Source organism: Telmatherina bonti (genome assembly GCF_933228915.1).
Source record: "Telmatherina bonti genome assembly, chromosome: 6".
Classification (NCBI taxonomy): Eukaryota; Metazoa; Chordata; class Actinopteri; order Atheriniformes; family Telmatherinidae; genus Telmatherina; species Telmatherina bonti.
The window spans coordinates 23228434-23300522 of NC_136624.1; the positions used below are offsets into that span (position 1 = coordinate 23228434).

The 72089-nt window shown below is 38.6% G+C and overlaps 4 protein-coding genes across 6 annotated transcripts in view; all 4 read left to right on the forward strand.

Moving 5' to 3' along the window:
• cyp24a1 (cytochrome P450, family 24, subfamily A, polypeptide 1) overlaps window positions 1-558 on the forward strand; it is a gene marked incomplete at both ends in the record, with an annotated part of 6758 nt that extends 6200 nt beyond the window's left edge. Inside the window, 2 exons of the mRNA XM_079242591.1 lie at window positions 162-359; window positions 448-558. Coding sequence (XP_079098717.1) covers window positions 162-359; window positions 448-558 — 309 coding nt within the window. The remainder of the gene's footprint in view (window positions 1-161; window positions 360-447) is intronic.
• Window positions 559-7169: 6611 nt separating this feature from the next.
• Window positions 7170-20289, forward strand: nfatc2b (nuclear factor of activated T cells 2b; the record flags this gene model as incomplete). Its single annotated transcript, XM_079242964.1, has 10 exons — window positions 7170-7296; window positions 7826-8834; window positions 8944-9115; window positions 9994-10196; window positions 10894-11066; window positions 11432-11572; window positions 13342-13397; window positions 13537-13669; window positions 17237-17857; window positions 20190-20289. The coding sequence occupies 10 exons, from the start codon at window positions 7170-7172 to the stop codon at window positions 20234-20236; spliced, it is 2682 nt and encodes an 893-aa protein (XP_079099090.1). The 3' UTR covers window positions 20237-20289.
• A 1122-nt stretch (window positions 20290-21411) lies between these two features.
• Window positions 21412-23657, forward strand: manbal (mannosidase beta like). Of its 2 annotated transcripts, none has more exons than XM_079242610.1 (3): window positions 21412-21540; window positions 21872-22063; window positions 23360-23657. In XM_079242610.1, exons 2-3 carry the CDS (start codon window positions 21914-21916, stop codon window positions 23471-23473), a joined length of 264 nt encoding a protein of 87 aa, XP_079098736.1. In that variant the 5' UTR covers window positions 21412-21540; window positions 21872-21913; the 3' UTR covers window positions 23474-23657. The 2 variants fall into 2 exon arrangements, with proteins under 2 accessions (XP_079098736.1, XP_079098737.1); XM_079242611.1 differs by having other exon boundaries at window positions 21470-21540; window positions 21876-22063.
• Window positions 23658-24353: 696 nt separating this feature from the next.
• On the forward strand, window positions 24354-45681 carry LOC306757228 (proto-oncogene tyrosine-protein kinase Src-like). 2 transcript variants are annotated; one of them, XM_079242204.1, is made up of 13 exons: window positions 24354-24696; window positions 33227-33508; window positions 34344-34443; window positions 35425-35442; window positions 37050-37148; window positions 37397-37500; window positions 40622-40771; window positions 40867-41022; window positions 41240-41419; window positions 41643-41719; window positions 41812-41965; window positions 42408-42539; window positions 42874-45681. In XM_079242204.1, the coding sequence occupies exons 2-13, from the start codon at window positions 33235-33237 to the stop codon at window positions 43080-43082; spliced, it is 1653 nt and encodes a 550-aa protein (XP_079098330.1). In that variant the 5' UTR covers window positions 24354-24696; window positions 33227-33234; the 3' UTR covers window positions 43083-45681. The 2 variants fall into 2 exon arrangements, with proteins under 2 accessions (XP_079098330.1, XP_079098331.1); XM_079242205.1 differs by lacking the exon at window positions 35425-35442.
• Window positions 45682-72089: the final 26408 nt, after the last annotated feature.

The window sequence follows — 72089 nt, forward strand, 5'->3', positions numbered from 1 at the left end:
AATGTACAAAATCTGAGTGTTGTAGCCTTAGCTACAAAGGTCTTTACTGGACTTAAGCCTCATAAACTATAAAGTTTATACGTATATATTTCAAATTATGACAATACTGCTACTGAAAGAAGTAACTAAAAAAGTAATATTGGTCTTTCTTCCTTGTACAGACGGTGTTAATGATTAACAGCCATGCACTGGGCTTCAATGAAGAATACTTTGATGATGGCAAGCAGTTCAAACCAGAGCGCTGGCTGCGGGAGAATAGCACCATCAACCCCTTTACCTACGTTCCATTTGGCATCGGAAAAAGGATGTGCATCGGCCGGCGGCTAGCAGAGTTGCAGCTGCAGCTGGCCATGTGCTGGGTAGGACTTATCAGCCTCGTAAACCAGTATCCGAAATGTTACTTTGCAGGATTCTAACCAGAGTGAATTTTACTTTTCTCTCTTACAGTTGATCAGAGACTATGAAATCGTACCAACGGATAACGAGCCGCTTGACGTTATCCATTCAGGGCTTTTGGTTCCCAACAGAGAACTGCCGGTGGCCTTCATCAGGCGATGAGGTGAGCAGAAACTTACAAGATGATGCTCAGCTTCTACTTGCCAAACATTTTGTGAGAGGTTTAGCACAACTGCAATTACTGTCACACTGAATATGAGATATCTGAAAGTTGCCAGTTTACCTAGCTTCGCCTAAAGACAGGGAATTGGGAGACAAACAGTCTGACTTACACTAAAAGCTAAATATACACATGACAGTTTGTTGGTTTTGGGGGATGTTATAAATTATTTCTTAACTCTGAACAGTTGCAGGCATAATCCATTAAAAAGATAATTATATTCACTACTTCAGAAACATGAAGCCAGTCAGGGACTGCCTTAAAATTCAGTGTCATAGATGGTCCAAGGTGCCTGCTTTAAACACCTATGGGTCCTTTAGTTGCCATTAAGCTTTTCACTTTATCAAGAAAAAACTGTTTCTTTGCATTTGTTTCATTTCCTTTATGACAATCAGAACAAACACTCACTGTTGGCATTACAACCAAGACCAACTGGAGAGATAGTTCAAGCAGATTTATTTCAACAAACTTTTAATCAAATCCATTTCAATCCTAGAAAAATGTGCTCTACCAAATGGTCGAGCAGCTGTTCAAGGTTTTAGAAAAAGCATTGATAAAACTAAATTAAACTAAATTAAACTAAATTAAACTAAATTAAACGATAGCTGTGAGCATCTGCCTCAAGCAGACTGGGTGATAACTGTCTTTACTCAAACAAGAAACACCTAAACAATGTAATATGTTTGGAACCTTAAGACCTTGCATTCAACTTGATTAATGGCATTAATATCTTTCTCTCTTTTCCTTTCAGATTGCGTGTTCAGCTCTTGTAGACGAAGCAACAGAGAGATGACGCCCGTGTTGCTGTGGTCCAGATGATCTAGTGACTCCCTGCTTTGCTGCTCTGTACATATAAAAGAAAGCAGAAATGAATATAGTTGTACCATAAATACCTCAAATTTATTTAAAACTAACATGTATAGCTGTTAATGACTGACCAAAATACCAGTTGTTATGTACAAATTGAATGGTGTACCAAGGCAGCTGTCCTTAACTTTTCAATTACATACATGTGGGATGTAGACATTAAACTATGGTATAAAGTATAACTTTATATGATATATATAAAGTTATTCTTTTTTATATATATAACCAGGCACGTCATGCATTCTGTATGTGTGTAGTTTTTTTTATGTTTAATGTATATAAAAAGTTTGCAGTTATAATTGTATTGCATTAATGTACATTGTTTATTTTGTGGATGCGTATTTTATTCACTTAAATAAATGCATTAATAACTTTGTCAAAGCCATGATGCCTTTGTATGTTTTTTTTTCAAGTGATATTTGCTTTTTTTTTTTTTTTTTTAATCTTAAACATAATTTCAATTTTAAAACATTGTTTTGCAGTGCAGTAACCTAATTTCCACGAATCGAGATTCTGTCATATTGATAAGACAATTGCTGCTGATAATAAAAAAATTCAGACCTTTTCTTTAAAGACAGAAATGCATTGCACAACAATAAGTCTGAGTGCACATATAGTAAAAGGCTGCACTGCTGTACTGCGCTAGCACACACATTAGAGTGCAAAAATACAAAAAACAAACACAAAAAAATTCATCAACAATTCAATTCATTAACAAGTGTACAGCACAAATAAACACTACAGTCTTGTTCAGGATTTAGGTTGAACAATTATAATCATAAGCCTTTATGTTCTATGTCCTTTATTCAAATCCTTGTTCCATATCTTATAACACTTTGAAGAGGTTAAATACATGTTTAGACATGGTTTAATGCTGGTCGACATGGTTTACTTTGAGTAAGAGGCCCTGGTGAGGGTTGAAATCACAACACCTGATTTATGAGACCAGTGTTGCAACCACAGAGCTGTAAGGTAAAAAAAAAAAAAATCTGATCTTTGGAAGTACATATTTCTCTGGGAAACCCTGATTAAACGTTTGAATTGAATTATTATAAGCCTGTGTTAGGACCTGAAGGTGAATACTAATACTGCTCCTTTGACGAGAGCAGCACAGATACTGGACAAGGAAACTGCTTTATTTGCTTTTTTCCAAAATCTCCCCCATTGTAGTTACACAACAGCTCATACATTGATTAATATAACAATTTTGGCTCACTTGGGGCCATGTGATGAACAGTAAACATCACAAATAACCTCAGCAACCTTCAACATGTGAACCAGAGAAAGGTGAAATACATCTCACTGCAGTCAAGTTCAAGAGGCCTCAGCCATCAGAAGAGCTGATGAAGGCAAGATAGTTTCAAGTGGTTGAAATGACAAAAGTTTTACATTTTTTAATGACCTACATTTTAAATCTTTGGCCTTTGAAAGCACTCGGTGTGATTGATTGCAGATCCAGTAATGTTCACAAACCACATTATTTATCTTTTCCGTTTTTATTTTACTTTAGACTCAAACCTCCTCTTCCTTTTTTTTGGTTTCAGTCCTTCTACAACACCCTTACAAATGCCCCAGTGGTCAAATACTGATTGAGAGTCCTAGCTGCTACTTGCAGTAGCCCAAAGCAACAGTTGCAGTGATAAACAACAAAGATGTGTGTGTACATTACAACTAAAAAAGGGTATCATAAAATGTTAGCTTCAGAAAATAAAAGAAGAATAATCAGATTACTTAACAAGGATTAGAAATGGGAATTACAATGATCAATTGTAACATTTACAACTAGATGTTACTATGTCTAATATATATATATATATATACATATATATATATAGAATTTATTTAAGTTTATTTGGGGAGACAAACTCTGTGAGGGTCAGGGGGTTTTTGTCATATTTGCACCAACCCCTGGTTAACACATTGGGATAAATAAGTTTGACTTGTGCACTGATTTCTGCAACCCTCAAACCATCCAACAGCATGTCCTGACGATCCACCACAAATAAGTATTTGCATTAATAGTGTATGATCTATTGTCTAGAAAATTCTTAGAAAGATCAATAACAAACACTGCATAACAAACAACTCAATAAAATCTTTTGTTACTTTTAAGCCTCATGCAGTTGTACTATGACCTTTCCTGATAAGATGATATTAGTAGACCAAAATTTATGCAGGAGTTCACCCACAAGGAGTTCAAGAACTTTGACAAGAACAGACAAGTTCAATATGAGCCTATAGTTGTTTAGGTCAGCGGGGTCAACTCCCTTACATAAAAGAAGGGGGGAAAAAAATAAACAGAAGGAATTTGTGTCTTAACCGAGAATGAAAAAACTGGGCAAGGGTGGGGCTATAAAATCAGCTGCTAGCATTTTTATTTGTTTTGTTTTGTTTTTAAACAGCTTCAGATAATCTGCACCTATTGATTTTCTAATGTTTGGGTGATTTAAGCACGTCTTCAAATGATATAGATTGTTTGTCACAGGAGGAGTAAAGGAAACCTCTTTGCTCATTTTAAAAGACACGTGCAAGGAAACCAAAGGGATCATATCCTCATTAAAACAAACAATTTTAACGATATCAGATATTTTCTGCAATGGCTTTAAAGTTTTAAAAGATTATTTATGTTTCTGAGGGAAATACAGCTGTTACACTTTATCTTTTTATTTTGAATCGACATGATCTCCTAATAAAAAAACAACCAATCTGGATTAAATCTTTTTCTCTTGTCTTCATTCATTCATTCATTCATTTTCCAAACCGCTTATTCCAATTCAGGGTCATGGGGAAGCTGGAGCCTATCCCAGCTGGCTTTGGGTGACAGGCAGGGTACACCCTGGACAGCTTGCCAGTCCATTGCAGGGCCACACAGAGAGATGAACAACCACACTCATGCTCACACTCACTCCTAGGAGCAATTTAGAGTGACCAATTAACCTATCTTTGGATGGTGGGAGGAAGCTGGAGTACCTGGAGAGAACCCATGCATACATGGGGAGAACATGCAAACTCCACACAGAAAGGCCACTGACCAAACCAGCCAAGGATTGAACCAGTGACCTTCTTGCTGTGAGGCCACAGTGCTAACCACTGCGTCACCGTGCAGCCCTCTCTTGTCTTTCATCCATAAAATATTGGATGAAATCTAGAGCTTAAGATCCCAGTTTGGATTAATGAGGTAAAAACAGTTTATCTTTTACATTTTTAAGTAACTTCGCTAGACTTGTAAGAGCTGTTAATATTTTTAAAGCAAATTGCCTCCAGAGGGAGGGGAAGGGGCACATTGTCAACCTGAAAATCTAAGTTTGTCTCACTGATTTAGATATAAACAACAAAAAATAAATAAATCAGTTTTTTGTGTTACAACAGAAATTGTTTACCCAACTAAGTGAGATGAGCCATTGTCAAGTCAGAAAAATCTTCAATTCATTGTTTCCTGATGATATGAACCTTTCTTTCAGGGTGTGTTTATATTTCTTACTGTGGTAAACAACAAAGTGATCACCAATGTAATTTCAAAAACAAGACAATGCTGTATTGTTGAGGAATTGTTTCTCAAAATTCATTTAAGGATATTGAAAAATAACAATAAATGAAAAGCATAATTTGTGATCGATAGAGTTTTATGGCAACTATCATTTATTCTTTTCATTGTCCTTGAAACATGAAAACCTAAAAATTTGTATAATTTATTAATTTATCCATCCATTCATTTTTTCTTTCATTTGTTCAGTCATTTTCTTAACTGGTTATTCTAAATAAGGGTATTAGGGAAACTACATCCCATCCCAGCAATCATTGGGCGAGAGACAGGGTACACCCTGGACAGGTCGCCAGTCCATCGGAGGGCCATAAACAAACAAACAAAAATAAGTAAATAAATTTTAGAAGCATAAAATTGCATAAACATTTATACATCTAAGAGAAATACATGGCAGTAGTCCATCTCTTTTTACAAATGGAGATCGACTTTACTGAGATGGTTTTATCATTTGCAAATATTCAAATAGTAGAACTTTTTAGATACAACCTGCAGGAATAACTCAGGCCAGTCCATTTGTGGTTTTTCAGGCTGTGCCTGGACCGAGATGAACGCCAGGAATATAGATTGAAACAGCAGAAAGAAAACAATCATTCTTCATTTGAGGTTGAATCAACCAAGCTGTTTGCAAAGTAATATGCATATGTGTTTTGTAGTGACTTTATTCATTTTAGGAAGAAAAAGAAGGACTAACAAGCACAGCTGTGGAACAGCATCTTCTCTAGGAAAGAACAATACTTTTTTCATTTCATGCCAACTTGTGTTGTCAATACCTCACAAAACACAGTTTGTATCTAAAAAGAACTATAAAGTGACATTCTTACCTTCCTTAATCTTGAACCAGTACATTTCTACATTGCCCCAGAGGGGCCAAATCCAACACCAAAATGAGGGGGGGGGGGGGTATCCAACAGGTTGCAGTTTGAAATTAGAGGCACTAGATGTCACTACATCCTAAACAACAGGTAGTGTCAGAAAACTATGTTATTCATAACTAAAGCAAACATTAAGGTTACTGTCATGATATATTGGGCTATGATTGGTTTGGTTTGGAAAGTTTATTTTGATATGTTAAAAAAAAAAAAAAAAAAAAAAAACCATAAAAAACAAAAGTAATTAATGTTAGTCTCAGTTCATCCATCCACTCATTTTAGTCTAATTAAGGGTCGTGGGGAAGCTGGAGTCCATACCAGCAATCCTTAGTTCAGCCAATGGCTTGAAAAACAGTCAGCAAATGTATTTTCAGTGTGAACAGCAGAGTTTCACGGTTTGAATTATTCTCTCTGTTATAAAGAGCACAGAAGAAATTTAAGGCCAGAACTCATAAAAGCCTGTTTACAAGAGCAATGCTTCACCATTTAAGCAAAAAAAAAAAAAAAAAAAAAAAAAAAAAAACCAAACAAAAAAAAAAAAACCCAAAACACTGATTTAGTAAAAATCTTTCAAATTGTTGATACTGGTTTATTCAAAATATTTTCTACAGGACACAATATTCCCTCACTTTTGCGGAAAGCAAAGATTATAGTGACAAACATATCCAAATCTAAGTTATTAAAAACAGAAAACAACAACAAAACATGGAGGTGTTTTTTTCATTTAGATGAAATGAACCTTAAAAACAGGGTCACTAAGGACCAGCAGAACAATACTGCCCATCAATGGTCAGACTACACGCATGCCTTTTGATTCAAGAGCAACTCGTGTTTTACCAGGTCCCCCAATTAGTTATTAAGTAAATAATAATCTATTCAGTTCAACACAGCCTCATTCTCCCTGTAGCCACTGGAGAGCAAGTATTTCCGTCTATATCGTGTAACAATCTGCAAAGTGAACACACAGGAAGAGATGACGACTGTTTGCGCGCGAAGAGAACACAATAAACAAGCAGGTGCACACGCGCGCGCGCACACACACACACACACACACACACACACACACACACACACACACACAGAGAGAGAGAGAAGTAGGCAGGTCTGCATCTCCTGTCTGCTTGTGATCATCAGTTGTGACAGGAAGCGCTCGCTGCGGAGTTTCATACTTTATTTGAGCAGCAGCTCTCATTTCAAACGGATCTTTCCAGCGCGCAACATCCCTGAAAGCGTTTCATAAGATACACGTTGGTATCACTTTGCAAAGCTGGAGATGACTTCTGGAGGTTTGGGTCTTACCGAGGGTTTGGAGCAAGACAAAAGTCAGGAAGAATTTGACTTTTCTTACTTGTTTCTGTACAACCAGCCAAATGAAGATTTTCCTGTTGGCTGCGTTAAAGGTTTGTATAACAAATAATAGGTCTACCTCTGTATTAATGTAAATGTCCTCTCAAATTTATAATGGCTTTGATCATTTTAACACACACTTCAGAATTTCTTTTCTTCACGGTGAGGTGGAATTTTAATTGCAAGGAAAATGTTTTAATTGTTCAGGGACGCACCACAGGAATCTTGTTTTATTGTTTATGTTAATTAGAAAAGTCGTCAACAATGAAAAAGGAAGGTAAACATGCTCTGTTTGTTAACTAGGTGAAGCTGTGTTTTTCTTTTTGGAGCTATGAGCTTCACTGTGTTAAACGTTATGTCAGTAAATGTGGTTTCTCTACCCTGACAATAATTTTTTTATGTGCCCATGATCAAACTTGTAAGGTCCAACTTGCCCACAAACTGGAAAGTATTTGCATGTCAGAGAATGTAGGTTTTTAACTAAAGGGAAAGTAAACATTGCATTTTTTTTTAAAGTCAGTTACATGTTAATGTAATCTGCATATTTCAGCTCAAATTAATCATTTTATTTGTAACTTACAGATGATCCAGGTGCTCTTCTTCCAAGCAACAGCCAGCCTCCTCTGCTTGTGGTCGACCATCACACATCGTACATCTCCACCTCCACCCAGACAGCATCCAGCCAGGACACTTCCTCTCACAGCCCCACTACAGAAAACCTGTCAGGGGTTGTGTTTGACTCCTATGGGCTGACAACAGGAGCAAGCAACATACCTGCTCCAAGCCCCAGGATTGAGATCACTCCATCGGGTGACTCACTCAGCTCTCAAAACCTGGAGCCAAGCTCCAGCTCCAAAACCCTGGGAGCCTACAGAGAGTGTGTGAGCCCTGCCAGCAGTAACTCCTCTACAGGCTGGCCGGCGGAGACAATCTCTCCCCTGAACTCGCCGTGCGTTTCCCCTCCTAACGGAGGGAGCTATGGTATCTCAATGCCTGTTTTGGACCTCTGCCCAGGCCTGCAGGGGATCCACACTTCTTCTGTCCACTCCTCTCCAGGAGCTTCACCTCGCAACAGCATCACAGATGAGACCTTTCTCCAGCCACATCACCAATGCTCGCCCTCACCACTTCCCCACCAGCGTTCCCGCTCCACCTCACCTCAAGGAAAGCGCTCTTTTGACCAGGCTCACTCCTGTCAGGGAGGCACTCCTGTCAAGCAGCGCTCCCGTAGCCCCAGCCCCATCCCATCACCACATGATCAGCAGCGATCCTATTACATCCACCCCCAGTACCAGGCCCCAGCTGAGTTTCATCCTCAGGCTCAGAATCCAGCACAGGGCCTAGAGGAAATGGTGAACAGCCTCTGCTCCAATCTCCCCAGACCAGTACCCAATGCAGTGATGAGAAGTTCACATGCGCAGGCCCAGAAGCAGGACTGTGCATACAGGGAGGGGTACGAGTGGGCCGTCGAGCAGGAGAGGATGAGCAGGACTGGAGCTGAGATCAAATCTGAGACCTTGTACATGCTCCCAGCTGCACACGTTTGGCCTCCCGCTCAGTCATACCATCATGCTCCTCGGGCTGCATACAGGTGTGTGGTCGGTGCTGTCCTCCTTTGGCTTTTCAAAATGGGAAATCTTTCTCTTTTTTCATTACATTTTCCTGTCATCTTCTTCTGTTTATTTCTATTATTGCCACAGTGGTATTGCCATGGCCCCACTTCCCTCCTTAGAGTGGGCACTGCCCAGTCTCTCCGGTCAGTACGAGTTACTGATCCAGCAGCAGCCCAGATCCCACCACAGAGCCCACTATGAGACTGAGGGCAGCCGAGGAGCTGTGAAGACACCGAATGGAGGGCATCCTGAGGTTCAGGTGTGTGGAGTCATGTGTTAATATATGGTAGAAAGGAGAATTAAATATCTCAATCTAATTTCCCACAAGACAAAACAAATGTGGGAGGGAGAGACTGTGAATGTGGGGCGGGGTGGTATTTCCTGGTTGATATTGAGTTCATCTAAAGCTAACAGCCATGCAAATGAAGACAGAGTTTCATATTGTGTATCCACCACATCACATCCCCCACACTGATTATTTTTAAGAAATGCTAACATACTGCTCATCCTCTATTCCACAAAAATATGCCAACATAAGGCTGAGAGATTGACATACAGTCTACTTCATTTGTTGCCCTGCTAGGTTAAATATTAATCCCTCGCTGTTGGTTTTCTTGTCTCTGTTACGCAAATGGTTTATGCAAAGCAGTGTGCTGGTATTGCCAGTCATGTAATAACACATTTCTTTGTGATGATCATGAAATCACCAACACAAAGAAAGAAAAAAACATATATTTAGTAAATTTATAATCAGAAACTTAAACAGTCTTGTAGGTGATTATAATTTCATAAAAAACTAGAAAAGCACACAGAGCGCAGGCCTCTGCCAAGCAGCTCATTTCCACCCATGTTGTGATTTCCACACAATGTTACAGTCCTACATTCATTTTACATGCATACACTATAAGATTCTTAGATTCACTGATAATGAATTGACAGTGTCTTGGCTATATCGTGGTATTCGTTGCACGTTTATATCTTAATTTGTTTTTGCTGTGATGAAAGATCTGAAGACCCCTTTTTTTCTATAAGTTATTTTGTTAAGTTACTAACAAACAAACCGACAGACAAACAGATAAATGCCGCCAAAAATATAACAGAGGCAATAAAAAATATCACATTTTTTACTTAAACCAGCTCCTCGGGTACCAAGGCACCGCTCCACTTGGACTGCAGGTCTTTATTGGGACGGCGGATGAGAGGCTCCTGAAACCCCACGCCTTCTACCAGGTCCATCGCATCACTGGGAAGACTGTCACCACACCCAGCATGGAGAGGATGATAAATGGGACAAAAGTATTGGAGATCCCCCTGGAGCCAAAAAACCACATGAAAGTAGTGTGAGTAAAACAGAAAGACTAGTTTAACAAATGAAAAGTGCCACTATGAGTCTGAAAGACTCCAGAAAAGGTGAAAAACTCATCACCAGAAGTCAGTAAGTTGCTGTGACCTAATTTTGGTGAAGTATTCTGCAAAAACTGCTGTGTTGGCATCTGCCAAATAGACCAACGCAGAGATACAATTAAAAGAGACTCAGAGCTGTGCTTTCTTCTCATTTTACTGTTTTGTTTGTACCAAGCCATGAAAGCCAGTGCTGGTGATGAGGGCGGCAATGTTTTCAATCTTTTTCACTCCCAACAAGTCACTGTTACTGCTAACGGAAGCATGAGATGCATCACTTCCTGTGTGCCAGGGAGTTTTTCCAAGAAACACCTATCAGCCTCTGTTTGAAGCAACAGAAACTTTTGATGAGTCACAAAAGAAAAACAAGAAAAAAAAACAATGACATGATTTTTTTTTTTCTCTTGACACAGTTTTTGAATAACTGATATATGAGACTATATGTTAAGGATCCTCTATTATTTCAGTGGGAAAATTGGTGTACTATGCTGCACTGTTGTTTTACTTTAAATCGGTGTGAACAGGCTCAGTTTTGCACAACTTTGCAAAAACAAGAAGTTAAATCTCCCCACCACAGAATTTTGGCATCATTTCAGGATCTTTGTCATCTGATAACTCATCTCTGTCATTGTGCAGGATTGACTGTGTTGGGATCTTGAAGCTGAGAAATGCAGACATTGAACTAAGGAATGGTGAGACGGATATTGGACGGAAAAATACACGTGTACGTCTGGTCTTCCGTGTCCACATTCCTCAACCTGGAGGCCAGCTGGTGTCTCTTCAAGTAGCTTCTAACGCTATTGAATGCTGTAAGAAATGTTTAATTCCTGAAATAACTCTTTACACTTGGTCATGACACTTGCAGATTCAATATTGTCAACTACATTTTCCAACATGATGTCGTTCTTGTGGTACTTGTGGGCAAAAGTAAGCAAGTTTTAGGTAGAAATATAAAAAAAAAATATTCTTCTGTGTTTTCGTTTGTGATCTAGGTTGTGAAGTTGTTTGCATTACCATAAAAACTAATGGGTTTTTCATTTTTGTCCAAACTTTACTGTAAACTAATTCTCCTGAAATGTGTTTTGGTACTTCTGAGTCGCTAATTGCTATAAAAGTGTTCCTGCTGGATCTAGTATTTATTTTATGTGGGTCCTAATGTGATATGTTTCTTCAGCTCAGCGCTCAGCTCAGGAGCTCCCAGCAGTAGAAAGGCAGGACCTGGATCGATGTTCTGTACTCGGTGGTCAGCAAATGGTTCTTACTGGACAGAACTTCACATCGGACTCCAAGGTGATATTCTCAGAGAAAACACAAGGTAAGATCTTGAAGTCAGTCTCTGACTCTGATTTTTTAAACTTTTAAATATGAGGAACAATATATAATAAAATTATTGCTGAAAGAATATTATGGCATTTTGGTTTAACGTGATCCTTTCACCTTCCTGACAAATAGCAAAGATTCCTCTCATATCTGTACATTGGCTATGAAGCTAGTTTTATAATCAGTTGATGTAACTTGGTGTCCAGCAAAAACCCTTCATGGCTGAAAAATAAAGCCAAGCAAAAGGTATAAAAACTGCTGTTTCAAACAAATCTCCTCTTACGCCTGACTCGAAAAGCGAGTTAGTCTCAAAACACATACTTCACACTCAGTCATGATGAATATAATTACTGTATATTTGTGAATCTTTATGTAACTCACTGTTTGGATTGTCTTCACAACTGCATGACTAACTCTCATCAGAGAGTTTCCAAACTTTGAAAGCTTATTTATTCAATACATGAATCGTTTCCAAAAGTTAATGTAAAATGTTTAATGTTCTTTTTGATATATAAATAATTTCTGCTATATTTGGATTCAAATCTGTTATAATGAATAAAATAGAGTAATACTCTTATGTGACCTCCTAATATCCTGCTGAAGCATGTCCACCTACACATATAGTATCTGTATTTTTAGATTATTTGCATATCACCTGGGAAACATCAACTATTAGTGACGCACATCTTCCTGCAGCCTCCACTTTCAGCTACGACAAAACAAACCACAAGTTTTAACTAATAAAACTTTGTTGGAGATGGCAAGTTTTATTTATTTCTAAATGGAAACTTCTCACCTTGTTACTGCTCACTCTGCCCACACAAAATAGCTGGGTTAGTTTTGTGAGCTGGATGGGTACAGTTGTCTTCATGTAAAGCCTCCCGGTTGCTTAGCGTGGGCTTTGTGCAACAGGATGTGGTTTGACAGACTGATAAAGACTCAGACCCAGAACAGGAGCTTTTTCTTGTTTGCAATGCGTGGGTAGAGTGCATAAGCAGCATGTAAAAACTGAAGTGGGAACGTAGGACTGAAACAGACTTAAAAAAAAATAAAATTAAAAAAAAAAAACTACTTTCCACTGTTTGTGAACAAATGTGCTCACATGCTGTAAAACATGGGATTTACTATCATATGATTGCTTTCAATTCAACCTTTTTTGTTTAGTTTTTTTTTTACTTTTAGTAGTTTTTAGCCTTGTTTGCTATGGCTACTTGTGATTAGCTTAGCTCAACTTGAAGATGGGAGGCAGAGGAAACTGGTTCATTTAAATGTGAAAAAGGAGCATTATCTACCAAAATATAAAATAAATGAGAAGCATAATATAGCCTTTTTCAGATTATACAAACATGTCATGTTAATTATGGAGCTTCAACTGTGCTTGTAGGCAGTTAGCAACTGAACCTAGTTATTTTAGTCCTGCTGCAGCCGAGCTTCCTGGGGCTCACCTAACTTAATAGATGGTAACAAAATAATATCAGAAACATTAAGTGTTGTACCTGCAAAGTTTTGCAGTATTTTCCTTTTTTTAATTTACCTCCAAATCCCGGAGGACAACAGACTGCTACCTGCATAGCAACTCTGGGGGGGGGGACATACATTTTACTCAACCTCAAAATGCAGAACACTAAGATTATACTGAATTATACTGTTATACTGATAATAGCAACAGCTACATTTGGAAAAAAGAAGAAAACATACAAAGCATAAGGAAAAAAGCTAATAAATCTGTGAATTTCCTCTGCATTTCTGTCTGCACATTTTCAGATGGAACGCAAATCTGGGAAGTGGAAGCCACAGTGGACAGAGACAAAACCCAAGCTGTAAGTTAAGTTTGATTCATTTGTTTGAATGAATTTGATGAAGGTGCTCAAAGCAGAGATCAAAACACAGATTGCGATATTGATTTATTCTGAAATGTTGGCTTGACTGAATATTTTACTTATGTTTGTGTGCCCCTAGAATATGCTGTTTGTTGAGGTACCACCATATCAAGACCGCAGCATTTGCCAGCCGGCTAAAGTCAACTTCTACGTCATCAATGGGAAGAAGAAATCCAGTCAGCCTCAGCATTTCATCTACACCCCTTTAATAGGTATGTATCTGTTAGCCACCTCTGCTCTCACATTGCAAGGGAAACAGTTTAGCTGAATGTTTGAGAAATGGGAAGGTTTTTAAAAAGTAAACATTTCCCACCCTTAGATCAGTAGGTAGTGTCAGGGAACTTACAATACCTGATGCTTTAAAAACCTGATGATTAGAGAGAGGCAATGTACCGTACAGCATAATTTCATTATTTCCAGTAAAGACAGACAGAAATTATGATCAAATTAACTGTAAATTTACTATGAATTTACTAAAATGAGAAATGAATGAAGTTATCCTCCCTAGGCCTTGAAAATAGTGGGATCATGGTCTATAAATAACAAAAGCTCCTATTTTTCCCATTTGTTTTAGAGCTACAAAGTACAATATTAGGATGTTTACATTTAATGAATTCAGGTTTTAGAAAACAATGAATAAGATCAATTTTCTTGAGAAAAAAAGTGACATTTTTAATAATGTTTTGCTTCAGTTTGTCATTTACATTTGCTTTACAACGTACTGATCATATTTGAATTTCAAAATTGCAAAACATTTAAAAAAAAAACAGGTCAGTAAACTGAGAGGTATGGATTTCACATTATGATGAGAGTATAATTGATTATTTTGGTAAGATTGGATAAAAGAGATGGCATCTCAAAACTGTTAGCGTATGTCTGAAAATAAACTACGACCAGTGTCATTCCTTCCGCAACATTAAAAAAAATCCTAGAAAAACTTTTTAACAACAGATTAAAGAACTTCCTAAATAAGTATGATATACTAAACCTGTCAATACAGCTTCAGGGTAGAATTCATCATTTGCAATAATTAAAGTAACAAGAACATAATAATAAAAGAGTGGTGCGGATCATACACAAAGTTTGGTATTTCATTTTAGTTCAGTTCAATTGAATGGAATTTATTATACCTGGGGGTGGGGCAATTTGAAAGGCATAAGGGGCAGCATCAATAATAGGACAGACTGAACATATGACAAGTTAAGGACAGACATAGTGCTAAAAGCACACAGGAAGTGCTAAAATCACTGCAGAAGCTGTCGATGTCGGGGTACTCTGTGCTTACATTAAAGTGGTATGCGCATACAGGGGCTGGAGTGTAATATCTGAAGAGGGTGGGGTCAGTATTTAAGAGTTGGACTGCACTGTGGACAAAGATGGACCATCTCTGTGTTCTGCAGCATTCTGCAACAATATAAAGATAAAAAACATATAACAACTCCCCTGTCTGAGAAATATTTCATATTCATACATAAAAAATGAAACCTCACATGGACAAATTTTTATTTAAAGTTTCTTATATTTGAAAATTGTTAGTTAAAATCTTTTATGTCCTTTTGACATTTACCAAATTCATCCCGCAGGTGCTTTTGATCATACATTTGACATTCTTGATCTGTTAGCTTCTTCTCTTATAAGAAACCTTTATTAAAACATCAATCAGCTGCTGTTCACATCATTCAGCAGGGAGTAAATTGTGCCCATGTCAAAAGTAACGAACTGGGGTTTACTCTTTAAGGAAAAGAAATGTCATTTCACTATTGCTCTGAACATACATAAGTATCACAGCCAAGATGCTTAATTCCAGTGAACAAATATGGCTAATTTACATGTATTTCTAGAAACACTGAAAAAATAAATTGCCTCTTTGAAAGTTGTTTTTTTTTTTTTTTTTTTGAAAGCTCACGGTCATGAGAAAGTTACGGATTATTATCAGCCTTGAATTGCACACATATACAGTGACTTTATATTCTCCAAATGTACTGGTACATAGTTTAGTTTTCATTTGATCCATACACACATTAACTACCTTTTAAATGTGGTTAACATGCCTGTATACTCTAATAGATTATTTCATAGACTTAGAAGACAATGTAGGATCCGTTCTACATTGGCTTCTTATTCTTATTGCTGGTATTGTCAAACTGATAAATCAAGAGAAACCTAATTTTGTGTAAGATTTCTCTGCCTAATATAGTTAGTTAATATAACCAATCTATATGTATCAGTTTTGCTATTTCCTGATTGCTCACCCCAAGTCAATCTGTTATGAAAGTAAGAATCAATACAGACAATGGGAAGGGATGTTAAACCGTGTTGCATGTTGGAACAGAAATACAACCTCAACTGTTATAGCCAGCTTTACTTTTATTTTGGCTAACAAGTTAGTTAAACTGGTCACATGTGGTGGAGAAAGGAAGGGATGGAAACTAAGAAAGAACAAGTAAACAAAACATTTGTTCTACAGTCATTAGGGACATGATATATCTAAAGCAGCTCATATGTGTGAACTGATCAATTAACTATGGGGAGTACTTGGAGAGAACCCACACATACATGGGGAGACTCCACAACCCTATCCCCATCCCAATCAAGACCTGAACCAGTAACCTTCTTGATTTGAGGCCACAGTGCTAACCACTACACCACCATGCAGCCTTATAGCCTTACCTTACAGCAGTGTTTCTCAAATCTAGTCCTCAGGCCCCCCTGCCCTGCATGTTTTAGACGTGTTCCTCCTCCAAAGCACCTGAGTCAGATTATTGAATTTCCTCATCAAGTTCTTTGGAGCTTGTTAACAAACCTTTATGTCATTCAGATGTGTTAAAGTAGGGTTGCCTGTAAAGCCTGCAGGGCAACAGGGCCTGAGGACCGGAATTGATAAACACAGCCCTACAGGATAAGATTAACGCTGCTAATAAAAAAAAAGAAAGAAGCATCATCAATTTGTATATTGAATTAAATGACTGACTCTTATTCAATTCCTTCTTTCAGATTTAGTTTCTGGACAGAGTAGATTTACTTTGCAAGTTGGAAGTTTTAAATTGTAAAAAAGTCTTGCAGAGGCTGAATGTAAGATCTACTATTCAGTAAACTAATTCCAATATTCCAGATACATTTATGATTATGTTTGTAACATCGTATCAAAGGCAGTGTATGTTTTTTTTTATTAGTTACTATATTGATCATAACAGCTGCTACAATCTTGGAAGCAGTACATTTTCTTATAATGGAAAAATTTGTTCATCATCATCAGTTTTTTTAGTGCCACCAGCTACAGCTTCAACAAAGTGCTGTACAACTGAGATAAAGACATATAAATATTTTTACAAAATTTTCATCTTGGTGAAGACTGTATTGTACATTAGTGTTAATAGGACCTGCATAATGTGTTGTAAAAACAAAAAACTTAAATAACCCAAACTGAGTGCATCACATCACCTTTACATTCTCCTCTGTGACTCTGGCTGTTTCTGTTTTAGGTTGTACACATGCCTGCTTTATAGTTGGGTCTATTTTACACAGATGTTTGAGGGATTAACTCAGTCTTTGAGCCAGCAGCATGTGGCTGCTAAAAAGCTGCACTAAATGACAGTTAAGTGCGGTGTTTTGGCAGCCCTCAGGTTTTAGCCCCAGAAGCATCCAGAAGCAAGCTTCAAGCCTCTGAGGCTGGATACAGCCTTATTGTGTTACTGTACTTCTTTTGTCAACTCTGAGCAACACTGATGATGATTTCCTTTCCTTCAAATGCATCAAAAATCTTTGTTTTTATTTTTCAGCCATTAAAGCAGAGCCTCTTGATGACTACCAGCTGAATTCATATGGCCACACAGATAGTCAGTACCTGTCAGCAATGTCCATGAAGTCCCTCTATCACCACTTGGAGCAAAACAGCAGCCCTCAAGCCTTAAATGTTTCTTCAACACTGTACCATCTAACCACTGTAGACCCCCGTGGCCACATGTTAACCCCTGGTTCTCTGGATGAACCTACCTATTACCAGCCTAGAGCTGGCACCCTGATCAACAGCCCAGTGATGTACCACACTGCAAACCAGCGTTACAGCAACTGCAGTACAGCTCTGCTCTCACACCCTGCCTCCACTCCCAGCCAGTGCATAAACGCCAGAACCCCTGTAGCCAAACAGGCTGAGGCTCCTCAGGTGGGGGATTCATTTGAGGCTTGTTTGGTGTCAAGGCATCAGGCTTTAGTGCAGACATCACTGCCACTGGGAAAGTCGCCGCCTTCAAGGTACATTCAAGAGAAGGCTGGAAGTCGGGTGGAGCCAGTTGTGCAGCCTCTGACCCAGATCGGACCTGCCAGAGGAAACCATGATGATCAAGTTCCAGAGAGAATCATGGTGAAGCAAGAAAACCTGAGCTGTGCCTACCTAGAGGATGGTAAGTTTTTTTCTGTCTTTGTGAAGTTTCTCAGACTGACCTGTTGTCTTCATTCCTCCTTGATAAATTTCCCCACTTTCCTTGGCAGTTCAAACCAAAAAATCAAACTTAATTCACTCAAATAAGTCAGATCTAATTCAAAGGGCTTCACCGTTGATTGATAGTGGACATACTGATGAAGAGAATTGCTTAATGAGAAGTGTAATACACAGTATAATATGTAATACACTGTATAATATGCACTTAATTAATACCATGGCAACAGTAAGAAGAATGAACATTATATCATACAGATACCAATATAAAATTTAATTTAAAATAAAATGCTTAAAACAAAATAATAATAATAAAAATAATAACAATAATAATAATAATGAATAAATAAATACACAATAAAAGACGAGGTAAAAGTGGTGCAGAAGTTACAACAAGCACATAAAAGAAAATAGACAGATAAAATACAGAATATAAAGATAAAATCTATAAGAAATGTTAAAAGCAGAACGAAACAGATGAGGTTTTAGTTTGGATCTGAAAGTGGCAGGATCTGTGATGTCTCCGGTGTATTGTGGGAGGGAGTTACAGAGAACTGGGGAAGCAACAGAAAAATCCCTACTCCCCCCAGGTTTGATGTTTAATCCCAGGGGTGATCAAAAGGGTGTCATTTGTGAAACAAAGGGTACACGAAGGGATGTAAGGGTGGAGTACGTCTTTTAGGTAGAACATGGTAATTACACTATAAAATAAACAATGTAAAAAAAAATACTGGCAACACACATTTCTAGGGATTTTTAAAGATATCTAAAATCCAGACTGAATTAATCTATGACAAAATATTTGTAAGAATATATTTACTATATACAGTACTATATATGTTACTATTCATATATTTCACTTACTGTCACATATAATATAAATATATAGGATTTTATACAGTTTATGGTAGTTCATGAAAAAGTTGTTTCAGAAAATTGGAAGAAACCTCACTTCTGTTTTTGGACTTTCTTTAATGTTGTTCTCTTTTGTTTGCTTGTTTTCCCTTCTTCAGCTAATGCAATTTGAACAAGTCCTGAACACAAACTTACTAAAAAATTCATTGAGTGAACACAGAGCATAAAATAAAATAGCATTAAGACATGATGTAGCAATACAACACACATTTGTACTTAAACTGTAAAGTAAGATTCCGAACCCTGGGGGATGGGTGTTTGTGGTCCAGTCTGCAAACACGCTGCAACTCCTGTCTTTTGATCCACTTTCCTGTCTGTTTCAGTCTCACTCTCACTGTCTTACACATTATGCAAAAACAGACTGATACACATTTTTTGAAACTTAATGAAAACCTTGAATAGTATCTCAAGATAAAAAGAAACACAGAGTAAAAAGAAACATAACTATAAAGTGGGAGGCCAAATGTTTCACAAATTCACTATTGTAGAAAGTTTCTGATTACACCTCAGTACTGGTGGGAATCAACAGGAAGTAAAGTGAATAGGCAAATATATGCAGATACACCTGTGGTTAAAAAGTAACAACTTCTTTTACTCTGGGGTCTGATAAAAACTGGGGCAATATTTATGGAGCTACTGATGAGCCTCATGAACAGAAAAAACAACATATATTGTTCTATTATGTTATTTCTTTTCTATTTGTGACTGTCTCATATTATGACCCTCAATAGATTTTCATTTTTTCACAGAGTTTTACAGAAAAAAAATCCTTTATTGCTTCAGAAAGCCATCGCATTCATTAAATAGCCATTCCTATTTAATGAATGCGATGTCTGGTGGACATGAAAGTACAACTGCAGGTCAATGTCTATATAGATTTTGAGACATTAAAAGTCTAATGTCTGTATGAAGTTAGACTATTTCAAGGGGTTCTTGGTGACTGAGGTGTTCAAGGTGCCAACCGCAAACCTCAACTCCCCTGGTACACATGTGATGAAGGACTTCTGTTGTCATTCCTCTCGTCTTTGCCCCCTGCTATTTCTGTAGAATAAACACATAAAATGACTCAAATGGGATCACCAGCGACTCCTACTGGTTGTTTTAAACAACACATTATTGCATAATGTAAACATTATATGTATAAAAACTGAGGATGTGCAAAGGGAGTGCCAGTTTTTACTAGAAATAGACTTTATCTAAATTCATTTCAACATAATTAATATGCCATCAACATTATTAAATAATCTGTGCAAATATATGTAAAATATATTTAACCTTAAGTTTTGAAGAATAGTTGCAATAAAATGTACAATAAATATGCATTTATTTTTCTTGATTGGATTGCGTTATGATTGCTTATCCCTCTCATCAATATATTTCAGTTAATGACATCATACGAAGAGACATGAAGGGTCATAATGGAGACTGAACCCACAGCCCCACAGCTGCTCTGAAGACCAGCACATTTACATTTTTGGCAATGATTGTAATCTACTGATGTCAGGGACGAGAAAAGATGAATGAATGTCAGCAGTCTTGAAGAAATAACTGAAGTTGAAATTATAGGTTTGTACTGACTATTTCAAGATTGTGTCATGTTGGACTGTAAGAGGGGTGGTAGTTCACTTGACTGTTGTAAAACCTTTCTAGCAAAACAGGTTCAGCTCTCAGCTGGCCTTTAATGCATCCACAAATTTTAGCCTTCCTAAATATCACTGTATCACAATGTATGCTATTTTATTATTTTTTTTACTTCTCTGTTCATGTAACTGTACAATTGTTTTCTGTAAGCATGTAGAAAATATTTTATATTAAATAAATTTTTGTTTATATAAATATGTGTCCGTGTGAAATGAAATGATGAATGCATCAAATTTCCTTGACACTTGAATTAAAACATATTTTTAAAAAAAACATTTTACAACTGCCCTGATTTATAAATGATTAAAAAATTAGACAACACTATCAAGTTAACATGTGTTTTTCATACAAATAATAGCCTGAAGAATTCCAAAATCCTTTTATATAGCTCAGTTGTAAATATACATGACAGAAATAAGTTTTCTATGGATAATACAACTAATATTTGCTTCAAGTATTCCATTTTTGTAAACTAAATATAAGTTTGCATAATTACCTAATAGTTTCATTAGTTGAAATGAAATTATACAAAAAATTAGACGAAATGGCTTATTAGTCTAAACTATCAAAATTACTTTGAAAGATTGCAAGTTTCTGAACCACTGAACTGTTGTTGCATTCATAACATTTTAAAAAGCTGTCTGCTGGTATAACCCACTGTCCCATCAAAGATTTGTTGTTGGACTATTTTCTGGCTGAAAACAGGCGGAAATTAAACACCAAATTTATTGCCATATTCAGAGAAATACTGTCTAGAAGTTCTAATTCAAGAAAAGGCCCAGCGTATTCCTTGAACCCAGCTCCTTACTAAAAAAAAACATGCATGCCACAGAGGGCAGACCAGTTTAATAATGTGAAAAACAACATGAACGCTAGGGGGCACCATTTTAAACGAATTGTCTCAAGAAAGCGGAAGTCGATCACAGATTTCTGACGTAATTTCCTGGATTTATGTTTTTTTCTATCGCCTTTGTGCAGAGTGTTAGCCTTTTCTCAGTGTCAAAACTAGCTGTTTTTCTTCGTTTTTTGTCCTTGATTTAGTGTTGCACATCTGAAATCATAATCCGGAGTGAAATACTCCTGCCACTCCAGGTGAGTGTTTATATTTCTTTCTTTTTCACACATTAAATAGGATGCTACGTATTACAGCTGTGGTTTATTTAGTGTTGCCGCAGGTATTTGCAGTCTGCAGCTTTGTTGTAAAAGGTCATAGTCTGCATACAGTTTGATTATGTCAGAACAGAATACGTGATTTATTACTATTAAAGTACGTATTAACTATCAATAGTGTGTTTGATCTAAAACATAGAGAAGAAGAATGAGAAGGAAAGAGAAAAAAATGAAAAGCTAGGATTATGCATCTAAACGTCAGTTTTCTTTGTCATTGCGACATAATCTTCATATCACACTCTTGTTTGTGCAGAAAGGTCACTGAAGGAATCAGTCCAAACAGAGTGGCATCATCATGTCTGCAGAGCTGGACTTATCCCCACCAGAAGTGCCTGAGCCCACCTTGTTAGAAAGCATTCTGCGCTATGGATTGTTTCTTGGCGCCATCTTCCAGCTTATCTGCATCCTTGCTGTCATCTTCCCCACGTCCAAAGACCACGAACAGGTAGGTTCAATCCACGGCAAGCAGATCTTTAAAGTTTTCACTTCTTTTTATTATTTTTTTTTTGTTTGTTTGTTTGTTTGTTGCTTTTTTGTGTAGGGTAAAGGTGAAATTAAGAATCAGACAAATTAAGTGTGTAATAAGTAAGTATCTACAACAATATTGTCGACTTGATCATTTTGTTTGCAAGCTTGAAAATTAAACAAAAGTGATATTTTCGTGTCATACAAAATATGTTTATCAAGGACAGAAGTAGTGCTACAAATCGTTTTTAAAAGGACAAATAGTATTAATGTATTCCTGATCTATTTGTAGTTATCTCATGTTATCAAACTAGATCATCAAGAAAAGTGTTTGATTTAAACTTTTTAAAAGGATAAATGCTTTACTGAAAATAATTTATGTTCAAAACAATTTACATTTCTGTCCACTATATGCAACCATATTCCCACACAAATGTTAAAACATGAGATGCACTGCTGCTCAGTTATTCTCAGTCTGCAACATGCATTTGAGTTATATCTCATCATTCTATCAAAATGTCAGTAGATGTCTTAGCCAAAGCAGGACTATATTGGAAACCTGCTAGCTTGCAGCACTCATAGGACAGGATTGAGTAACCCTGATGTATCTTTATATCATAACACCTCATTGGATAGATTTGAGACCATTTGGTATTATATACTGTTCTGAAAATAAATCTTTTTTCCCAGATGTCTAAAAGGCACTTGTCACTTAGATTGCTCAGTGGTAAATATATTTAGTTAGAAATCCACCAAGACTGCTTTCACAGTCTCCATACTAACAATGTCAGGGAAGATTATTTACAGATAAGCAATTAAATTCTCAGACTACTTATTCTATTTTGAGACATTGTTATCAGATTTGTTATTTCATACATACTCTCATATAACACTGTCCTGAACAACAGGTGGTGCATTTAAAAAGATTGCTGACAGGATAGAATATGTCTGTTTTTTTCTGTGCATAAATGTGGAAATTTAATTCAACCTTCCATTTACTAAAGATATATAAATAGTATTTCATCATGAAACCTGCAAACTAAAAAAACTTTCAGCCAAACAATATGTATATTGCTAACTACAGATATTCTATATACATGTTCAATTGTGTAAAATAAAACATGTTTCATCACATGGTCTGGGGTAAAATTTGACATCTTTATTGTCACTACACAGTCTAATAATGATTAACATTCATGTTTTCTGACATATTTCAACATCTCAGGACATCTTTGATTAATTAGCGGTGTTGATGTTTATGGTTTTTACTCCACAGGAATCAGAGCCCGAAAAATCAGATGGAAAAGTCGCTGAACAAATGAAGAAAGCTAAAGGACCGGCGCCTCAGATTCGACAGAAACTAAAGAAAGAGAGCAAAAAGAAGCGATAAATGACTATGTAACTGTGTGTGTTATCTAACTGTGCATTACCTTATTGTGTCACTGACAAAAGAAAGCATTTCATTTATTACTACAGTTAAAAAGTACACCAGCATTGTATTACAGTAATATTCAGTTTTACCACAAGCAATTAGTCAAGGTGGGTTTTTTTTTGTTTTTTTTTACTGTTAATAAAGATGCTTATGTTTGTTTTATATTTTTTCTTTTCTACACAATATCATTGATTAAATGGTATTTGGATTACAAATAAATGTGTTGTGTAGTGATTCATCTCTGCTGTTTCTTGTGGTTAATTTTTTTCGCAGTTATAATTGATCATATTCTCATAATTTCTTAAATACCTTTTATATTATGTGTACAGTGTGCTGCAACACAGGTAGGTTTTATATTATTGGCTTTTTTTTTTTTTTTTTACAAATATAAATGGTTAAATGTGCTATCTGTACAATTTCTTCCTGTTTGTGTCGTTAAAATGGAAATCTGTAAAGCCCTGCTGGAAAACCCGGTATAATGCTGTCAGCCAAGTGTGTTGCTTAGCAACCGATTTATCTAGCCAGTTATGAAGCTAACAATTTTCCGCCAAAATAAATGTTTAAACCGATTAAACTTGTGTCTGAAGTTGCACTACATAAACAAGAACAAAACTAAATCTTGAATATTGTGACAAAGATTTCAGAAAGTCCACACGGAGGTGTTCAACAGTCGTGTCTGCCAACGCCTCGGTGGTTTCAAATCCTGAATCGAGTTGCGCAATATGACGTGAATCCTCTCGACACCACTGATGCTCCGTAAAATACGTAAAATCCTGCCTTCTCATATTTTCGCTCTCATGTTTCTCCAGTGATGCTCTGTCAAGCGGCTTCCCCGCTACGAGGCATGTTTTCGGCACATTACGCCGCTGCTGCTTCGTCGCATGAATTCATCGCGTTGTCGACTTTTTCCAGCTGAGCTGACCGAAGATTTCGTGTTTGCCCGGCCCACCGTAGCCGGCGGCAGCTGTGCCCAGCTTTCCCGAAGGCAGTCCCCGTCATGACCTCCTCTTTCAGCGAGTCTAGCGAATTTCACTAAATGGGATTCGTGGCTGGTCCGACGTTCCCACAGCGACTGCCTATCGGCTTCCATTATTTTTCTAATGAGGGCAACCATAAGGATCTGACACGGTTCTTCGCTGCGCGTCTCTGATTTTTGGGCTGCATCTCAAGACGCGTCAAAGGTGAGTTTTTATTGAGCTCGTGGCCTTTTTATTCGCGATTTTATTTTTGTCTCACAGCCAGCACCTTTGGTTTAAATCTGCGCTTATGATATAAACAAAAGCGTAGCCTACGATACTCCCCCTCCACACACACACACACACACACACACACACTCACACGCATACACACACACAGGCACGGAGAGAGACTTTCATTGTTGCACAGGCCATTCAGCCAGTGTGGCTTGCACATTTGGCCAGTGCCATTCAGTCTGCGCCGGGGCTATGTTGTTGACGATATACAACACCCCACAAAATGCAAAGCGTCGCCTATGTGCAAATGTCGTATTTTTTTTCTTCGTCACGACCACAGAAAGCTGAGGGAAGGGCAGTAAAACGACAGTGCAGCAGAAATAAAGCCAATAAGAATCCATCGAAAATCAAAATGGAGCTGTAACAGCACCTGTTTTGATATATCAGGCCGCATATGCGCTGTATGTCAGCCACAACAGTCACAGGATCGCTGCCTTTCTCTCTCCCTCTATTTTATTTTATTTCATTTTATTTTTTTACATTTGCAAATATGTTCCATTTCCACATATAAAATCCTTGATTATGCACCTCATGTGGATCACTTTAGGAAACACTCACAAGAATAATTTATTTATATAATTTCCGTCTAGCCTACCACCACAGCAAAGACATTCTCAGTTTGACAGCTGCTACTCCTGTAGGCAGATACCACCCCACCCTGTGTTTCTTTGAAAGCAGCTTTGCTGACAACTGGTGTTTAATCCCGTGGAAATAGAATTTTAATTATGTGCCTAATCTGTTTACAGTTGGTTTTGGGCTTTTTAGTTCCAGCTAATTTCCATAAGGCAATGGATTCAGGTTTGTCATGAATGAGATGCATTAGTCATGGGAAAGCTCAATCTCAGATTTTACTACTGGAGGACCTTAAAGATGCATCTTCTGACCAACATTAGTAACGTCAGTACACCTTGTTGGATTGGCAAATTTATTCTTAGAATGACCAAAATGTTTCCCAGAGATTACAGAAAGCAGTTCAACATACAAAATTTTCTCTTTTAGGGAAGACAGTAGAAAAAAATTGTACTCAAGGCAGCATCTAAAGATTGCTTCAGTTTCCAAGTCCAATGGTTGCATTTTAATTAGTCTACTTTCATATGATTAATCATCCAAAGCCCAAATATGACCTGTTTGTCTGATTTTTTTTGCATACCGTCTGATTTAAAGATGCATCACATAAACATGTCAGTAAATGTCAAACAAGCTGTTGTTCTCCTGTATCTGCCAGGATGTGTCACATGGATAGAATGCTATAAATGTGGGTAATTTAGACAGTTTTTGACACAAAAGCAGATATGACAAACAAACCCACTATCCATTATGGAATCTGGTAAATCAGCTGAAAATTACAAGCTTCATCATAGTATTATTTTCCTGAGTTAATAACTTGTGGCGCCTCTGACACGAAGCATGTCCTGTTAAATTAATCATGCCATAGCAGCCATTCCACATGGCCTGGATCACTGGCTGCCAGAGCCTTCAGTCAGAGATGCACGGAAGTGGTTATTGTCAGCTGAGTGCCTTTGTCCTCCTCTCTTCCTTCTCCAGTCCTTCTGTTTAGGTTTCCTGTGTGTGTTTGCCAAAGACAGGATGGCATGGGAGAGCAAATACAGGCTTGCACTCTCCACACTCTTAACAGGTTAATAACTAAAAGATCGACTAAGGAAAGACAATGGAGTAGATGAGAATGTGAAAATTACAAAAAGAAATGGAACATCACTTGAGTGATATCTTACTGAGTTTTCTTTATTTTGCCTTCTTTTTAAATCACAGCCCATTTTCTTGCATCTCCCTGTGATCCTGAGAAAGGATGACCAGTTTTACATGTTTGTGGGCAGTATTGTTTTGTGTCATATTTGTCCAGCTAGATAAGATAAGATGACACCGCTAATGTGCATATTTCCTTGTGTTTTGATCTGATGGAACCATCCCTTCTTTTCCTTCCCCTCCCAAGGGGAAACTGTAATTTCCCCAAATGAAACATCAACTTGAGTGAATTCACTCTGCAGCACAGAAGCAACTGCTACTGTCTGCTGCGACTAAGTTTATCATGTCCAAATGTCTATCTAGTGTGCTCAGATTCATGTGTGAGTGTGATCACTCACTTTTTTTTTTGTACTTTTAAATTTAAAAGCACTTTAGGGAACTGTGTAGTACTTGCTGGATTTCCAGCTGTGAAAAGAATTTTAACCTAACTTTAGAAACTGTGTGTTTATCAGACATCTATATTTCCTGTACATGTCATTGGATCACATCAAATCAAATACCTCAGGGATTGCAACCTAGTGCTTTGAACCAGTTATCTGTTATTTTGTTACCGAAAAAAGAAAAACTTGCTTTTTAAGAATTAAACTCTTGTGTCCTGTCGGGCCGTCATTTTGTTTTATATGAAATTTAAACCACACTAGAATAAATTGTATTGTGTGTGTACAGCCGAAAGGGCAGAACACAGCAACTATACTTTAAAGCATTATATTGACTGAATAGCAGGGATTTTATATAATATTCGTGAGATTCATACATATTCATTTAGCAGCAGAGGTGGCAATTCGTGGTCCAGAAAGTAAAAGTCCTGTCCGGCAGCTGTTCTGACCAGTCACCAATACGAGCCAAATTTAATGAGCAGAGTTTATTTGCCAGGTAAACAAGCCTGTTAGTGAAAACACCTGTTCTAAATGTACAGCTAGATCCAAAAACATGGCAGGACTTTTACTTACTGGACCAGGAATTGCCACCTCTGGTTAGCAGATGCTTTTATTCAATGTCCAGTTAAATCCAGCACCCTTTGACGCGTTTAATGGAATTTGGGGGATTCGAACAACAACTTTCCAAATGGTGGATGACCCCTCCTCCTTCTGTGGCTACAGTCAGTGTGTAAAAGCTTTTTTTGGTTTTGATTTCTCAAAAAACAGCTAGCCTTTGCTCTAACAATCCCTCAATTACCTGGAGTTAATATATGGCTTCAGCATTCTTTGTCAGATGAAATGGATGTCTTCCAAAGTTATGCTCGTTCCAAATTCCTCCATTGTTTCCCCCAAACAGTGGCTCTTTGTGGGGCTATGAGTGTAAAGAATGTCTTCATCAAGCAGTCAGATATCAAAGTTCAAGACATTTTTCAACTTCCCAGTAGACCAGGGGAAGAAAACCATTCAGTCATTTTCCTCAGACGTAATCCAGTGTTTAATGCATTGAAAAGTTTCAGAGATGCTAGAAAAAAAAACAATGCTTATTTGTCATGCGAATGATAAATGTCTGTTGATTTTGACATAGTCACGTTACTGTTTGGCTCTATAATGAGCTTGGACATAAGGGATGGTTAAACCACTAAAGAGTGGGGAAAGAAACGTTTCATGTACGTTAGAATGTTCTTTGTTTTAAGGATGATGAATACGGAGTCTGTTTGGCACAGATACATATTGTCTTTGGCCAGCTGTGATGCATTTTCAGTGCTCGACAGGTGTTGGAACTTGCCTTCTTTCTCAACCTGCATACCATTTAGGCAATTTTCCTTTACCTTTTCACTTTTTTCCCCGTCCACATTGTTTCTTTCTTTTGCACTCAGAATTAATTTCACATATACGTGAAGTTTATAAGACTCTGTCAGTACTGAGACAGAAAGACGCAGAGTAGTGATAAATGTAGAGTCAATATTAAAGTGCCCTTGAACTCCATTGTGGATCTGAGGTAAATACCACTCAGAGTGCAGCCTTTGAATAAAGCCTGTATTTTCCACAGTTCATATCTAATCCTTAAAACCTCTCATCTGAAAACACAAAAAGGCCCAAGTTTATTCACTGTCTAGTGTTTCTTTATAGTGGGTGTTTTTCTGATAAACCATATCATATTCAGATGCTGCTCTAGTTATCACAGGGAAAATGCCTTTTACCAGTTTAACTATTGGAATAGAAAATCCACTTTTAAATATAACATTGAGAAGACGCTTTGATAACCATGCATACATTCAGTAGGACTATATTGAGGGAGATTTTTACAGTACAGTGCCATGAGATGTAAAGTGCAAAGCAACAGGAGTTACCTGGAAAGAAACTCTCTCTGGTTTTCAGAAAGCACATCTCCTTTATAACCACACACACACATACATACACACATACATGCACAAACAAATGTGCACAGTGTCCTCCTCCTTCATCTTACTTCCTTCCTCCCATCCTGCCCTCCTGCTGCTCAGGTGCCTGTTCTTGTTGCAGTTGTTGGTAAAGGAGGTGTTGCGACGCAGTCCAATTCTCCTACATTCCTCTCTACTGTTGTTATATGGAAAAACTTAGGGACTGAAATCTTTCCTCATCACCTGTTTCTCATTATTCATATTTTTATTTCTCCTTTTATTCAACTTTATAGGGCTCACTATTGATCACTCTTCTATTTTATATCCCAGGGTTAGATGGAGTTACATACTGGCACTCATTGATGTTAAGGCGGCATATTAGGAAAAACACGACCACTTCTCTTGTCTGCACATGCAGGCTCGGAGGCTTTCAGGTATGCTCAGGTGTGCACCGTGTCCTGCTGTGTAGTGGGTCTTATGTTAAATTTATCTGTCAATACAAGATTGACTAAGTGACTAAGATTGCGGCTTTTTAGGGACAGCTGTAACTTATTGAGAAAGATCACTTGGCTACAAACAAGAAAGTTGGTAAATCGATCCCAGACTTCCTCTGACTACATGCCTAAGTGTCCTTGGGCAAGACATGGAACCACATGTGAGGATGTGGATGAGTTTGAATGGGTGAAAAGCACATGAAGTGTAAAGTGGTTTGAGTGGTAAAAATGACTGGAAAAATGCTACATAAGTATAGTTCCTTCACCATTCAACTGTAATGGTCACCCCCCCCATTCTCATCAGTATGAGCTTAATCTTAATGAATAATAAGTTCTCCAAAACAATTTAAGAACCACAATCGGGTTCAATGTGTTCTGCCATGTTGATGTTTCTGTGTCCAGACCAAGCGGCAACCTCCATGAATGTTTTTCTAACTCGCCCGTTTTAAAGTAATTTAATCTCGATGTTCGGCAAATTTAGGGGCGTGTCCTTTTGATTGAAAGGGTACCAATCTCCGGCTTCAAGTAAGAAGAACGTAGAAAAACCGCGGGTATTAGCTGGTTAACAATGTGACTTAGCTTTAGCCTGCTTACCTCCGTTAGCTGGTTAGCTCCCATTATCGCGGGGTTAGCTCAGTTAGCTTTTAGCTACAGAAAGCTCGGAGTTCACTCGATGTCAATCATCCACCATGATGCTCACAGCTGCCCTCTCAGCTCCACCTCTTTGCCCATATTTGTATTTTCCGGGCGAGACAATGCGCATGACGCTGCCAACATGGAGATGGTAGGAACCGCGCACCGAGCTTCAGTTCAGCTCTTCAGAAACCTACGGGTGACGTCACGGAGACTCCGTCCATCTCTTTATATTCAGTCTATGGTCCAGATTGACAAAGTGTTACTCAACCTAAGTATAGTATGGGGATGGCATATTGGTGCATTATACAAATTACATGGAGTTTGAAATGTCTTTTTACATTAAAGGAATTGCCAAATTGAAACATATATTTTCAGTTCAGTTGGACCATCTCCACTGTCTTTGCTCGAGCTACCTTTACTCAAGCTTTCCAAACTTTTATCACATTGGTGAACTTCTGTCCTCCCTCATCTGTATTTTTTTTCTTACTTTACTTGAGGAAAACCTTTGAAATATACAGTTTATTAGTCCCCAGATTATTTCTTTTCATGCACATGGTTCGTTAACATGTATCCTGTATGTTCATGCTCTTACTCTGCAATGAATAAATTCTCAGGCATTGACTTGGAGGTTGTGTTGCAGAACTTTGCTGTAAAGAAGCTTTCAAAAGCGAGTGGTAATTGATTTCCGAATGAATAGACACGTGATCTTTTGGCATGAAATTGTTGCTTGTTGCCTGGTGGGAGTTTTCATTGGCAACTATCCCTGTTTATGTGCAGTGGGAGCGATGGTCTTTATTACGATCACAGTGTTGTCGACTGACATAATGAAAGTGTGTGCTGGTGTGTTTCTGTATATCCTCATGTGTTCATGATATTGTATTTATATTTTCTTTAGGCTGCAGCTTTTTGGCAGTTAGTGTACAGAGCCCTGCAATGCAGCATTTTCCATGGTGTCAGGATGTGAATTTGTGCTATTGGACTGAAATTTCCAGTCATTTTTATTTATATGACTTGTTGCTTTGTTGATTTTTTTCCCTTTGATTTCCTTGTGTCCAGTTTGCTGTAATTTTGAAGTTTTAAAGCCTTTTTTGTCTTGTAAACACAAACTGTAAATTCGTTCCTACATTGATTGTGTACCATGATACAGGCTGGAAAGGGCTATCCTTTTATATAAATTCATATTCTGATATGTTTAGTTAGCTTAAAAAATGAACAGGGACCGCCCACTACTCTGCATAAGCTATTATAACTTCAGTTGTCATTAATACTAAATGTGACCTAAAATACTAGAAAACCTTATCCCTCAAGGGAAAAATATGTTGCATATTGATTAATAGCTGTTTTAAAAAATGTTCATGTTTTGGGGTTTAAATTTTATTGAAGTATTTGTAAATATTGGGCTATTCTTTTGATTACATTGACTGCCTGAATGCAGGTGTTGCCTAAAAAGCTGTCACTGATAAAAATCACAAAGGATTTCCTTCTGATCAGCTGTATTTCTCAAATGCTTTGCCTTTTCATAAATTAGTTTGGATGCATTAACCCCTAAGTGAACCAGAGAACACCCTGGCAGAAGTTGCATCAATGCTTGCATGACTACACATGCACTCAGAATTTGCTCATGATCATGCACAGTTAGCACTCTCAGAAGCTTATCTACCCACACATCTCCACAGTGGGGTCCTGCCATGTCTTTGAGAATTCCCATACCTGTGTAATTATGTTATGCTCACACACATCACACTTTAAACACCCACTAAGCCTCAGCTGTCCATGCAGTGCACAACAGCCACCTACATGTTCTTTTTAGAGCCACAGCCAGTTCCTTCCTCCCTGTCTGTTAATAACCCTCCTCTGTCCTGTCTGTCAGGCTCACGCAAGTGTGTGTTGGAAACCCTCACAAGGCTATATGCATGTGTTGGAAAAAGGATGTGAGACACAACTGTGCTTGGGTGTTAGTGTGCAGTTGAGCCTTGTTTCCCAGAGGCCAAGGAACAGCTGCTAATGCGCATGAACACACACACACACACCTACGTGCATGCATATACTCTGTCTGGAACTGAGTTCTTCTATTCACAAAGGAACAAGGCTGTTTCATGTGTGTGTGACTGTCTCTGTTTCAACTGGCCTGAAATAGCTGGTCTCCCAGTGAGTCATTCCACACTGCCTGGAGGGGAGGAATGGACTGGTGTGTGAACAAGGCACTTCAACTTTCTGTGGGTGCACTTGACTGTTTGTCTATGCACTCTTGATGACTGCACACTCTCAACTTGTTGCATTTATCCAGACACAACAGATTAGTTCTACATGTTTTTGTCCTTGCCTTCTCACCGGCCTTAAAACTCAGCCTCAGTCCAGTCTGTGCTTTCTATTGTTTAAAGCTTTGTTTACCTTGTTGAGGCTTATTGATTCAGACAAGTTTTATCGGAGAAAGCTAGCCTTGAACATACATTCTTAGTCTTTGAATGTCTTCCACCCCAATTGTTTGCATGTTAAACTGAAGCTTAAACCACACCAAGGACACTCCATGGTAGATAAAGACAGCTTCAATGGATGTGGCACACATAGCTCACAATTCTGAGAGGCCTTTTTAGTGATGATGAATTGTGAATAAGTTGGAAACTGATTTATTTCCTGTCCCTGATTTGGATACATTTTTTAAAGTCCTATTTATTGCGTATATCGTATTTGAAATAAATAAATCAATAAAAAAATTATATATGGGATATGATCCAGGTACCCTGTGAACCTAAATTGGATTAAGCTGTATATAAATAAATACATCAATAAATACACACACCCGCACACACACACATATACATACATATATATATGAGATATATATATATATATATATATATATATATATATATATATATATATATATATATCTATATCTATATCTATATATAAATATCTATATATATATATATATATAGATATATATATATATAATATATGATATATATATAGATATATATAGATATAGATATATATATATATATATATATATATATATAATATATGATATATATATATATATATAGATATATATATATATATATAATATATGATATATATATATATATATAGAGATATATATATATATATATATATATATATATATATATATATAGATATAGATATATGTGTGTGTGTGTATGTAAAAACTGCATATAGTCTTTTAGAAATGGGCATGGGAGGTAACATAAAAACATTGCACCTGATGTACTGCATTCTTACTCATCACTGGCTCCTGTCCCAGGTCTGCACATGGGGGCGGGCAAGAGCAAGCCCAAAGAGCCAGGCCAGCGCTCCATGAGTCTGGATGGTACCATCGGCACAGGCTCGGACAGTGGGCACTTCCATCACCTGGGCCCCGCCCAGCAGACCCAAACTCCCAACAGGAGCCCTGCCGTTGGGACAGGCAGACGGGGGCACCAAGGGCAGCATCAGCATGCACCAACAAATACACCCGAGCTGGCTCTGTTTGGTGGGGTGGATCACACAGGAACTGTCACGTCACCACAGAGAGGACCTCTCTCAGGTAGGAAACACACGATGAAGTTCAAACAGAAATATTTCAAGCTCTGATATAAACAAAAAGAGAGTTGCTATATGCAGTGTTTTTTAGCAACAAAGGAACCTGCTCATAAATCATTGTATCATCATTGAGCTTAAAGTTGCAGAAAACTTTTTTGTGTTGTTTAATTTTTAATGTGATTAAATCCAAAGAACAGAATTAGTAACATCTGATGATAAATGTGGATATATGAATCAGCTAAAAGTATTTCTTTCAGTATAAAAACTGATTTACAATTAGTCATCTTAACTTAGAAAACTGTTTGGAGGGTTTTTTTCCCCTGGTTTTCTTCTGCCAGTCTTTGACTTTGGTCTAAGGCATCCATGATTTACTCGACGTTTAGGCTGTCTAGACTAGCCAGATGGTTGGGTTAATGATGGTCCATCTAGAGTTCAGTGGCCTGCTGGTGTAACAGGGACAGTTCTCCTGACTGCTACCTCCTGCCTCGCATCTAATGGGCTGATCAATGATTGGCTGGAGAATTCCCTGCTTTAGATTACAGGGTCATTAAACGAGGCAGAGAAATCTCCTCAGAAAAGAGTAAAGCGTTAATTTGGTGGCTGTGTCCTTCAAGGACGACTGTTTACAGGCTGTATAGATGTCGATATTTTTCATTAGGCTTTAGCAAATTGTTTATATAGAGATTTCTCTTGCTAAATTTATTAGGGTTTCGAGAAACTGGAAAATTGCAGTCAAAGTGTTGCGTTATGAGAATTAAGAGAAAGTACCCTTCATTTTCCTTGTAGCGTCTTTAATAAAAGCCATTTCTTAATAAATGCCCGTGTGTGGTTTCTTGCAGGAGGTGTCACTACATTTGTGGCACTGTATGACTATGAATCCCGAACAGCGTCTGATCTGACCTTCAGGAAGGGCGATCGGCTGCAGATTGTCAACAACACGTAAGAATCAAGTCATTCATCTCTTTCGCACTGACGCTATAAATGTATAAATATTTCAATGAGCAAATGTCTTTACACACTTGGAAGCATGCAAATTCAGATCTGAATGAACAAAGATAGTAAAAGGGAGCGCTGATGACCAAGAATCCTTCCCATCTGTTTCCTAAAGCAGAAGACAACAGCTCTTTGCCGATGCATTCTGTTCCTCTTGGGCAGCTGCCATCATCATAATTGTTTAGACACTTTACAGAGAGCCTGTTGCACTGAGATGTATGCTGATATTTCTTTCCTCCATTCATCAGGATAAAAGCTAAAAAAAAACCAACAAAAAAAAAGTATTGTCATGATGGGTGTTATCCTCATGTTGAAGTCTGTCTGTGTTCTCTATCATTTAAATAGAGGAAACAGAGCCATCATTCCAGCTGAAACTTTATATCAATATGTAAAAGGTGATGGAGCAACATTCCCATACAGGTGTATAAAACCAGAGCAATCCTGTTTGGTTTTTTTGCCCTCATACTCTTGCCATAACTTCTGCCATAAGTCTGGTATGCTGTTTTTTCCCCTTTAATCTGGCTTTACATAGTAGGGCTGTAAAAGAAATAATTCCTGTTGTGTGCAGCAAAGTATTCCAGGGTCTGCATTATAAAATATTAGTCAATGGAGAGTTTTGTCAAGCTTTTTAGTAATGTATTCGGAGAAAACTATCATTTTAAGGATGTAGATTAGAGTCGTGCTATTAGGAAAGGGAATGACAAATATTTCCATGATATAAAAAGATATAAAAAAAACATACTACCCTGACATGGAAAGTGGAATTTAAAACAGCCCTGCTGTGTGGTCCCACTGCATATCCAGCTTGTCTGCTCTGTGTGCTGTGCTGCCTGCTTTGCTGTGTCTCTTTGCTGTGTTTTGATGTGTCTGCTGTGTCTGTTATCTCTCCCTCTCTCCTCCTTTCTCATGCTTCATGGTTTCTCCTAGGAAAAAGTACAGCTTCAGGTCAGTAACATCTAATGCCATTAAAAAAAACAAACTCTTGCAATCTTTTGTTCAATCTTTTTGCTGATGCATGGATTTATCTGACCAAACTGATGGTTGCACCTGTGATCGGTATGATCTCTTATTTTTAATCTGGTGCTCTAACTGGTTGTGTCTGCATACAGTACAACAGGTTGAAATGAGTCATTTTAAGGAGTGCAGGCAGAATGAAAGGTTGCCTGTCTTTTTCCATTCCTAATGTGTTTCTCTCACATCATTCTGTAAATTGGGGTGAAAAAATGAAATATGTCTTTTCTTTGTTAAGGCCACAATCAGTTTGAGTTAAACAATGTGGGGGATATAATTGTATGGAAAATATGCAAGGGCACAACTTTTTTTAAATGAGAATCAGAATATTGTAATATTTTCACTTCAGCTAAAACTTGCGAAAACAAAAACAAAAGGAACTTATTGTATGCTTGGCTTAAATCCTCTGCCAAAAGGAGTCTCTGTAGTGTGCATGCTGTATCCCTGCCTGCTTGAAAAAAGACAGCTTTATTTTTCAAATTCTTTTAGCTTGCTAACAAAAGTTCCTGATTTGAAAAGCTCATAATGATTAAAATTGCACTGAATTGGATCTTAAAAGTGCGTTTGTGTGTGTTGCTGACCACAAACACAAAGCCTGAAATAAGGAGCAGAGTTGATCCTAACTAGGCCTGTTACTATGTAATCTAATGGAAACTTGCCTTATATCAGCCTCATGCTTTGACCTAAACACCACAAAATGAGTCATTCTTTTGAAAGTGGACGGTAGGGCCATTATCTACTCATCTTTTAAGAACAAGTGATCCATATTCCTGGTCCTCAAGGCCTACTATGCTGCACGTATTATATGTTTCCCTCCTGCAACACATCTGATTTGAATTTAATTAATTTCTGACAACCTCTGCACAAGTGTATTCAGCCATAAAGGGAAAAATGAAGTCTGCAGGACAGCAGGCCTTTAGGACTAGAGTCTGGGATCCCTGTACTAATCACTCACTGGCAGGCAGTTGTAAGCTGTAAAAGCAGAGCTGAAAAAATATGGGTATGAATGGTGATGACACAGAACTGCTCATCCAGATGGCTTTAAGCTTCTTCACAGCCAATGGAAGACACCTGCTCAGTTGATAGGAGACTATATGAAGAGTTGCGTGGGTGGGTGGGTGAGGAATGAAAGCATTTTATTTGAGCTAACTTTTTTTTTGGGGAATATGAGCTGTCATAAGCTGGTGTCTAAACATTGGAGCTCAAAACCATACTGAACACATCAAAAAAGACAAAAACTCTGGAAATGTATGTTAGATGACAAGGTTTCTGCAAAGACAAACACCAGTATTCACCTTTACTGGATCATAAGTGTCTGCTGAAAAGAACTTCTTCTGTAGGGATATTATTTGAATATTTCCAATATTCTGCCCAGCCTGTCTTTAATCGTTGTTTTTCCTGAAACTAAAAATAGTATTTATTTAATAATCAATGAGAATAAACTGAAAGATCTAAAAACCACTTTAATGTGTTTTCCTGGTTTTTTTCTGTGTTTGTTACTCACTCTCTTGCTCTTTTCTTTTTGTGTTGTTGCTTTACAGAGAAGGGGACTGGTGGCTTGCTCGCTCATTGACGACAGGAGAGAGTGGTTATATCCCCAGCAACTATGTGGCTCCTTCGGACTCCATTCAAGCAGAAGAGTACATTATCTTCTTTCCTTTGCGACACTCCTTCTGTTTGTTTTACACACTGAGACCAATTTTTCAGCACTGAACCTAAATGTAGTTGTGCTCTGTATGCATTTTGATGATACGTGCAAGACGAGAGCATTAACAGTCAGAATAATGCCAGTAATAACCGTTTTCATACTTGTGTAGCTCTGGCTGCCTGCTTCAGTAGCACAGCAGTGCTTCTCTCTGATCCTCCTCTCTGTGGCTCACCTCGGCAGGTGGTATTTTGGGAAGATCACTCGGCGCGACTCGGAGAGGCTACTTCTGAACCTGCAGAACAGACGAGGAACCTTCCTGGTGAGGGAGAGCGAGACCACTAAAGGTGAGAAAACAGACTTTTGAATCACTCCCAGATGCAATGGTCATTATCAAGATTAACTGCAAGGACGAACTGGTCTTTTTTTTCCTTTCCCCCTTGTGCTGGTCATAATGATGCATAATCAGTATCTTTTTACCTTTTTCCACAGTTAGTTGACAAAAATTTTGAAGAGCCCAAATTTTGCTTAAGGCGTATTAATGAAGTTATGTGTACGGCTGTGAGATCTCATGAGAATAAGCAAAGAATTAAGCAAAAAAGCTGCAGCAATCAGGCAGTTCAGAAGAAAATTGATTAGATTCTCCCTTGATTATTGAAAATCTTCATTCTGAAGTCAACCAATGACAGTCTCCGATTCTGCATCCTTACACTGGTTCATTTACTGACTTTCCACGTTAAATACTGTGGATATGTTAAGGTTTTGGGCCTTTTTTAAGTGTTCAGTAGTAACCACATTAAAGGCATTATCTTTGAGGTGTGATCTTTTTTAACTTAGCTTTTTTTTTTTTTAGATTTATCTCAACTAATTAGTTAACAATAGGAAATATCCTGATTCGTTAATAATTACAGCATACATGAGCTGAAGACTTGCAGCTTTAATGTGTAGAAATGGACAGTTTCTATCTGTAATTCTTAAAAGTTTTTTTCTTTTTCTTTTTTTTGCCCGCATTAAAAATGAAGTGATGACACCGTTTTGTGTCCCTGGAGTTTGCACTGTGCTGCCGATGCGAATCATTTTTAAATAACTAAATCTTTAGGGGCTTCATTTGAAATAGGCAGAACCTTGTAATTAAGTCATTTATTAGCATTCACGCAGACCTGTGGCTATACAGCTTTCTTCTCTAAGCTTGTGACAGAGTTTTGCACCCTTCTCTGAAAGTTGGATCTAGTCCCTGTGACATCAGCAGACACTTAGGGGGGTTGTTTTTGGTGAAAGGGTGGAAAAAGGAAAAAAAAGGGAAAGAGTGGAGTGGGTTGGACTTGTGAATGGATAAGGGTGAATCACTCTGCCTAAACTAGGTCAACCTCGGAGGGTGCTAGATTTCCCTCTGGCTATAAGTCTCTGCTCCCTCAGCATAAACGCTCACACTGAGAGGAGCGGTAGAAATGCATGAAGGGAGCGTAGAACTGTTGTGGGGCAAGTCACAGAAAAGGGGGTGGGGGGTCAGGGAGAGCAGGAGGAGCTCTGGCAGGAGATATGCTGCCTCAGGGTGTGTTCCGTATTACATGTTAAATGTGTAGTTCACAATGGACAGATGAGCAGGAGCATGTCACTCACATGTTGTATGGAGTGTATAAAATCTCAGACAGCAATATGAATGTGATTTGTGTGGCTCCAGCTCAAACACAAGCTGTGCACAACAACAACTTATCATTAGTGCATGATCGTAAAACTGTTGCGAGGCAGCTAAAACACTGCAGGTGTGTTTGTGTCGAGTGTAAAAGCCTTCACAGATAACGTCTGAAAAGAAGCATGTGTAAAGCATGGTTGAAGGTGAACATAAAAGGTTAGGGGTTAACCTGCCACAGCAGGACTGCACTGATAATGCTGATACTTTGTGTGTGTGTGGTGGATATAGTTTGGGAAGTGTGTTTTTCCTGCACTAGATTTTCTTTCTGACAAGGGGAGTCAAGAAAACATCAGTCAGCAAACCTCCAGATCAAAGGTGATGGGTTTTTCTTTCACACTGTGGAACAGCCTCTATGTGTAGCTGAGGTTTATTAGGAGAGCTCAGTCTTTTGAATCATCTGTTAAGTCACATTTTCTGTCATATTTACACGAGCTTAAAGTATTAGTAATTCTCTGCTGGTCATGTGTTTTTATAAATCTACTGTAGATTTATAACAGTAACTTGCTTTATTTTATATTGAAAATTGAAAATCATCGTAAAATATTTTTCCCTGGCATGTAAATGAACAGCTGTTGAAGCCAATAAGTTAAGAATTGTACTGTGATTTAGTATAAACTCACTTATTTCAGAAACAGGAGGGAGAATCCGCAACTGATTGACCACATTTGTCTGCAGTAGCGAGCGTGTCTCGAAAGGTCCCACTAATAGTCGCAAAGCTTATAATCTCGTCTTTTTTTTACCTTCATGTTAAATTAGCGCACATGGTGACAGCAGTGTGTTGCCAATTTGATGATCATCCTGATCAGTGGGGATGAAATCTTGGTTTGAGCAGAAGCTGGATTGCTTTATAAACCTGGGGTGTGGGGTGGGGTGGGGCGTCAAACATCACGGTGTGAAATGACCTGGAAGGATCTGAGCCATAATAAGCAGTTCAGTACTTTGGAAAAGAAGTTCAGGGCCTCTTTTATGATCTCCACCAGAAAAGAAAATACTCTAAGCAGTGAAAAATGAGATTGTCCCAATTCTTTGCAATTTCATAATTCATATTGACTCTATTATTTCTATGCAGTTATACTAATTGAGGTTCGTGTGTCAGTGGTGTGGGGCACTATATTTAACTTTTATGGCTTTTTGTAATTACCAGTCTAAGTAATGAAGTAATATATCTTATTATACAGCAGGCTACTGCCTCCCTGAACCAACATTAGTCTGCAGTACACAGAGTAACACGGTTGACTTTTCCTAAGTCCTTATAAATCCCACTACATTAAGTTCATACAATGCAGTGATAATGAGTGAAGTACAGGTTTATATTTTCATTTTGCAATTTTAATGGGGTTATTGGATTTGAAAATGTGCTTGGTTGGATTACTTGTCTCTGCAAAGTTTATTTACAACAGTTCTTCCTAAACTCCTGAAAGTGATTTGGGTTTTATACTCTTTTATTCACTTATCAATACATTTTAATAATGAACACAAGCACATATTTTTATTATGAAAAATTATGTTTATTATTATTATTATCCTCAGATTTATACTTCAGTAAAATGTTTTCATAAAAATTTCTTTTTTGTTTAACATTGGTCTTTTGAAAAACTGCTTCATAAAACAAGGTATTGGAAATATCAAACTTCACATAAAAGTTAACTTTGATCAGGAAGCTCAATAGTTAGAGATCCAACTGTGAGGAAACGCCACAGAGCAGCTGCCACTAAGGCCCCCAAGCCACTTTGTTTCACCGTTCTTCTAACCCGTCTCTGTTGTCTCGCTCACAGGGGCATATTGCCTGTCAGTTCTGGATTATGACAACACCAAAGGCCTAAATGTAAAACATTACAAGATCAGGAAGCTGGATAGTGGAGGCTTCTACATCACCTCCCGCACCCAGTTCACCAGCCTACAGCAGCTAGTCTTCCACTACCGCAGTGAGTGCTCAAACAATGCTGATAGTTTTCCTTTCACCGCATTGCTGGCCTTAATTTACTCTTTCACTTTCTCACTTTTTTTTTTTTTTTCTCAGAGCACTCTGATGGGCTGTGTCATGCTCTAACAGACGTGTGTCCAGTGTCCAAGCCTCAGACACAGGGACTGGCCAGGGATGCCTGGGAAATTCCTCGGGAATCCCTCCACTTGGACCTTAAACTTGGACAGGGATGCTTTGGAGAAGTCTGGATGGGTAAGAATACTTTGATACAGATACATGGAGAGTGTATTTTATACAACTTAGGAACATCATTCATTTATCTGGCAACATAGACCCCATACAGGGTAAAAACTCATTTTCCAATTCAATTTCTTCTTAAATCTCTGATATGAACCAGGAAGAAAGAGATTGTGTTGTAATATTGAAATAATATGACTTTTTTATTCTGTTTCTGTCTGGTTTATGACAGGTACATGGAATGGTACAACCCGGGTAGCCATTAAGACACTAAAGCCTGGTACAATGTCTCCAGAGGCCTTTCTTCAGGAAGCGCAAGTCATGAAGAAGCTGAGGCACGAGAAGCTGGTCCAGCTTTATGCGGTGGTGTCTGAGGAGCCCATCTACATTGTGACCGAGTATATGAGCCAAGGTAATACAGGAGGTTGTCACTAGTGCTGGTTGTCAAGTCTTAACATTTGGACAGATTTATGAATGTCTTTATATACGGTACTAATGATCAGTTGTTGAGAGGAAAATATTGAACTCCTCGGATTCCCTACCGGTTTAACAGATTAATTGATAATTAATGGGATGTGAGAGGAATGTCAGTATATGTCGCTGCTTTTTTTATTTATGAATCATTTTACTCACAGGTAGCTTGCTGGACTTCCTTAAGGGAGATGCAGGGAAGATGCTCCGTCTGCCACAACTGGTAGACATGGCTGCTCAGGTAAACTACAAGACATTTATTGTCTTGTTGGCCTTTTTGTCTGTTTTGTGGCATACAGAAACTGAAAGAAAACCTGTCCTGTCTCCTACCAGATTGCAGCCGGCATGGCCTATGTGGAGAGGATGAACTACGTCCACAGAGATCTGCGTGCTGCCAATATCTTGGTAGGAGACAACCTTGTGTGTAAGGTGGCTGACTTTGGTCTGGCAAGACTGATCGAAGACAACGAGTACACTGCAAGACAGGGTAAAATTTCACTTAGCAAATACAGTATTGGCACATCAGCTTATGAGAACATCAACTTTTACAGTGAAGCATACGTTTATAAATATACCACTGTGTGCACAACACATAGATAATTTGTCATCATGGTGTCAGCATGTGCATGATCAGTATTGCACAAAACTGCTTGTATAAATGCTTTGCAATCGCAGACATTTTGACTTTAAATCCTAAGACATGCTCAAGTTGTATCACACTTAGAAGTGGTTTTCTAACAAACGCACCAGTGGGAGGCAGACCCTGTTCATACACTTTAACTTAAACGAGCAATCATATATCATGTCTCATGTTTTCCTTTTACTGTGCATCCCTAGTTATAAGTGAAGAAATGGTACAGAAGTCATTTGGAAGATATTGAGCATGATGGATTTAAGTTGTTTTTTGTCTTTTTAATTTGCATTTTTAGGAGCTAAATTCCCAATCAAATGGACCGCACCGGAAGCAGCACTGTATGGTCGTTTCACTATCAAGTCAGATGTCTGGTCCTTTGGCGTGCTGCTCACAGAGCTCGCAACTAAAGGCAGAGTACCTTATCCAGGTAAAATTTCAGCTAAACCAGAGAGCTGTCTTATTTAAAACAAGAACAAATCATGCCGGGGGAAAGAAGTCCAATGTATTAGTCTTTATAAAAAGGAAAAAATAAATCAGTTACTGAATCAGTTATGATGGATTTTAATGTACTATGACACAATAGGATGGTTTCCATCCATTTTCTACATTTTCCCAACCTGGGGAGGACACTCCACCCTTCAAGTAGTTTCATTTAGAAATATTTCTGATAAAAACCTACAAATGAACTAACTGAATCCATCAGATTTACTTTAAAAGGAAGAGGGTGTGAGTTTTCTGAAATGTGACTTCTCTCTTGGCAGGCATGGTAAACCGTGAGGTGCTCGATCAGGTGGAGCGTGGTTACAGGATGCCTTGCCCTGCAGAGTGTCCCAGTTCCTTGCATGAGCTCATGCTTTCCTGCTGGAGGAAGGATCCAGAAGAGAGGCCTACATTTGAATACCTGCAGGGCTTCCTAGAGGACTACTTCACCTCCACAGAACCCCAGTATCAGCCTGGGGAGAACCTATAGAACCACACTGAATTGAATAGGGGGGTTGATGGGAGGGGGGATGGGGCTTCAGCACTGAATGATCTGCACTAACCGACCTCAGAGGAGCACCTGTTGGAGGATCTGAGCCTGTGAAACTCATTTTAGAGGAACTTGTTCAGCGGAATCAAAACTGCAATGGAAATGTGATGATGACCTGAGACAGAAGTCCCCTTGTGTGCCAGTTAGGAAAAGTTACAGAGGAACCCGGAGAACCTCGACTGCAAGCTCTCACAGTTTATAAACTTCTCCTGCATGAAGGATGTTCAGACCTGTAAACAGAGAATTGCTAGACAGACTCTGGGGTAAAGATAGAACTGAGTATCTAAACATGTGGGTGTTTTTTTTTATAGAGGTGGAACCAAATCAGGATCTACAGGCAGAGGGAGGGGTTGGAGAATAAACCTTCTTGTCATGAGAGAATATTTCAATTGGGAATGAGCTGTTTAGTGAACTCTCCCTGTTTCCCTCCTCTGTCGTCTCTCTCTACCATCATCTGGTACCGTTTTCCACCCACAGAAGTGCACTACCACTGTGGCTCAGGTGCCAAAGGAAAACCTGTTTCCCTTAATATCCTTTATCTAAACTCTGCTTTTCTTCCTCTTTTTCTCTCATACTTTCAGTATCTCTCTCCAGCTTTCTCAAGTGCTGCTTCTTCAAAGTGTCTCCAAATAACTCGGCTCTAGAACTCTACTTTGCATCTTTATTTTTATCTTTACTTGGATAATATCTGTCCTGTGATTTTTGCTCTGTGGCAAACAAAAAAAATTCCAATTAACTTTTTCTTGTGGGTTTTCTTTCTTTACAGTATAAAAGGTTGTTAAAATCACTCTCATGGTAGTGCCAGGGTAAATGTACTCAACAGGCAGGTTCTGTAATGCTGAAAATTTGGTAAATTCAACCAACATTTGAGGCCTTTCTCTCTTGTTTAACCATGCTGGATCCAACCTCCATTAAATGCACTTTTTGATGCAGGGAGTGTCTGAATGATTTTCATTTGACTTGATTTAACTGCAAAGTTGCTTTGAAAATGATCAGCACTGTTGTGTTGGCACACTTGATGAGTACAAATTACGATGAAGTTTCTTAAAAGCATAAATGGAGCAGTTTTCATTACTGTGGTCGACATGGCTGTTCAGCCAATCACATTGGTTAGACTCAACATAAGGGACGAACGCTTCTTGCATTAAGTGCTAAACAAACCAATTTCTGTACTGCGGTCAATGTATATAATATTTTACTTAAATTCACCAGTAGACTACATGTCATTGAGTAACTAGACCAGATAACCCTTCTGATGTTTTAATAACTTATAACACATATAAAATATGCAACCAGGCAGCCCTAATGAAACTGTAAACCTCTGATCAGGTAACCCTAACAAAACTGTGTTTGACTTTATTATAAGAGCTGATTTTTGAAGCCAGTTAGCATGCTTTCGTGCCGTTCTTGATCATTTAGCTGATTTTTGTATTTAAACTGTACTCTACATCAACATGTGTATGTTTACTCAAAGTTCAGGTGAGGGACAGGGATCATATACAGACTTCTGAATATTGGTACCATTAAAGTCTTGATAATTTTTTAAAAAATATCTTACTATTGTACTGTACATACTGTAGCGCTTTAGGGTTTTAGTTTTTTATTTGTATCATCTCTGCCACTTTTAAATGGCAGGTGTTTTAAGTTGGGTGTCGCACATTTCACATTGGTTTATGATGTGGTCAACGCAACAGGAACTGGCTAAAAGTTTAGAGACCAGCTATCCCGAGAGCCATACAGCAATAAGATATATTCATCCATGCCCGCTAACGACACACAATTCAGATGGCTAATTTTGATTAGATTTCTGATTCTGAAACCACAGTGGAGGAGTTTGATTTATGTTAGACACTGGCATGAATAATAAGGTCAAAGATGTAAATAGGATCTAAACAAATGACTGTGACTATCATGTAATTTGTTTTTGTATAGGTTTGGTTTTATTGAGGTTTTTACTACAACACATGCCTGCTCCTTCAAATGTTAAATAAATTAAATGCTACTGTCAACAGGGCTGACATTTTTTTTCTTGTTTTTCTTGTTTTTTGTTTTTTTTAACTTAATTTGAAATACAATGTTTTAACCTCTTTTTTTTGGCAAAAGACAATTCAGAATTGGGCTTGAGAGAAATGTATATCCTATTTTCCAAGAACATGATTATCATTAGTGTGTTCCTCTTTTAGAATGGGAATTACCCTGTTTGTGTGGACAGACTGTCACATCTGTCAGTCACCAGGACAACTGTGGAAAATAGCAGGCTTGTGACAAGCATGAGTAATGCTGTGGTTAGATTGGATTTTATGTGCTAATATTAAACAGTGTTTTCTTTTTCTGTGTGTGTGTGTGTGTCTAAATCTATGCAGTTTCAGTCTTGCATTTCTGCAACTATATGGCCATTTTGTTCTAAAGTCAAAAACAATGATCATAAACGGATGGTGTGAGCATTTTGTAAGGACTTGTTCAGTCTTTTGTTCAGATGTAACATGATTGAAAAAGTATTGTGCCATTTTATGTTGATCTTTAAATGTGCAATAAATTATATTTCAAATGTGTTTTGATAAGGATGTGTGCTAATCTATGCGTGCTGTCTTAGACACTAGAAATATGCTGGTGCCGGTCGAAATTTTTGGAAAAGTGAGCGTGTTGTGACAGATCATTGGTTCAAGTTGTCATCATTTGTGGGTGTTGTTGGTGTTTTCAGAGAAGATTAATCAACTGTATGACATTCTTTTAAAATACAGAAATACTGAGAAGATCAGTGTAACTAAAGTATAAATGACTATAAAAGGATCTAATGTCAAAAGTGCAGGCAAAGCTTAATTAGTTAGATTTAACAAAGTATGAATACAAATAATTTCTTGTTGGAAAAACTCCAGCTTGAGTGTTTAGTTGAGTTGAATTTAGTTTAGTTTTTCTTTTTTGTTTCGTTTTCTTAATGGAGCCCTATTAAACCAGGTTTGTCCACAAGAGGGCAGTGTTTGTCAGGAGTATTAAGGACACTTGGGTGGACGTGCTGTAGCAATCCACATTCAGCACCAGGTTATATCCCACCTGCTGTGGGCAGCCTCCACTACTCAACATTAACCTTTCGTTGTCACACACACACACACACACACACACACACACACACACACACATTTAGATAGATGACAGCAAGTGAACATGTTTCAGAAAATATGATTAATGGGACAGTAGTGTAATTTAAAATTCATTATGTGTGGGAAGACATCAGCCCGGGGTTCACTATGTTTCTCTTGTTTGCTTTATGTTTCACCCTCCTGAAACTGGCTGCAGATGGTAATTGATCACAGATGACTTCTTCCTATATTGGCTTGAATCAGTGGTCATACTGAACCAGTCAGCAGCTGACATTTGTTCACTAATGACTAGCTACTCTTTCCTGCGGTTTTCTGCTCTGCTGTGATTAGAAGCAAACATGTATGGGTTGATAAAGTGCTTAATTTTCAACAGTACAAAGACTGTTTTGGTGCAGGAGTTGTTGATCCAGAATCTGTGCCAAATACAAATTAACTGGTGCCCAAAAAGAGCAGATAACTTTTACGCCTCTACTGTGTGTTTATGTTTAGCTTTTGTGCACCCATGCACATCTGTATCTGTATCCATGAATGCACAGGCACGCACATGCACATACAGTAAATCTGTGTGTCTGACTGTTACTTTTCCCATCTGCTAAGCTGGAGTGAGAGCCGTTTATCTCAGCTATCCAGACAGTGTCAGTGTTCCATCTGTGAAAACTGTAAACACACTGACTCACACTCTCAAATTGACTGTCATATAGACACCCAGCAGGCGAGTACTTCAGATACACACAAGAATACAATGTGCCAATACACTCACAAATACACAGGGCAACAGTTGCTGTTTGTTTTCACCCCATTGGAGTGACAGGAACATGGCAACCACTAAGAGGAGTTAGATAATAGTCTTGTTTTGTCTTTTTTTCCTCTACTAGTGGCCCAGGTTGCATCTCAATTTCAAATTAACTCAAGTGTTTCTGCACATAGTCAGCGTAGATGAAGATACCAGAACTACTTGCTGCCACTACGCATTGAAGGGTTGTTTAGAGTGTTTTCACTTTCAGTCATCAAACACTTTCAGTCATCAAACACTCAGGGGAAAAACTTTCAACAGGCTCTTAAAACTTAAAGACTGACTACACGGTGAGACGAGTATGCTGAAATAATGCAAAAATAATGACACAAGAGCCCACAAACACCTGTTTAATCACATCAAAAACTACAACTGGATGTAAAATACAGACAAAAGAGACACTTTAGAGAGATTTTTTAAATTATTCAGCTCAATGGGACGTCACCTTGCTTTGATAGGTGTTCTCACATTTATGGATCTTTTGCCTGATGTGTGACTTCGCAGTTAGGTAAAAGAAAAATCATATTGCAAGCGTCTTTACAAACAACATTAAAAGTTGAAAGGCAAACAAAATTCAGAGCAGAAGGCATGTGTGTGTATATAAGTCTGCAGTCTCCATGGATCAGATCCAGTCCAAAAAGGAGGAGAAATACTTCCTGTTGTTGGTATAGTATTGAGCTCAATTAAAGGTAGCATGTACTATTTTATACAATACCTTCCATCTATCCATCCATCCATCCTTTTATACGATACATATGAAATAATAATAATGTGAGTAACCCGTAACAGTATTAGTGAGGAAAACATTCACATTCATGACCAAATATTCTAGCTTTGCACTGATGAAATACATATGAATGTGGCCCAAATACATTCCTGGTAACACTAGGAGGCATAGTTGCCATAGGCAACTATTATTTAAAGAGCATAGATAAAATTACCTTTTATTTCAACATCATTATATTTTCTGAGGATATCTTTATTGTTTTCTCTCTCTTCTTAGAAATAAAATGTCCTTTAGAGCACAAGATTAAATGCTAATGCAGTTGAATGTTTGGCGTGTCTCTAGTTTTATCGACTCAGGACTGGACTGGTTGCATCCTTTTGGAACATGGACAGTTCGATTCCCATTTCTTCCTCATCTCCCTGACAAGACACTAAATTCTGCACTTATGTATGCATATGCTTATTGGTGCTTGGGTGTAGAATAAAAGTGCTGCATGTCTAAACTGCATTTAATTAGGGGAACTGTATGTGTGTTTTTGTGACATGAAGCCAGTTTGTGGCGCTCAAATGTGGTAAAAAGGTTTCATTTAAAGAACGACTATTTACATATCAAATTGTCCTTGATTAACAGACTAAACCACTTATTTTTCCAGAAGCTTCACATGTAAGTCACCTTGCATAAAACATCTACCAAATGAATTAAGGTGTTTTAAAAAAAAAGCCTGGGGTGGGTTTAGTGTAAAAACACATCCTCCTTTATAAAGTTATGAACCCACCTTATATTTGCATATCATAAGCATTTTAACCTGTAAACTATGCGAATCCCTGTTGATCCCCAAACACAGATTTGAATTTATCTTTGTATCTGGAACAAATCTGGAAAAGCTGTTTAAAAACAAAGTGGTGATCTGGCAGGTAGAAGACACTGAATTATCTGCGTGAACTGAGATTACTCTAAATGTGTTTCTCTGAGCATTTTTAAATAGAAATGAAAAGGTATAATCTAATGAATATTTGTGTGTTTTCCATTTATTTGTTGTTATTAGCCCACTGTTCCTCTTCTTCCTTCTAGATACTCTATTTGAAGTTGTAGCCTTCTCCTGGAAGAAGCGGCTGACCCACATGTTCTTCAACAACGACTAACTTCAAATACCAGGAAGATCACTTGGCTGCATGTACGAACAATCCCAGAAGTTTCTTTTGTGCTCTTGATGACTCCCCCAGACCCTGCAGGATAGACTGTACAGCTTGTGAACAGTAACAAAAGATTCTTCTTGATATCAGAGGATGAACAGGTGTGCAGATGGCTCTGAACTTTAATTAGTCTTCCTTTGTTGTGAAGCACCATGCTGTGTTGACAGAGCCGTTTTGAGCTCAACCTGCATTACTGCTGTACATGTTGCCTGCCAAGTTGCCACAGGCTGTGGAGCTCTTTGTGGTATTACGTTGCAGCCTATAGCTATTACCCACAGAAGTTGCCTATGTGGGAGAAGTTTCAGCCTGGGCTCAGTTCCATCATGCCAACTGGAGTTTTGATACGCATGAAAAACTGTGCACACATCTTCAAGAGACCATAAAATATGTCCCGCATCTTCCAGTGTTTTGATGTTGGAAAGCACAGAGGATTCAACCTTTTCTGTTTGGGCTTAAACTAATTTCCTTTACTAATCTCAAACTCTTTCATTGCACCACATAGGTTTGTTTTTTTGACGTTTGGGTCCCAAGATGGAACAAAAAGAAGAATCTGTTTGCAACGTTGCCAGGGAAACTCTTTTATCTGTTGCTATTTTTACAGCATGGCTGTGGTACAGTGACATACAGTAGGAGAATTAAATGTACATGCTTCAAAGAATATAACTAACAACAAGGTTTTTTTTCTTTTAGATTAATTTTGGGGAGCAAGCAGGACATTTTTGTGCAACAATTAATTTATTTTTTTTTTTTAAATAAACGTTTTTGTAATTCAGAGGATTACACTATTAGATATAAAAACTCCCTTATGTTGGACAGTATTTAAAAGAAATCGGACAAAACTCTGAGTATGCACAACAGACCTTTTATATTGCTTAAAATGCTCATATTTAATGTTATGATTGTGTATTTCTTGGACCCGTTTTTGTTGGAATGCAGGTAAAATGTAAAAGACAAAATATATCATAGATACAACCTTTAAATGATGGATCATTTGGACACCGCTGTACATTACAATTGTATATAAAGTCTACAAAAGCAAAGATAATCTCCAAACATCACAAGGAAATCTAGCTAATCACCTTCAGAGTCACACAGCTGTTGGTTCAATCGAAACTTATTCTGAAAGAAAATTAACTACCTTCAACACACACACACTAACACTCACACACAATATGGATGGAAAGTCAGATGTCTGAATGAGGCACTGCTGCATTCCTCTAGTTACACATAAGTGTTTGCACGTGCTCAAAGCAAACACAAAATTACATACGTCCTGGTTCTGATTGAGGGGTTCATGGCCTTCGTAAAACACACATTTCCTTGTGCACACTCACACACTGACCAACTGGACAAGTTTCACCTCCTGCATCAACACTCACACACAAACATATTCTGTTACACCAATAACTATTGGATATTAATTGCAGTGTGAATGATTTTAGGCATCAGTTGTGTTAACACCACTTCCCTCTCAGGACACGCCTGTCCGTATGAGTGCCTGTCCCTGTCCTCGTCTCATGTTCGCCTTCTAAAATCTCTGCATCCCTTGGAGCATTAATGACAGATAAACACACCGTATACACATATGAAAATGAATAGTTTGGGAATCTCTAAGAGGGAATATTTCCTTCTAGAAAATGGATTTACATCATCACCACCGATGATTGAAAAGTTGAAAACCACACCACAAACTCACGGGGGGGATTTTTATTATTTCCCCTTAATAAAATACCCCCCCCCCCCCCCCCCCCCCCCCCCTTTCACAGTCAATTATTTCATAACAAATGTATGAGAGTCAAATTAAAAGTGAAATACATTGTGTTTTCCAGCAATATGGAGTACACAACAACAGAGATATTTTTCTGTGACTACCAAAGAGGACTTCCAACCACAGGAATAAACAAACAACTCTATTGATATATTTATTTCATATATATATAATATTTACAATGCAGTTATACAGGAGCTAACAAAAAGAATAATAAAGAGGGAGAAAAACAGGAGTAATTATGAAAGAAAGTAAAGTCCGTTGTATGAATGTTTACATTTGAGAGGGAATTTGCTGTACAAGCATCTGCTAAGTCAACTGTATATTATATTGGTACACAAAGCAGTAAGTTTAATATAACATAATATAATATATACTATATTATATAATATGATATTATATGCTATAGGGCAACACCATGGCATAGTGGTTAGCACTGTGGCCTTACAGAAGGTCTCTGGTTCGATCCTTGGCTGATTATTTTAGAAGGAAAATTCTGCCCCCAGAATTTATCTAACATCTTCTTTTTAGCTGTTTTTTTTTTTGTTTTTTTTTTTTTTTTACGCCTTTTTTGTGTTTTTAATGTTCATACTGGCAGAAATGGTTCTGGTGTTTTAGGGTTTTTAAGACAGTGAACTCAGTTAAATGTGACATTGTTAACGGTATTCTGGTGAAAGTTCAGTGTGTATAATAATGAAGTCATTTGGTCATGTCTTTTTAATTGTTTCTTTTAGAGGTGTTTTGTTTATTCAGTGTTTGGATTTGTTCATTCAGCATTCAGACAGAAGCATGTATCCCAGAATGACCACTTTCCATACAGTGAATGAAACTGTTTGCATGTTGATAGTTTTACAGACCTTGTTAATCTTCATATATAGCAGTACAGGTAAATCAGACTTGTTATGTATGCTGGAAAGAAGACACCTCAGTTTCTATAGACTGTAAGTCATCTGTGTCTGAAGATGAGTTATTTTTTCTTTTGGTCTTTGTTTTTTTAGTGGGTTTGGAGTTCATTGTTTGCTGTTGATGGAAATAGTCGTGATCAATGAGTGCCATCCACAAGTTCCCTCACTGTAGAACTGGACACTAAGTGAACTCAAACCATTTTGATTCCAAGTGACTCACATTTGTAGCATTTTAGTACTAATCCTCTTGGATGCAGAAATTCTGCCCTTTGGTTTTGTTGCTTCAATGACCAACACCAGAATGAATAATGGCTAAACACTCCAAGAACACGAAGAACAAAGATGATGTTATCAATTTATGACAGGAGTCTAAATCAATTTGGAATAAGGTCTGCAGTCTGTGTGTTTATGTTGTAATATTCAGGGAAAAGTTGCTGCCAATAAAAAACAGAAATAAAAAAACTAAGATAAGTAAAGAGCACAAGATAACTTGTATGCTCAGTTGTAAGATAAATGGGAATTAAGTTCTTTAGATACCACAGCTCAAAAATAAATCTTACTTAGTTGGGTTTTTTTCTATTAAATAAAGGTGGTGTATAACTGATATGCTTCTAGACATGTTAAGTAACAGCTTGTTTTATTATGTGTTCACGAAGAAATTGATATAATTCACTCTGAAGTTATTGTGTTGCGTGTAGAAGATTAAAGAAACATCAGTCAGGCTTTCATGAACTTGAAAAAGCTCCATTCCTGAGAGTCTGAAAAATGAACGCGCTTGACACTGAATTCATAAAACGTGATGTCTGGAATGAAACTGAGGCCTAATAAAGTATTATGAATCAACCTCAGTGACTTCTTTTACCATAAATTACAAGCTCAAAGAAAGTTTTCAAAGTCTGGTGGTTTATAGAGATGCAAACCGTACAGCTTTGGTTGTTCTGCTGTCTTTAAACAAAAGTCATGTACTGAATTGTACTTGCCAGTGTAATCACATGAGGTGTTTTGTTTCTCCTTCAGACATTAACGGTTTAATGAAGACAGTCACACAAGAATTGTTTAGCCAAATTACAATTCACCATTTAAAAAAAAAAAAAAAAAAAACTTTCCTAATTGTTGTGGAATGTGTGTAAGAGCTATTTTAGTGAGTATGAAATGTGGGGAAAATAGTCTTTTAGAAAGAGGGCAAGAATAATTAGTCAAAGCAGCTCCATCTACCCACTATGTCCCCCCAGTAAGCACTTGTTGGGTGGTTTTGTCTATTGCAGACTTGATGCATGTCTTTTTTTGTTTTTTTTTTGTCATATTTTTTTGTTTTTAATAAATTCAATATTTTATGTTGTATATGTGATCTTTTGCCTGATTTCTATGTCCCATATTTAGGACTGTCAAATCCTCCAGATCTTACACTTCTTCTGTTGTTTTGTATACTTTTAGTTCTGTTTCCTGCTTCAGCTGTGCTTTTGGTTTTTGCTTCAGAAGAATTAAGAAGGAATTTGCTTTTAAAGCACCTGCGCAAATTTGTGTTGTCTCTCTCAGACTTTATTTTTAAAATCTGACTTTTGATAAAACCTTCATGATATAAGGTAACATCAATCATTTCAACTTTGGTTTTGGAAAGAATAATTTTCTTTGAGACTGTATTGCAAACATTCTTTGTGCATAAATGTTTCCAGAACGGCAAGCTTGCAAAAACTGCTTTACGAGTGTGTATATGACTGTTTGTTCATTGGCTATTTTGAAATCTGACATTTGTTTATTTGCTCTGATCACCAAAGACATCTGATTCTGATGTCAGTGGCTAAGAATTTGCAGCTATTTGGGGGAAGAATAAACAAGTTATTACTGGGAAACTGTGGTAATTAATCCTTAGTGGAACATGAGGATATATCAGACACATTCATCTATCTATTTTTAATTACTATCTAGTTATCATTCTTTAAATCCCAAACTACAGTTTGAAAAGTTTTTATTGGAACTGCATTACGTGAAAGAAATCATTTTGTGAAAACCAGTGATGCAATTCTTTCTGCCATAAAATATTTAGTCAGGACTGTCTCCTGTTGCTTCAGATATGCACTCTGGGGAGGAAGTAGGAATCTGATGCTGCAGACGACAAAAACTATCTCACATTTAAACACATGTCTTTGGATAGTTGAAAGGCTGAATAATGTAAAAAAAAAAAAAAAAGAAAAAAAAAAGAAAGTTAAAGTGATTTATCAGGGTCATTACTGGCTGCTGACATTTGGATAGAACAGTGATTCCCAGCATGGGGCCCAACCACAGGGGTTGTAAGGCCTTTATTCCATAGAGGTTGTAATAATTAGATTTGCACATGTTCAAAATCCTAACACATTTACTAGATTATCTAACATCTGCGAGAGTAAAGTTTGTGTGTTTTATGGAACTGCATGGAGCAATAATTCTTGAACAAGTGAATTTCTATTTCTATAAAACCACTGATGCAGGTTCAGGTAAAACGCTGTACTTCACAGGCACATTCACTCTGCGAGACCAGCAAACAGATGCAGGGTCCTAAATAAAAAATGCTGGAGAACAGAGTTGAAATAGTTGCAAATGGGAGCTGCAAAACTGCAGACTGAAGATGAAACAACTGTGGTACTTTATGTGTCTTCTCTCTAACTCACCTCCGTAAGAAATACTGCAGGAGAGAAGTTGGTCGAGTTTTACGTGTGTTGCTGTGGACTTATCTAAAGAATCATCATGATTGATGGGCCTTTACTCTCTTGAAGACATGGCATACCATGACTGTGATGATGCCCTCATTCATCTTTAAACTGATCTAGAGTCAAAGAAATCTGTTCAGGGAATGCAAACAAAGTTTTGAACAGTCAAAACACACAGAACTCAGAAACGTCACACCTGACATTTCATGTCAAGTCAAAGATATAAAGCTCAAAGTCTTTTTGTTTCTGGGGATAGGAGATTCAACAAGGTTTCAGAGAATATGCTGTTTGTGTGTGTGCTGGTGTGGAGTTGGCTCAGTCTTTAGGGGAGATACAAGTGGGGGAGGACTTCAATATAAAAGCTTGGGAACTACACAGTTTACATGTGTGTGTTCACTCCCACTGTTTCTACTACAAAGAATGAGTGGAGATGAAGTGTCTGCTCTTATTCAGCCTTCCATATATCAACCTGTGACCAATCGGCCTCCAGTAGTGCAACTGGGGGCACCTGAGACTCTGGTGCCAATGTTAACAAGGGCCTCTTCAGTGCCATGCAGCGCTGCACCTGTTGCCATGTGTGCGTGGAGAGCACTGAAAAGACATGTGGTGCACATAAACATTCCTTCTGCCTGGCTCATGAATCACTCTGCCCCCGCTGACTGACAGTCCTAAGAGAGGGAGGAAGAGGAATGGGAGGGTGATTGAATGTAAGCGAGTGAAATATGTGCAGTGTGACAGCAGAGCTGTGTGCATGTCCAGATTGTGCTATGTCTGCTTGGCTGGATATACATCATGACTTTGATAAGTCCTGTTAGAGGAATGAATCTGCGAGGAAAGACCAAACTGATTAAGGAGACGTCAAAAATCCTAAATGCAGACCTGTTAGTATGTTTCAGACTCCCTGAGAAGATCAGGACAACATATGGTATAGCATGAAATGTCCACAGTTCTTGTTGTGTTGCTGAAGCTTAACATTTATGAGGATGCTGGCATCACTTTACTCAGTTACTATTCCCAGTCTGACTACTGATTTATACTACCATCATCCCAGATTAAAAGCATTGTAGGGGAATTTATTGTTGGCTAATTTTTTAATTCAGTATCCATTGCAACAGGTTGATAAAAGCCCCTTTTCAGCTTATCTATATTCTTTCGTTATCTGGTTTTTTAACTTTTTGACTTGCTATTTCAGAGCTCCAAACAAATAAACTGGGGGCAATTTAGCTGCTGATCAAATGATTAAGACCTCTTATTAACATTTAATATATTTGGTTTGTTTTGCCATTGCTGATATGTATTTGTTCATTTTCATAAATGATACACATACTTTCCTTTGTTGCATTTCTCTGGTGTTTTTCTTTTATCTACTGGCTTCATATTTTACTTCTGGTTCAAAGACTACAATTAAAACGGAGTAAATGCTGTGTTCTTCATCCAGTTTAAATCTTACTGAAGGTACGCATGCAGGAGAAACTTGACTCCTAATCATATAATCTGGATGTCTTAGTTGCACTTCAAAACAATTTTTTGGTGAATTTATATATTTAAATGATTTTCAAATGTCCAGGAATAAAACAAAAGAATAATACAAAGGATGCAACAATGATATATTTTTCTACTGCCATGAGAACAAATTGGCTGATGCAATCAGGCCCTTGATAAGACTGAGTCATATAATGTTTTGAGACAAGGGCCTTGTTTGAGAGTGAGACCACTATGGGTCAACTAATGGAACAAAATCATTCAGATTAGCACTGTCATCTCCTCAGATATTTGTTTACATTAAAAGATAATAAATCTCAATAAACAAATATATAATTTATGTGCATCACAATTTTGCAATAACCTTTGGAAATTAATGATTTGATATAATTTCATATATCTGCATTCCTTCATTGTTGGGCAAGACTGCATTGGTGGTTTAAATTCAACTGGCTTTGATGTCATAATATATATACATAATATATATACAAATAAATAACCATCTTGTAAACTATACTGCTGATATGTGTCTCCTGATGAAGCAGTCATGCTGGCGTGGAGGTGATGACCCAAATGCAAGAGATGGAAGCCAGAAATGCAGAAAAGCTGTTTTTTGTTGTTTTGTTTTTTTTAATCCCAAAAACAAAACTAAGTGTCTGCAGAAACAGGAAGTAACAAAGACAAACCAAATGAACCAGCGATCAGGAACAGAAACTAAGGGGTATAAATACACAGGAACAAAACGAGACACAGTGAATGAACTAAATAAGACCAGGTTAACTAATGAACAGGAAACCAGACATGAGGTAACTAAACAAGGACAACTACAAACTAAAACAGGAAACCAGAACGAAGATTAACACATGAAACGTCACATCATGACAGAAATACAAGCTGTACTACAACTACAACATACTGGCTGCATCCCATCCACTAACACTCTTCCTCTGGGGGCCCAACATGCCTTCGGACACAATGTTAAATTCCACATGACTGAGCTACCTGGCTGCGCTATTATTGGACCACATGCCTGACGGGACTGGGGGTGTGGGGGAACTGGGAGGATACAAAGAACTGTAGGACTGATTAGTGAAAGTGCTGGAGACAGACATGAGGGTGACAAGCTCCCTGTCAGACAGGAGACAGTCAACATCCTTCAGATAGAGCAGATTGAGCAGTGAGAATTTACACACATGAAACAAGTGGACAGAGCAGAAAGTCAAACTGTAACAAAAAGCCACAAACATTTAGAGCCCCACAAAAAGGTAAAAATTTTAAATACTGTGTTGTGTGACTGAAGTGGAACATCAAGTACACAAACAATAGCCCAACAACTGATTTAGTAGACATCTTGTCTGCACAAGGCTCCTCATTAACGTCAACCACCAGAGCGTGGACAAGGTCAGCATGGAGATTAGTTTCTGGGATTTCTTTGACCAAAATTCTCTGGGTTTTTGAGTCCGTTTTAAGAGGGATTTGAATAAATGAAGCCAACTATCCAGAAGCACCAAGCAAAGACTCAGTATGACATAACTACTTTGGCTTGCTTTTGTACTTGTGGTTGGGCTAGCATAATTTCCCTGTATGCCAAGTGTATTACTCTGCTCTCTTGGAGACAACTAGGTTGCACTCCGAACAAGAAAAGCACTCACTTGATGCTGGCCTCCATCAAGCAATTTATTTTCACCCAAATTGTGATTTCAACCCCATGTGTAGTCTTCATTCTTTTTTTATGTATGAGATGCAACAGTAAGGGTAAACAATAATAAGTAGTAGCACAAAATGACAATAACACCAACTGAGGACCTTATGGCACCAAGTAAATGTGACTAGAGGTTTGGATGCACCAGGACAAAAAGATTTTCACTAACAAAAATCAGTATTCAAATCTGTAATAAGGTAAGCCACACACATAATAAAGAATGGTATGAGCCTAAACATATGACTGTGTTTATTACAGGTTGTCAGTGCTCTCAGCCAGGGTCCGATCATGCACTTGGTCTCTGTAGGAATGAAGTCCTGGTGGTAGAACTTAAGCAGCCAGCATCCATGTTGGTCAGTGGCAAAAAGGACAAACCAATCCCAACAGAGGGAGGATCCCTCTTTGAACAGATGAGGCAAAATAAAACGCGATTAGACAAGACAGCAGCTATGTCTGGGGGGTATTCACACTGCAGCTGAAGGTAACTGTGGTGTCTTCAGAAAGTAGACTAGTTCCTTTTCTCACTCTTATTCTATTTTGTAAGCATCAGAACAGACACGGTACACAACGTGGCATTTTCATGTTCTCTTTGTCTCTCTCTCACTCTCATACTGCCCTCTATTGTTTAGGCAGAACACCACAGTAACCCATGGCACATAGCCACCCAACATACCTACAATAAGCATGACATTAGGTAGGTCATTTAACTTCAATGAATGTGGTACACGAGATCACAGGGAGGAGAAAAGGAGCCGTCACTGCATACCCACACTCCTGGAGGGTAATTGAGGAGCCAAACCGACCCGATGATGAGGAGCCAGTGCAGCCAATTTACGCCACACTCAAGAAGAAAGTGGAGCAGCTGCAACACACAAAATATGACATTTACAAATGTCCATAAACAAAAAGCGACACTTGCAGCAAACAAGCGATCAAAGGTTCTTCGGCCAACCTACCTCTCTACATATAGGGCCATTCATTTCCCATCAGAATAATTAATGAAGATGTTTCTCGTTAGATAATAAACAGTTGCTGAGATGCTTAGAAAAAAATAATGGTTTCATTTACTATTCATGACTGCTTCTGATCAATGGTGAATTGGAGTTAGTTGAAATGTAAATCTCATAACCCATGGACAAATGTTAGATTTAAAGCTAATCTGAATTGATCAGTGGCCGCCTGCTGCCGAGATGAATGCTTGTAAGGCATGACTGGTTAGGGCTTATGGACATGTCTCAAACTGGATATTCATTTATTCATTCATTCGTTATTCTAACCGTGGCCCAAAAAATTAAACCAAGAAAAGGAACAAAAACTATATTAAGACATAAATATAAACATTCTTTAAAAAAACAAACAAGAAGGATTTAGTTGCACTAGATTAGATTCCTCATGCCTATTTGTAAGTCTTGATGGTAGCGATGTGAGAAAGAAACTGCTATCATTACAACTAATTCTGTATTATAAAAAATTAGCAACACAGTCTTATTACAGACGTTAGTCCATGGAAAGTTACAATTTCTCCATGAAAGTTAAAAAAAAAGATAAAACAGCTGCATGTTCCCTTTTAAGTTTTCTATTGTGACAAAGGTCTTGTTACGCTACTTACAACATTTGTACTCCTGTCATGAGGTCATGAAATTGATGATCAGTGTCATGATGTCAATGGCTGCTGGGTGGTCAGTAAAGCCCTTCAAGTGAGAGATTGCTGGTTCAGATTCTAGTTTTTTCCTGAGTCTTTTTACTTTTGTATTAGTTCTCTATCTCCAATCTACTTTTACTCAACTCTTACACACTTGTTGTTATCAGTTAGAAAAGTTTAGTCATTTAAAAGTGCATGGTTAGAAAATCATGCATCACAAACTACACAGTTTAATATATGATTCCTGTAAGGAATGTGATGCTGGCCTATACACTAAAGGTGACCACTAAAATGTTTCCATGGGCATGCACGAGAACATAAAAGTTCCTATTTAAACATTTCTGGTAAATCAAACACAGACCCGAAAGAACAAAATCTTGTAGTTTTGAAACCCCTACTACAAATCAGCCATGTAATTAAAGGAATATGACCATAACACAACATTGAAAACTTTTCTGACATTGTAGCCTGCAACATTTCAGATTCAGACAATCTTAACAAATACTCACCAGCAATTTCACTTGGACTAGTTAGAGATGATAGAAAAGCAACAAAATATCAAATGATACCATCTCTGAATCTACAATGTGCCAAACATGGAAGCTGAAAGGCGACAGCAGCCGAAGGTGCAACTCCTGTCAGCTAAAGACAGGACACGACAGCTGCAATTTGCACAAGCTCAGCAAAACTGGATAATAAAAGATAAAAAAGAGTTACCTGATCTGATGAGTCTTGATTTCAGTTGTGCAATTCAGATTGTAGGGTCAGAATTGGGTAGAAATAACAAATATCAGTCCTTTAGTACCAACAGAGCAACATTTAAACCACACAGCCTACCAGACTAGTGTTTCTGACCATGCCTAACCCTTAATGACTGCAGTGTACTTATCCTGTGATGACTACTCCCAGCAGGATAGTGCACCATATTATAAAGCTCAAATCATCTCAAACCAGTTTCTTGAACATGACATTGAGTTTACTGAACTTCAATGTCCTCCACAGTCACCAAATCTCAATCCAATAGAGGATCTTTGGGATGTGGTGGAAAAAAAGATCCTCATCTTCATGCATAAGCTGACAAATCAGCAACAAAAGAGGGTCAAACCCCTTATTGTTCTGAACATTGCAATCACTGTCAAGAGAACAGCACTATAAAGCCACAAATATCTATCTATTCACAGCACATCAGCTACATATAATACACAACTTTAAAGACACACTGCAGAGCTTTTGTCATTTTTCCCATCACGCTACCGATGTGAACGGCTAAATTAAGATCCATCTAACATCCTATCTGACCTGTTAGCTCTCTCCACCCTGCAAAAGATGACTAAGATGACTCTTGTTTTGTCCATTTCTCTCTTTTAATCGCCTTGTTTCCTTGCTGAATCAGCAACATTGTGTGTTCAAAACAGCCAGGTCAAATAAGTCAAATAAGTCTTTAAACAAAACTTAAAATAATTGTGTTGTAGTATATATATATATATATATATATATATATATATATATATATATATATATATATATATATATATATATATATATATATATATATATATATATATATATATATACTACTCACAAAAAGTTAGGGATATTTGGCTTTCAGATGAAATTTATGGAAAATGCAATATGTTCATGCTACAGTGATATAATATCATAAAAGTAAGACATTTAAGTAGAAGGATGCACTACTGATTTCCTCATCTCAAAAAATTCATTCAACACAAAAGGTAACAACAATGGTAGTTACACCACAACAAAAAATTTGAACGTCTCAAGATCTCGTCATGTGCCCTTGAGCATCAATTACAGCTTGACAACGACGTCTCATGCTGTTCACAAGGCAACTTATTGCCTGCTGAGGCATGGCATCCCACTCTTCTTGAAGGGCAGCCCTCAGGTCATTGAGGTTCTGGGGTGCAGGGTTTCGAGCCTCTACACGACGGCTCAGCTGATCCCACAGGTTTTCAATGGGATTCAGGTCTGGAGAGTGTGCAGGCCATTCCATTTGAGGTACACCAGTCTCCAACAGCCGTTCCCTGATGATGCGGCCTCGATGAGCAGGAGCATTGTCGTCCATGAAGATGAAATTAGGCCTGTGCTGTTCATGTAGGGGCACAATCACTGGATTAATGATGTTATTCAGGTAGCATGAGCTTGTCACTGTACCATTCACAAAGTGTAGGGCAGTTCTGTACCAAGTGGACACCCCTGCCCACACTGTAACACCGCCACCACCAAAAGCTGGCCTGGTGACAACAGTGGCTGATGCATGGCGCTCTCCCTGACGTCTCCAACATCGTTGCCGGCCATCATTTCTGCTCAGTGTGAATAGACTTTCATCAGAGAACAGCACTGAGGCCCACTGGTTCCTCGTCCAGCGTAAATGCTCCCTGGCCCATGCAAGACGATGATGCCTGTGCCTGGTGGTGTGGTCAGGTACCCGTGCAGGTTGTCTAGCACGCAGACCACGCTGATGTAAACGGTTTCGAATGGTCTGACGTGACACTTGGGTGCCTCTCACCTCTCTTAAACGTGCCTGGAGTTGAGTGGCATTCATCATCCGGTTTCTCAGGGCAGTGTTCACAATGTAGCGGTCATCAGCACGGGATGTGGCCAAAGGACGTCCACTTCTAGGCCTTTCTGTGACTCTTCCAGTCTCTCCATATCTCTGTTGCAACCTGCTGATGACACTCTGTGACACTCCAAGCTCAGTGGCCACTTCTGTCTGAGAACGTCCTGTTTGAAGCATCGCAATGGCAAGGGACTGTTGTTCCATTGTTAGGTGTCGTCTTGGTCTCATGATGTCAAAATATGAACAGCATGATGAGGACAACTGTTTAAACACCGGCTCTAATTGAAACAGGACATTTATTGGTCAATTCAAGGATCACACACCTGCCGTGATTTTTGCCGTTAAGCTCCTTGTTAGAGAACAGCAAGTTGTGCAAAATTTATTGAAACATTTAACAGTTGGACATGTGCATTTAAAAGCTTAGAGAAGATCACATTAAGTTCACCTGTACAGGTTTGAATGCATTTTAGGCTTGTTGTGAAATTTCACCCAAAAGCTGAATATCCCTAACTTTTTGTGAATAGTGTATATATATATATATATATATATATGTATATATTTACATACACACACACACACACACATATATATATATATATATATATATATATATATATATATATATATATATATATGTGTGTGTGTGTGTGTGTGTGTGTGTGTGTGTGTGTGTGTGTGTGTGTGTATGTATATATATATATATATATATATATATATATATATATATATATATATATATATATATATATATATATATATATATATATATATATATATATAAATATATATATATATATATATATATATATACATATATATATATATATATGGGCATTTGTGTAAATTATTAAAACAATTTCTCGACAAATTTTAAGAAAATTTTTTTTTTCAATTTTATTGGATTCCTCCATTAACTATTTTCATAAACCAGAACTTTATCAATCCTTGAGGCAGGAATAACTTGACCAGTTTAACTGGCCATCTCACTTTTTTATTTTTTTTATTTTCCATATCAAAAAGCATTTTCATAACGGCACCATTAACATATTTGCAAAAATGTTTTATCTGGATAGACTGTTCATTTTTCTGTTCTTTATGTGTAAGAAAAATAAGAATCTAAGATGCCATTAAGCACAGCTGGAGTTTTATCTACCACTAGAAGAGCATGAGATCATCCCTGAATCAGCAAAGCTACGACATATAATAACCACACATTACAGCCAGACACAGTTGTGTTTGGAGAAATATGTGACTATCCCGAGCTCTGGTTTTCTCAAGGCAGACAGACAAGCTCATATATTTTTAACCTCCTCTTCACATTCAGCCCTGCACAGCTCCTCTTCTTCCTCCCCCCAGGTCAAAGTTCTTGAGCATGGAAGAGATAGATAAAGCTTTGCGTGGGAGGGAAAGTCAGATGGTTTTGTTAGAGAGCTCGACTGAGGAGGAAAAATAGGATAAAAAGTGAGAAGAGGGACGAAGAGGAGATGAAGGGAAAGGAGGCTGCCATGGCCAAATACAACAGATGTTCAACTGCGGAGGTTTACCTTCAGCTGCAGTGTGAAACAGAGAGACCTCAATGTGATTTACATCCAACTTTCTTCTGCTACTTTACTTCTTCTCTTCCCATTTCACTCCTCCCTAATCAGCTTTTTTCTTCAACCTATTTTATTTCTCTTTCTCATCTATTTCTTATTTTTCCTTCACTACTAATTCTGGTACCATATTTCCTCAGTATTCTCTTCTTTCTTACATGTTCTCCTCCTTTCTTGTTTTCATCTGATCACCTCTGCTTGTCTCCTCTTTCTTTACTTTTTTCGTTACAAACAGAGGTGTACAAAGTAGAAGTAGAAGTAGAAGTAAAAATAAAGTAGAAGTCCTGCCATGGTCCACTGATGCATTTAGAACGGGTGTTTTGGAGCTGAGCTAATTAAATTCACCTGGTTTAGTGATTAGTTGGAAAGCGCTCCCGGACAAGACTTTGACTTTTTTACTTCTACTTTACACACCTCAGATAACAAACTGTTCTTCTAACTAACTTTCAGATGGTATTTCAGATAAAGCAATGTGGTCACAGAATAATAGGGGCGTCTTTGCCCTTCCTATCAGTTTGCATCCCTTTGTTCAGTTTTAGGACCATGTGTAATGAGATTAATCTTCATTTATCTTAAAGATTCCCTCATGCAGACAGTGACATCCACATGCCAGAGTGTGATAATGTCTAAAACAAGATAATTAACTCAGACCTATAGTTTTCTTGTTATTTTTTTCATGTGGCTCTGCTCTGGACCTTTATTTTGTCCTGCATTACTCTAATCTCTTTTGCTCCTTCTCTCTGCATAATCTCCTCCCTTCCTCTCTCTGCTTTGATCTTTCTTGTCAGTATCACTCCTCCCTTTCCACCACCCAAAACCAGACACCCTGGTTAGCCTAGATTACAGGGTGAAAGCTGAAAAGAGAAAAGACGACTCATAAAACAGTCATTTTTGTAATGTAATTAAGTCATTTCCTGTCTCTCTTTTTATTGTATGCATCTTTAGTGATATTTATAGGGATTGTAGATAATTCTGTTAAATCTGAAAATAACAGAGATGTACAAATCTAAATTTAGGCTTCTTTTGCCATGAAGAACTGCTTCAAAACCCTGAGTTCTCTTCATAATGTTCCGAAAGACTCCAACCTGATCACAAAAAAATATGTGGAATAAGCAAAACATGGATTTGCTGCAGCCCATAACTCCAGCAACATGAGGGATCAGTGCCAAGAGGATCAGACAAAAAAAAAAAAATTCTTGTTGTGTCTCAAGAAGAAAAACAAAGTTCTCAATTCTCATGGAGTATGTAACAAGCTTTATCAGGAAGGTGTCCATGAAGCATCCTACCAGATATCACCATTCTACCCATTATAAAGTACATCATACAAGCTTTACAGTCATATTCAGTGAGAGGTATTATATATGTATATATGTTTTTACATAATGTTTCTGCTAAATCTGTTTAGCTGATGTCATCTGATGTTGACAGCTTCTGAATGAACCAAAAAAATAAGCCATATTGTTTTATCGGTTCTTTTCTGAGGACAAACACAGTAGTTTTCCAAGAAGGTAAAACAAGCATAAATATCAGGAGATAGAGCAGTATGGTTTTGTTTATCTATGATTTTTTTTTTTAGATAGCAAAGACAGTAGTCATGATCTGAAACTCTTAAAAACACAGCATGACCTTTCTTTATTGCAATATTTTTTTACCAGTTTTCTAATGAACACAAAGCTTTGAAGTGTTCACTCAGTCTTCTTTTATAATATGCTGCTTCTTGTTAATCAAATTCCTAAAATGTTGCCCTCTCCATCATCCTCACAAAGCCCAGTTCCAACAAATCCTCTTCTAATAATGCAAAGACTTGTAGACGAATAAGTGAGATTACTTCAGTGACTGCTACCATGGAGCCTTATCCTTCGAAATCCCTACAAAAATCTCCTTATCTTGAGCCATCCCCAGCTCCGTCTCATCTGCATGGCCCACTCAACCTCAACACCCTAATCTTGACCCCGGCTCGATCTGCCCCACTCTCCTAATCCTGAACCCCACCCCCCAGTCCCCCCTGGCTCTGTCAGTGTAACAAATGCACTCCAATCCTAAAACCCAGCATGCCGCCGGTCAGTGATGGATGTTCACATCACAGCAGCAGTTTACAAAGCCTCTGTGAATACAGTGCAGCCACCCCAGATTCTGTCAGCTTAGACCCTCCTCTCGGCCTTTAACGCTGCTCATTGAGGGGCTTCCTGGTAGGAACAACTCTTAAAACCCGATAGCAGAGTTGGTGGAAAACCTCATCCATAAATGTCAACTCATTCACTCTCCAGCCCCCACAACTAACACCAGTTGCAGCCACGGAGAGTTTTAGTTCACTCCAGCTCCTCTTTATGGGGGTCCTACTCAGGAAAACTCGGGTGTGAAATTGAAGATGAATCGTTGTCAGTGAAAAATGTGCTGCAGACATGTAGAAAGAATGATCGCTTATTTTGTTTGTGCCTTAAAAATCCTTTTTTTCCCCCTCCACTTCTACCTCTGTAATGGTACCATTCATCTCTCCAGCAACAAGCTCTTAAACTTTAAGTCAAACAGGAATCCTGAGGCAGTCAGACATACCCCCTCAAACAATGAAGCTCCCATCAATAATCCCTCACCTCTGAGCGAACTGGCAGAATATTACTCTGACTATCTATTTCATCCCATTCCTAACTCTGCACAATCCTAAAGCTGTGCACCAGGACAGTAACCGGAGCACTGCCATGATATTGCATGAACTCCCTAGACAGGAATTGTGTTTAGCTGTCTAGCTGTGTGTATCTGTGTGAGCACAAAGTAGGAAGTGCTGGATTTAGGGACAGCGTCAAATACTAAACCCCAAGATCAGCCACCTGTATGTTATCAAGGGCAGGCTGATAATGCTTGCTGCCCTGTATGTGCCCCTTTCTGCTTCCACACACATCAAAACACATACATTGGGGTCAGTAGTTTACTCGTCCACACACCTCTGCACAAGATAGCACAACAACTTTGCTCTGAAACACAGCTGCAGATGTTCAATGAACAGGTGAAGAGTCCACGTATTTATTCAATTTCAGTTGCACAACCTTATTACAAATATAATCAAAATGTTTCTTGAGTGAGTTTGAGTTTCCAAAACCTCCAGGCAATAGTAAAAGTAAACCCACTTCATTTCTGATGAGGGGGAATTTCTTTCACCGCATAATTTGAACTTCCAGAGGCACAGGAGCAGGTGAGGACCTCAAGATGCAAATCATGGGAATATGAGTTTGGCTCTACTCTATAATTTCCTCATCAAGAAGAAAGACATGCTGTCATAAGAGCTGCTTCAATCCAAACCACATCTCAACAAGTAATTAGACATCAGCCGTTCCCTCTTCAAATGAACCTACAACACAGTCTTTCTGAACCCAAAACACATGAGCCAACATGTCAGCCCCATACTGTGCCCACAAACCACCTTGACACCTAATTTGAAGTTTCTCACTTGTTCTCTTCAACCTGTTTTTGCCATTTTCTTAGTAGACATTTACAAAGTGGTTGCAAAAAACATGGCCATATCTGCCTAACAAGGGAACCTATTCAGTAAAGGATCAGTAAATTTCTGCTGAAATCCAATTCCCACATGCCCCCTGTCCCATATCACTGCTGTGTGTCTCCAAGGTACAACACCACAGTAAATAATAGCCAGACTCCATATACCTCTACTCACCAGGCTGTTATTCCTTTACAGTAAAAATTCATAAAGAGGCCGCAGCTATAAATACTCATCATCCAACAGCTCTCCAAAGACTCCACACATGAGAGTTATGGCTGTGCAAAACTTTTCAAGCATTAGATATTATAAAGGCTGGAAACAGAATGCCTGTTGTTTAAGCAAGGTTTGACAAAATAGCTGAAGTAGATATGCACGCACTGGTCAAGAAAAAGATGATAGCACTGAATGAAAGAGCATTTGGGAATGTGAGGGACCAAGCTGGGAAAGGAGGAGGAACACAGGTGGCTTCAAAAGAAAAGGGTTTTATTTGCAAACAACATAAATTAATTAGGCCTTTAAAAGGCGTCAACTAAGCAAAAACCTAATTCAAAGTCCAAAAATAATTAAACTAACAGATTAGGTAACAGAATCATCATAACAAAAAACCCAACTGACGTAACAAAAAAGAAACAAAGGGGAACTTAAATGCTGGCTGATCAGACCAGTTACAAAACATATGGGGTAACACATATTAACACATATTAAACATAATAAAACTCAACTCAGCTGCGATGGACTGGCGAGCTGTCCAGGGTGTACCCTGCCTGTCGCCCAAAGCCAACTGGGATAGGCTCCAGCTTCCCCGCGACCCTGAATTGGAATAAGCGGTTCAGAAAATGAATGAAAAATGAATGAAAAACTCAACATAGAAACAGAAGCTAACAGTTAGTTTAATTATTCATAACAAAACTACTAACAAAAAAAATCCAAACTACTCAAAAGTAGAAAAAATGAATGTAACATTTAAAGAAACTAATATAAACTTATGATCTCTCCCTCTGAAGATGAGGTCTTCAAAAGGGCCCGTGGCACTTCCTGCTAACCAGCTTCCGTCCTGTTCACACTCCTGCCCCCAGTGCCCAATCTAATACCTTCAGCACCGGTAAAGAGAAACATAAGGTTATACCAAAACACAAACAAACAGTTGAAAACACAGTGGCTCCTCAATGTGCGCGTTATCAAAAAGAAACAAAAGCATTTCAACCAAGTTGTTGTGTTTTCAGTTGCTACTCCACAACGCAAGGTGGCACTGTAGACCAATTAATGATGTTGACAAGTTGTCTGTGTTACAAGAGAAGAAGAATAAAGTAAAGAATGAAAAAGGAGCGTTCTCTTGTTGAAGCCGTCTTTTCTCTTTTTGATGCTTAATACACCCAACGTTTGTACCAGTTACCGCGGATTGCAACAAATTGGCAACGAGGATGGCGAGTGTCGTACCCCTCCCAGCATTGTTTCTACCATCCGCCGGAAAACCTACAATTCCGTTCCAGATGTGGATGAAAATGTTCACCAACTACCTGCTTGCTATACGCGCAGAGGGGGACGACTGGCCCTAGGAGCGGAAACATGCTCTGCTTCTACACTGCCTGGGCGCCGAAGTACAACGTGTATTCTATACACTTACGGATGTTGGTACAACCAATGTGTCGGCTGTAACGGCATTGCATGCTCACTTGAAACCGGCAATAAACGTTGTAGAGCGGCACAAGTTTAGACAAAGACTGCAGAGACCGCATGAGACTGTTGCTGAGTACGTGGGCATGAGTTGGCGGCAACACGTGAGTTTGCTGGATACGCAGATGAAATGACACGAGATCAACTTATAGAGCATGCTAGCTGTTCAAGAATCCATGAGAAGCTGTTGGTGCATACAGTGGGAACTCTTACGCTAAACATGGCCGTAAAAATGGCTTGTCAGTTGGAAACATCAATCGGGCACGCCCAGACTCTTTCAATGCAGCCCCAGGCCCCCGTTCAAGCTGATATGGTGAAGCCAAAATGCCCATTCAGATCTAAAGCAAGGAATAACAACCTGTCCGAGCCCACAGTAGCACCGAAACGGGACCGATGTTGTTTTAGGTGTAGCTCATCAGCTCACCTTGCAGACACTCCAGACTGCCCTGCACGTAAAGTAACCTGCCGAAACTGTAAAAAAACGGGACACTTTGCCCATGTATGCAAGTCAGTGCCCAAGCCTACGACCAAAGTGGGGAAGGTGGTTGTTCTTGAAATGAACACAATACTGATGTTACAAGATGGACAGTTAGATCATAAGATTACTTGTGGAGTGACCATAAGTGCAAAGTTAGCCTCCTGTCCTGTTGAACTAGTGGTGGATACAGGCTCTGCTGTGTCTATAATACCTGAGTACCTCTACAGAGAACACTTCAGTGACGTCCCACTGACTGAGCCATTCACTAGGTTAGTGACATACACTAAATCCAAAGTCCCTGTGCTAGGCTGCCTATCAGCAACAGTGCAGCATGCAAACACCACAGCACCAGCCATGTTATATGTCGTAAAGACAGGCACATCCCTACTGGGGTTGGATTTGTTCAGGGCGCTGAGACTCTCGATTGAAAACAATGCTGTACTCCCAGATGCAGCTTCCTCCACCCCACCTATGGCTCCTGTAGTAGAGATCAAAGCTGGATCAGTGACTGGAGAAAGACTTGGCCTTGCAAAAGGTTTCATTCACAAAGTAAAAACCAGGGAGGGCGTTCAGCCTGTTCAACAAAAGTTATGAAGGCTCCCGTTATCTGTCAGACACTCTGTTTCTGCTAAAATCAAGAGCCTACTTGAAATAGATGTGATTGAGAGGATCGATGCATCTCCGTGGGTGTCACCGATTGTGGTCACACTCAGAAAAAATGGCAAAGTAAGGATGTGTGTGGACTATCGGGAGCCAAATAAAGCCATCATAATGGACAGTCATCCACTTCTGCATATGGATGACATTTTCTCTGACATGCATGGAGCCACAGTTTTTTCCACTATCGACTTAGCAAACGCTTATCATCAGGTGTTACTGGCAGAAGAAAGCTGTGATATAACTGCATTTATAACCCATGAAGGACTGTTCAGGTTCCGTAGAGTTCCGTATAGGCTGTGTTCGGCCCCCAGTGCATTCTCCAAACTCATGTCCATGGTTCCGAAAGACCTCAAAGGGGTCCAAAACTATCTGGATGATGTGATAGTCTGTGGAAAGGACCAGAAAGACCACGATCACAACCTGCAGGCAGTGCTAACTGCTCTCAAGAATGCTGGTCTCCAGCTCAATACAGAAAAGTGCCATTTCAACCAGAGGTGTCTACAGTTCCTCGGACATGTAATTTCAGCTCAAGGTCTGTTGCCAAATGAGGATCATCTTAAAGCCATCACAGAAGCTCCAGAACCAAGTGATGCCACCACTCTGCGCTCATTCCTAGGGCTCACCGCATGGTATTCAAAGTTTGTGCAAAACTATGCATCACTGGTGGAGCCCATGCGAGAATGTCTGCATGATGATACATTCAGGTGGACTGCAGCTGCACAGGCAATCTTTGACACTGTAAAAGCTTGCATCGTTAACAGTCCAGCACTAGCAGTTTTTGACCCAAGCCTCCCCACCATTGTGTCCACTGATGCTTCAGCTTATGGGTTGGTGGAAATACTGACACAAATGCATCCTGATAAGATAGAATGTACAGTTGCGTTTGCTTCACGCTCCCTCACACCTGCAGAAAGAAAATACTCCATTGTGGAGAAGGAAACGCTGGCCTGTTTGGGCAGTTGAAAAATGGAGGACTTTCCTGTGGGGGACAAGATTTACACTGCGCACAGACCATCAGGCCCTGACTACACTGCTGGCTACAAAAGGGCTAGGACGTGCCGGAATGCACATTGCACAATGGTCAGCCAGGCTTCTGTGTTTCACATATGATGTGGTGTACCGTGCTGGTGCACAAAATTATGCTGCAGACTGTCTTTCCAGGCTGCCTCTTCCATCAGTCGAGAATGGAGAGTCAGTGATGGAGCCCGAGCTGGTTGCTCTGCTGGATACAGAACTGAAAGCTCTCTCACTCAAAGACTTCACAGTGGCATGTGAGACATGTCCTGAGTTTACTGCCCTGAGAGTACAGATAGAAAGGGGATGGCCTAAAACAAGCAAACCTCTTCCTGAAATTCTCAAGCCTTACTTTGCTGTCGGAGACAAACTCTCAACCCAAGACGTGATAGTGTATAGAGGTCCTCAGCCACGACTGGTCCCTGTGACCCTTAGAAAGCAGCTTGTTAATCTGGCACATGAAACCCACCAAGGTATAGTCCGCAATAAGCAGAGGCTGCGGGACTTATACTGGTGGCCAAGCATGGACATGTGTGTGCAAGAGAGCATCAGTTCATGTGTAACATGTCAGACAAATGACAAAAGTGCTAATACTCATGCAGCGCCACTCCAGCCAGTTCCGCTGCCTGATGCCCAATGGTAGTAGGTGGGAATTGATATTGTTGGTCCATTTGAGTCATCGTCTTGGGATTGCCGTTATGCTGTGACGTTGATAGACTATTACACTAAGTGGCCAGAGGTTGCTTTTACTTCTTTCATCACCGCTGCAGCAATCACAGATTTCCTGTCCATAGTGTTCTCCAGGCTTGGTAACCCTATTGAACTTATTACTGATAATGGGACGCAATTCACATCACATGACTTTGCAACATTCCTGGAAGTGAGAGATATCAAGCACAGAAAGGTGTCTCTCTATTGTCCTCAAGCAAATGGAGCCATAGAACGCTGGAACCGCATTTTTAAGGAAACCCTCCTGACAGCTGAGCAGGAGAGAAGACAGTGGAAACCTTTTGTGCAGAACTTCCTGCTCACATACCGTGCAACTCCACACAGCACCAAGGGCGTGTCACCATATAAACTTATATTCAACAGAAAGATGCGCACAAAAGTGGATATTAGCCCAGCGAGTAAATCCCCACCACTACAGGAGAAGCTAGTGCGTGACCATGTCTCCGCCAGACAGAATGCATCAAAAGCCTACACAGATGTTAAGAGAGGTGCACGGGTGCCAAAGTTTGGAGAAGGGAGTCTTGTGAGAGTGAGGAAACCTTTCCATGTAAAAAAGGGACAGTCAAAGTTTCATCCACCTGCCAGGGTGATCCAGAAGGCGGGTGCAAGTTCCTATGTGCTGGAGGATGGACATACATGGAATGCTTCTCACCTCTCTCTGGTTCCAGAAAGTGCACAGGACACTGTGCACTTTCTGGTCCCAGCCCCTGAGCCAGAGACTGCACAACCACTGGT

Bases quoted from the DNA above. Each gene is read 5' to 3' on its own strand.
- manbal (XM_079242610.1), top strand. From the start codon at position 21,914: ATGTCTGCAGAGCTGGACTTATCCCCACCAGAAGTGCCTGAGCCCACC. The intron at 22,064-23,359 runs GTAGGTTCAATC...TTTACTCCACAG, and splicing joins CGTCCAAAGACCACGAACAG to GAATCAGAGCCCGAAAAATC.
- LOC306757228 (XM_079242204.1), top strand. From the start codon at position 33,235: ATGGGGGCGGGCAAGAGCAAGCCCAAAGAGCCAGGCCAGCGCTCCATG. The intron at 41,023-41,239 runs GTAAGAATACTT...GGTTTATGACAG, and splicing joins CTTTGGAGAAGTCTGGATGG to GTACATGGAATGGTACAACC. The intron at 42,540-42,873 runs GTAAAATTTCAG...CTCTCTTGGCAG, and splicing joins AGGCAGAGTACCTTATCCAG to GCATGGTAAACCGTGAGGTG.